Below are 72,089 nucleotides of genomic sequence, written 5' to 3'. Positions count from 1 at the left end.
ACCATTAGCCGGAAACGGCAGCAGCGAGCAAGGGGCAGTGCGCTGTGGGACAGACCGCCGTAGCAACTGAAGAGCAGAGGCAGTCTGGTTGCTTAGCAGTGCTTGCGGTGGTGGTGTGTGGAGAGAGTAACTGGAGATCAGTGCAGCATCGGAGGAGTGGCCAGGGAGAGGTGAGGCTCCAGAGCGCAGCAGCTACTGAGAGGGGCCAATTGATGAAGCAGCCGGGTGGCCAGACCAGCAGTGGCACATCATAGAACAGCGGCGAGCTGCAGACGCACTGATTATCGAGTGCATGGCCCTCTGCGAACAGGAGGCAGTGAGGAGTGGATAGTCCTGCTTGTAGGCATTGCCGGGAGGTGGGGGACCACCACAGGCAATATCACAAGCAGCAGTGGGGGTGAGAGGGGCTCTGCTCCCCAGAGGGCACTGATAAGAGTGGCTGAGATTCCCAGAGACGGGGGAGCACATAGTGGGGAGCCAGAAGCAGCACACCAGTGCAGGGCATGGCTGTGACAATCCGGCAAGCAGCATCCAAGCCAGGTTTGTTCTGGCCAACACTTGTGGTATCAAAGTCATGGGAGTTGCACTTACACTGGGAGTTCCGCGACCGAGGGGAGGGCCACCAGCCCCCATCTTTGTTGCAGCACACAATTAGCCCACAATCAGCCTGGAATATGAGCAGCAACTGCTAGTGCAACTGTAATCTGCATTCTACTGGAGGGTGAATTCTGGCAGATGCAGATGTGAGAGCGACGGAGTTGGAAGTTGGTTATCTTACTGATCATTGGCTGGGAAGATAAGGTACTGTTATTGGTGGATATTTGCAACTCCCTACCTTTTGTTTCTTTTCCCGCCTCACACATTTGCACATATAATGGTGAAAAAGAAAAGGGAACGTGCCGCACCCACAGGGGGAGTCAATGGAAAATCACTCGATTACTTAGACCAAATAATAATATTAATAATCTGACCTTGATGGAACTGAGGTTGGGTGCTTTGGAAGTGCAGGAAATAGGGAGTAACCATATACCAGCTAACAGGTCTGCACCTCCAGCTCATGTCATCTTGACAGCCTCTCTCCTCATGAAATCAAATTGTGTGACCATGGTGGGTAAAGAGGAGCTCATTTATTTCTGAAATGTTGACGAGCCTACCACCAGGCAGCCTGAATCCAGCAAAAGGCCAGGTCCTCACATCCCAAAGGAAGATTCATTGAGTCACTTTGAAACCGCACTTAAACCAGGGCAAACCAGAGAAAGAAACTTTACCTTCAGCATTACAAATGATATTTCGAAGAAAAGACCAACTGATACTATTATCATTCAACCCCTGTGAGTGTAAACCTTCTCTCCCTGAGTGAAATTAGCAAGGGCGGTGACAACAGCACAGTTGCACCATCGGAGTCACTGTTAACGCAGGACATTGCCCCTGGAGCATGTGTTGTCTACCTGCCCCCTCCCCACAAGCAGCATCTGCACTGCCATTATTGCCTACACTCCCCTGTCCAACCATTTTTAACCTATATTTGAAGATACAGTTGGCACAGATCACTTACCTTTGACCCAATCTGAACACAAAGTTGGCAGTCAATGGAAAACTGTTGCCCGCAAGAGAAGGGGAAATGTAACTAGAATTACTAAAGTGCCAAGTAAAAAACAAGTGGAGTGGCCTGTAACAGTTACTAAGAGAGTGGGTTCAACTCAGTTGGGACTCGTCAACACATTACAAGAAATTGGACCTCAAACAAGTCCCCAGCACAACGGCCCTTTGGGCTGGGATCTCATGAAAACAAAGGAACCAGTGTGGCATTGGAAGAGTCCCTGGCAGGTTTGAAAGAATCAATCATGTGCCTTATTATCTCATAGTGGGTAGATCTACTGGGAGAATTTAAGAATATTAAAGAAAAGGTGGACATTATAATCCAACTAACAAAGGATGGAAATCTGTCCTGCATGGATCAAGTTGGTGGAAGTGTGGGCCTAGCAAAACACCCAAGAGGAAATGCTGTAACTGATTTGAACCTGTCAATCCCCTGCTTAACCCAATATGCAGTGAATCAGGGAAGAGGGCATACCAGAAACTCCCACTCTGAACTTTTATCCGCACCCTCCTGTACCTCGCCTAGGGGAGATCCCCGCAGCCAGAGGGCATTTCGGGCAGGCACCTCCCCTAATGGGCACCATGCTTCCCACCAGCCTCCATTAACTATAAAGTTGTAGCGGGGGACCTCAATCTACAGATTGAGCCCCTAAAGGACTATTGGAGCTATGGGACAACCAGGACGGGCCTGGAATGTGCCAGCCCTGATAGCAAGTCACCCTAGGAGACAACACCATCAGGCATTGAAACTAGCATGCATAATCTCAAATTTAAATTTGAGAGCATGCAATGGCAGACTTGTAAGGGATCAACTGGTAAAGATGGCCTTTGAGGAGCACAAGAGGGGCTCCCTAATTGATTACATCCTCATTTCTGAGCCCGACTGGGCAAGATTGGATGATTGTGAGGTCGGGGACAGGAGTAAATGTGATAATTTCCCTCTTACAGTAAATCTGTTAGGGAATACAATCAACTAGTTTGTTTGTGTACCGCCAGATAATTCACATCCAGTGGAAATTAGTGATAGTGCCAGGAGGACAGTAAAGTGGTCTAAATTAATTAATCAAGACCATCAGCCTTCTATATACAAATCATCAGCCTTCTATATATAAATCAATTCTTGGAAACCTCCAAACAATCTGCCTTGAACCCATGGATTCAGAATCAATTCTCAGTGAATATGAGTCACTAACTGCTAATCGTATGCCTTTTATCTCTGTCCCCGCCAAAACTGTGAAAAGATTGTTTATAATGAGACCAGGCTGGTATGACAGGGATTGCCACATTGCAAAAGGTAAAATTATAGATTGCATTAAAAGGGAATTGGGGTTTGGTAAGCCTGAACTGCAAGCATTATGAGTGGAATAAAGAGCATGCTCAGTTTAAAAGGGAAAATGTTTTCCACAGAGAAATGCTCATCCTTCCTAAATGCCCTACAAGCAAGGGATGGTGTCTCATTCTGGAAATTGGTGGCCGATAAAGCCCCAGAGGTAGCCCCTGCAAAGCAGTGTTGCATAAGTGAGGGCGATTGGTGGTCATACTACTCAAGTCTTTATTATACAGCACCGGCACAGGTTAGTGCATATCCTGCTGCCTTAGTTAGTGTGGGGGGAACTGTGATGGTGACCATCGAGGAAGTGGATGTAGCCCTAAACTCAAGTCAGGAAAGGCTGCAGACCCCAACCTCATTCCCATTGATAAGAGATGGTTATAGGGGCCCCAACCCTCTCTGAGGTGTTTAATGCTGTTCTGTCCAGTGGTGTTAGCCCACCCTCATGGCAACAGTCTGTGATCTTTCCAATTAATGAGAAGGGCGGAAAAGATCAACGGGCAAATTATCGCCCAGTCTCACTGCTAGATAGTATAAGGAAAGTGTTTGGCGAGGTAATATTGAGGCACTTACATGAATGGGCAGACAGAGAACAAGTTATCCATGACATTCAGGGTGGATTCAGGACAAATCGGGGTTCCAACGACCAATGTTTCATGTTTTCAATTTTGTTTCAGAAATATACAATCAAGAAAAATGAATAGAACAGCTGTTGACTCAGTTTGCAGGAAAACTCTACAGCAAATACTAATGGCCCGTAAATCCCCCCAGAGTTTGATTAATATTATCTCCCAAGTGTACACTTGCAATAATGCAATGGTTAGATATGGATTAGGAGGCGATTTATTCCACCCATTTGATGTAGTGAGAGGGGTCAGACAAGAGTGCTCCTTGGCCCCACCCTTGTTCACCATATATATTCCGGAAATTATTGATAGGTTGATTAATGCACTGTAGTCCTTTTTAGACCTTGATGGAGCCAAAAGTACTCCATGGGCTCGACATGTTAAGACCACTTGTCAAAATCTGGATGTATTAGAGTTATGGGATAATCCTTTGTTACCTGGACTGGCCCAAGCAATGGTTATGAAAGCCAGTCTAAGATAAAGGAGTAGTGAGGCCTTGGTAGTGGATGCTACCAAACGGAAATTGGGCACAGAATATCTGGAGGCTCAGACACTCCCTGGTTTTGAGGAATACCTTGATATTGTCACCCCTGTATTTGAAAGGTTTTTATACATAAGGTTTAAACTGGGCCTACTACCTATCGCCTCCTTAACGAAAAATTGGCATTCAGCCAACATTAGTGAATGCCCACTATGTCGGGCCACTAACAAAACAATCAGCCACTTTTTTGTTGATTTGTCCAAGAACAATGAAATTGAGAAGAATCTATCCAAGGCAGATCTTGAGGGATATATGGATTTTCCAGAATTGGCTGTTAAATATTTAAGAGTATGCACTGATTTGTATGTAGTTGTTTTATACAAAGAGCTTGGCTGTTGAGATGTGAGAGTATATAATCAATTATGAGCTTGCTTAGGATGGCCAATGTGGAATGAAGCTGTGAGAGATCTCTCTTCATTCTACAATGGCCTGTTTTATGTTTCATGCCCTAGAGTATTATTTAATTTAACCAAACTAGTATTATATTTGAGATATTTTGAGAGTAAGTGATCAATTATGAAGTAGCTTAGGAATGGCCAATGTGGATGAAGCTGCGTTATCCCTCTCTTCATTCCACAGTGATCTATTTTATGCGTCATGCCCTATCTCTTTTTTTAATCTAAAGAAACTAGCATTATTTTTGAGATATTTTATTGATCGCAACGGTACCTTGTGATTTAACTGTGTGTTATTTGTGAATTTGATTCTTTTTTTCTATTTTTGCATTTTTATGATTTGACACCTGAAATAATGATTTTGTGATGATTAGTTAGAAGACCGCAGTGCTTCCTGTGGAGAGCAGTAGTACATCATGTGTGACCTGAGACATTTCTCGCAGGTGCCCCTTTGAAGAAATTCCTGTCCGGTACCCGCAGGCACCCCGTGGACTGAATGCCGAGTGGTGAATTGGGGGAGAGTCGATATCGAAGGGTTCAAACTGAATAACATCAAAAAGTGTCAAATAAAAGGGGAGGGTCTGCATTGCACTTATATATTTATGTATATATACATATTGAGGGGGAACACAACAGGCTTTATTAGGGAAAAGGAGATACCTTGATAGCTGTCTGCAAGGGGAGAGAAGGGGCTGCACCAAACTCTAGAGCCGACTATTATTTAAGGGATTCCTGAAACTACAGCCAAAGAAGGGTGCGCGACATACTCCAAAATGGAGCAAAATAGAGATGAGATATGTCGGGAGAATAACACAAGATAATTGTAGAAAAAGTGTGCACATGTGTTTGGGGGTTTGAAAAAATATCAGTGTAAAAATATATTGATGTTTTTTGTAGTAGTGGCGATAACATAGGTTGAAAGCTTAAAAACTAGGTCAGTCAGTCAAATAAATGTGTTATTTCAGATAAAAAATCCATAAAACACACATAAACATTACACAACAGAAAACACTTAATAATTGTTTAGAACCCTATAAGAGCAATAATAATACAATTTGACAAAGTTATTAAACCCTAGAAAAGCAAGCGATTGGTGCCAATCAAAAGTAGGAGGGTAGTATTTTAGGAAAAATAGAAAAAAATAAGATTCTTAAATTATGAAAAATAATATACAAGATATTACCAATTGATAACAACTATAAACAAAGATATAAATGGATATTGTTGTATAGGCTTGGAAATTGTTTGGAGAAGTTGATTGTTGGAAATCGCATCGATTGATGGTGCTGGCCTGAAGTGGTTGTTGTAGCGTGATTAAATAAATATTAAGCAAAAAAAAACCTAGCAAGTATTGACAGTTAAAAATGACTTGTCATTATCGGGGACACTCCCCTATTACATATATGCAGGATATTACCAAGATACACACCTAAGATTAGAAAATATCACGCTGAGTGGGTAAAAAACACGACTAATAAAACACTCATGCCTTAGGCTCAAGAAGGCTCATTATCAAAAATAGTACTACGACATATGAAAACATACTTGCATGACGTATATAAAGGGAAGAAGCTACAGAAAAGATGAGCTGTTTTCGAATTATGGAAGATGTATCAGAGTGAGAGAGAAGACTCACATGAGAAGGAGGGGATGCTTAATCACAATACAGAGGAAGACGTAACACCCTCAGCACATCTTTCTCATCCTATAATCAATATTACAGTGGAAGAACAACAGGGAATCTATCTCTAAAGGAATTAAAAGCAAGAGCAGGGTATGTTAATCCAACATACACACCTCCCGCTTATAATAGTGAAGACTGCATGGTATAAAGTAAGAATAAAGAATGTAAATAGATGTTCACATGCAACAAATATAAAGAGCGTGATGAGAAAAAGGATGGACCGATAGAAAAGAAGAAGAAGTCAGGGAAAAGAAAAAAAGAAATGCAAAGCAAGTGGAATGACTATAGTATAAAATGAGTGAATCGGAGGACAGATACTACTCAAATTAAACAGGGCATTGACGATGTTAAGGAGAGAGAAGAAAGATAGGAAAGAGAAAAAAGGAATAGGAACCAGAAAGGGAATACAAGAAAGAGTAAGAAAGATATAGGAAATGAAGAAGTTAAAAAGAACAGAAGAAAGAGAAAGAGAGAATAGCAGAGAAGCAATGTGAAGAAATAGAAGCCCAAAGATTGAAAGAACTTAGATTGCAAAGAAGGCAAGAGGAAGAAGAGAATAAAAAGATGAGAAGAAGGGGTCAAAAAGATGATGAAATAGATCATATTATTAATAGAAGTATGATACCCATGGACGCCCAAGAGTGATGGGAAGAAGAGAGAGGATCACAACAACACCTCAGGGAGTTGCTAGGGATACCGAGAATACAAACATGCGCTGATGAACATGAGACATAAGGCATGGGGAAAAGGGTTGCGGATCTACATTGACAGATGAAAGAGGAGGGCGGTTATGAGGCTATGGGGAGCATCATAGGATCTACACCAATGGAAAAAGGAGATAGAGTGGATAACTCATTGATGGACGAGCATAGAATGCTGTCCCTAAGTAGACTACATCTTGATGAGGGATAATAGCCATACCAGTTGCAATATTATGATTTCATACAAGGAGAGGGAGGAGAATGAGAATGTGCAATGAGAAGGTGTATGCAGTTTTTCAATAGATCCCAACGTAATAAGAGGGGAAAGTGGTCAGAATTAGAAGATCCGAAAGAAAAAACACCATTACCTATACCATATTCTGAACACCCGCCAGCACGGTCATATGGTGCAGGAGATATATCCCTGCCTTATGTTAGCAGGTTAAGGTTGCTACCAGAAGAAGCCAAACTGGCTAAAGAAGCCCCACATGGAAGACACAGAATGTAAGACAATATGATTTTGGACTAGGATTTACACAATTCCCGTTATTAGAGAAAGGGGGAGGATGACCACAATATATTCACTGGCCGCAAATGGATAAAGACAAGTTGAAATGTAAATTTGACTGCGGGTGCGGGTTAATGGATTAATGGGTTTGAAAGAATGACAGCGGAAATTAGGCTAGCAGTGGGTGATGTAAAAGGCCTACTGGCGGCTATTATATCTAATGATATTTGGAAGTGAACAGGATATACAAGTGTAACAGCACAGAACATGACACATGATGTAGCGCCATTTAATAGAATCATCCAAAATGACTGAGTTTATTAGACCAAATGGTTGATTTGGCCAAATTTCGTCCGCTCGAAAATTCCAAATGGCTGAAAAGTTTGACCAAATTACCCATGCAGTGCTAAGGGCTGTGGTGGCCGCAGGGGTGCCTCCCGCACCCTTGCTCACTATATTGTGAGCACAAGTTGCAGGGGTGTCCTGCGCAGCCATCCCGAAAAAGCTCCAAAATAAGAAAAAATTAAATGTGCGCTGCGGGGGTGTCCCCCGCACCCTTGCTCACTATATGCTGAGTGGGGGTGTGGGGGGTTTGCCCAGCAGCCATCCCCAAAAAGTCCTCAAAAAAAGTGAAGTGAAAGGGAACAGGCGCTGCAGGGACACTGTGAGTCAGCGGCAGCAAGGTAAGTAGCAGGGAGGGGGAGTGATGGGGATGTCGGTGGGGGTGGGGGTTGGATGTGGGTGTGGGGGCATGGCAAAGTTAGAAATGTTCAGGGAAGAAAAGACAAAGGTTATTTCAGAAAAATAATCTTCAGTGTTTTCTCCCTCAAACATTTGGATCTCAGGCTTTCAACCCTGATCGTCATTTAATAATTGCAAGGCAAACATATGGAGTGTGCTTCGAGTAGAGTATCCTGACACATCAGACATGGGTGCAATTATGACAAGAAAAATGGGATTTAGGAACGTTGCCACCTCGAGATGAGAGAACCATGGGATAAAACAGTGGCATTATTTTATCATATTTTATGTCAGGGACTTCGTGAGCCAGTGCAACGGCAGCTGAAAAACAGGTAGGGATGGAAGTGATACCATGGTGAGAAATGCCGTTGACATTCGTACATCATTGTCGATTATTGCAAGATAAATTAAGAAGAAAGCTGAGAGTAGAAGGCAGGAGAATACAATCTGTCAATACAAAATTATTCCAGTAGAAATTGTCAAAGACAGCTATAGCAGGAGCAGTATTGACAAGTGGTAAAAGCGTGGCCACACAAGGAGCATAGACAGCACAGCAAGGTAATGTAGTGAATCCTATGGCTCAGAGTGGGTAGAATTTTCAGCCATGAGGTAGAGGGAATGGACTTAGAGGATAAGGTGGATTTCATAACCCTCATCGGGAGGAGAATTTCAAGGGGGAAAACCACAGCAATGTTGAAATTGTGGGAGAACAGGACATATAGCCTGAACACGTAGAAGTAGATGAGGAGGTATGCAACATAACAGTCAAGCTCCAAGAGGAGATATGGGCTATTCTCCACAATACAATACAAACCCACAGGAATATTATGACCAAGATCACGCGCAATATCAGACTGGTGCACCGCAAACACAACAGGCACAGCAAATCCCCCAGCAAACAAAGTTGCCACAAGAGCAATCATAGTAAACACCCATGCAGGCACAACAAGTACAGACACAGTAACCACAGTGTGCACCGGTGCAACAAGCAACCGTGCCACAATGGAAGGTGAATACAGGATGCCCACAAATTTCCATGCCCAGGATAGGGACTGTGAGAGTAGTGGGAGAGAATCATTTTACGGGTACAGAAAGGATATCCACAATTTTTTTTTCTTTTATTGTGTTTTAGTTCAAAATAACTTTTCACAAGAAATAAACATACACAAAACAATTAAATAACAAGAAAAATAAGAAAGTACACACTCATTAGTCGATAAAATACATACAAATAATACCTGCATTTAAATTTGTCACCACTATATAATATACATTATTAAAAAGGAAATGAATTGCGTTCTTTACATGAACTAATTGTAGAATAGAACAAACTAAACACACATCTTTCCTGAGTATATCTAAATCTTGTTCAATTCATCTTCTAGAAGAGTGACCATAATAGAAATGTTGTAACTTAATACGACCCCAACTCAGAAAGAAGAAAAATGTATAATTCTGCTAGTAACTTCACATTTTCTTCGAACTGCCTAAGGCGAAGATTCGCCCCCTTCCATATCTGGTGAGGTGAATACAGGAGCCCGACAAATATCCATACCCAGGATAGGGACTGTGAGAGTAGTGGAGAGAATCATTTTACGGGTACAGAAAGGATTATATCTGTTATAAAGTGGCTTCCAGACTTTCTTGTGTTACTTCTTAGGTTTATAACAGGAACTTAAGGACACAGTTACATGAAGGATAAATACATGAGAGTATGGACTATAACAGCGCTGGCCCCATCACCCAGGCAGGGGAGCTCTAACTGCCTCAGTCTGGAAACTTCAGATAAACACTCCACCTTCCACACAGTAACATTCCATGTGACATCACAGGGTCACAGCAAGACAGCATTACACATCTCCTTTCCTTACCACACACACACACAGAAGGTCACTACACAACACATCTCCTTTCCTTACCAGACATACACACAGAAGGTCATTACACAACACATCTCCCTTCCTTACCAGACATACACACAGAAGGTCATTACACAACACATCTCCCTTCCTTACCAGACACACACACACAGGAGGTCATAACACAACACATCTCCTTTCCTTACCGGACATACACACAGAAGGCCACTACACAACACATCTCCCTTCCTTACCAAACACACACACACACACAGGAGTTCATTACACAACACATCTCCCTTCCTTACCAAACACACCCACACACACAGAAGCAAAACAATGAAAAGTTCCAAATAGATGCAGTCTATAAGGCGTAACCAGATCACATAGGACGCTGGCCAGACATCCCAAATCCATCCGAGTACCAGGCATTTGACCACTGATGACCCTAAACAGCATTACACGAGTACTATGCCAAACAGACTGTCGGGAGAAAACGCAGTCTATGACACAGCAAAATATAGAAAAAAATATCAAAGACAAAACGAAGGCGCTACCTCCTTTAATTATTTCTGGTAACAATCCAACGCAACACTAAACTACCATGTTACCAACCCTAACCCATATGGCAGAGGCGCTACCTCTCGCACCACATAATGTTCCACAAGCTGGAGGCGCTACCTCCCTTGCGTACACTAAGCACAAATGGCAGAGGCGCTACCTCTCGCAGCACAGAATGTTCCACACGCTGGAGCCGCTACCTCCCTTGCGTACACTAAGGTCCATGCTCACCAGGGCGCTACCTCTCTACAATACAATTATTTGCATACGAACCGGAGGCGCTACCTCCATCAAATACCCTGTTGACACGCTCAACAGATGCGCTACCTCACTTCAGTACTTGTTTCACCACATTTACCCGGAGGCGCTACCTCCCTCGACTACCCTTTTTGAGCCACACTAACCAGAGGCGCTACCTCTCTCACTCGTGACCCATATACTAGAGGCGCTACCTCTAGGTACCACTACAATGTCACTCAGACCAGAGGCGCTACCTCAAGTCAATACCAATCGTGACACATACACAACAGAGGCGCTACCTCTCATTATTCCCACAACGTCACTCACACCAAAGGCGCTACCTCTGAGTGACAACCTGCCACATATTACCTTCATCCCCTTCTTTGTGCATCCATTACACAGTCAGCTTTAAATCATGCACAAAACACTTTGCATTACACAGATTTTACATGCATTGATATGAATGTAGTATAATGTAAATGCAAATCAAAACTTTAGAACAACATACCTTTCAACATCTCTGTCCTAAAAGTCCATGGCCAGGTTCTGACCCTACACTGAATTGTGTATTCCTACAAGTCCATGGCCCTATAATGACCCTAAATAGGGCCACACATATCTAAAAGTCCATAATGGTCTCTAACCAAACCTAAAATGCCTCAAAAACGTTAGCGCTAATGCTTATTTTCATATTAATCCTTAGTACACATCCCGTTAGACACCCAGAGCACATGTAATCAGATCTATGACCCATGTTGGCATTTACAACGCACCCTAAAATGCCTCAAAATGGTTAAATCTAGCACTCTCATCCAGCACTTCAATCCTCAAAATTGGACATCTCCTTTTTACTCTACAATGCAACAGTTTCAAAACCATATCGTCCATGAAGTGTCCAAAATGTCCATCTTGCAAATCCAGAAAAGAATTAGTCTATACATCACATCAAACTTACTTTCCCACACCCATGACCCTGAATCATAAATATATCTTGTGTGTCACATAATCTTCTATTTGGCTTCATACGCACACTAGCTACACCTGCAGTCATACTTCACATCTTAACTGCGATAACTGAGCCGCAGTGCATTTCAGATGGACAATGTGGCTAGCATAACAAAATTCACAAAAGGATATATTAATCTTTCAGGGACTTAGCTCCTTCTTCGCTCTGGTGGAACGAGCGAGACCCATTCTGCCTTTGTTCACGGACGTGACGCATTTCCAATAGTCTGTCTGTCCATGTGGGAAACACTCATTGTGTGCCGAGATAGTTCCGCAGCAGCTTGTATTCAGCCAAATCCAAGATAGTAAAACGCACTCTTCCTCGAGTTCTTCAACTGACGTCCCAATCGGCCACGCAATGGACAGTGTCATTCTTCCATATGACGGCTCTTTTCCACAGATCCTCTTCCATTTGGACATATGCGCGTGGACCTTATATTCTTCTTCCGGCTACCGGCGCAACTTCCCCCACGACAAGGGACAGCATAGCATTCCGTGGGCCACTCTCACCCAAACAGCCTCGCAATACGCAGATATGGACGTCCTCACGTCTCGAACCACGTTCGTCAGGTTCTTTACTCGAAATTCCACCACACCTCTTCTCATAAAGACGGGGAGCGTCATAACTGGAACATGTCGGCGTTCGCGTCGCAACACTGCATGACGCGCACTTGTTCACCAACTCCTGCCGCGTACACTGTGACATCATCAGTCACACCACTACCCTGGAGCAGTGCGGACCTCCTCCAGCCAACCGTCATCCAGCAGGGAATTCGCTGTGGTCGGCCGACTCAGATCCCTGAGACAGTGGAGGTAACTTTAAAACTTCCTGCACACAGTGGCGCTCCTTGCATGAGTGATCACCATTTTCCCACCATAAAACTCCAGTCTGTGGGGCGCACCTATAAGCCTCAGGCTGCCGGGTTAACTTTACTCTTCATTTTCTCATTTGAAAATAGAAGGTCAGCTTCCTAGGGCAACCCTTGATGGCCCATCTTCAATTTGTCTCCAACACATGCTCTTGGTCCCCCCATCTGGGCTCTCTTCCTAAACCCCTGGACCCAGCTCTTCCTTCTAGGTTCGGGGCAGCTGGTCCCTTAGGACATGGGGCTCCACATATAAGACAGAGCGCCTGTAGTGGGACTTTCTTGCTCCTCCCCTCCTTGGCCCTGGGTGATGGGTCTCTTACTTGTATGTGGGGGCAGCGCTGACCACCACTTTGTCCTCCTCTCTCCTGCACCCCCCGCAGCAGGCTCCTTCAGACTTCAAGTTCTTCTTATGTGCGCAGGTTCTTCTTGAAAGACATCCTCGTCGCCATTGTTATGAAGTGGCTTCCAGACTTTCTTGTGTTACTTCTTAGGTTTATTACAGGAACTTAAGGATACAGTTACATGAAGGATAAATACATGAGAGTATGGACTATAACAGCGCTGGCCCCATCACCCAGGCAGGGGAGCTCTAACTGCCTCAGTCTGGAACCTTCAGATAAACACTCCACCTTCCACACAGTAACATTCCATGTGACATCACAGGGTCACAGCAAGACAGCATTACACATCTCCTTTCCTTACCACACACACACAGAGAAGGTCACTACACAACACATCTCCTTTCCTTACCAAACATACACACAGAAGGTCATTACACAACAATATCCACAATAGAAAAGCCCACAGAGCAGCTTGATGTGTTCAGTACTATCTCTGACACCAAACCTACAAGAGGAACCAAGGGTCAGGCTAATGATAGGAGGCAAGATTTTTTCATTCCTCATGGATACAGGAGCAACTCGCTCCTGTGTTCGAGAGAGAAAATACCCAATGTCTGGGATTGCCATGAATGCGCAGGGATTCTCTGGGGCCAGTAGTTTGGTTCATTTTACTGACAAATTAACACCTTCTATAGGAGAACATGAAGTGTCAATGCCATTATTGTACTCTCGGCAGACACCAGTTACTATATTAGGGCGCGACTTGTTGAAAAAATTAAACAGGACAACATTTTTTACTGACAAAGGGATAGTGGCCCTCATTACGACCCTGGCGGAAAGTGACTGACCGGAGCGCCACAGCGTAAATAGCGTTTCCGCCATTGCACAAAGGAGCAAAGTGCGGCCCATTCCGACCCATCGGGCACGAGCACCACGCCACGGCGGAAGTGCAAAGTCCGCGATGGCGGAAATGACCCCAAAACGGCCCACACCGCCGCCGTACGGCGCCCTAGGTGCAATACCGCCACCCCTCTTAGCGGTCACCGCAGTGTGCGCCTACCGGAAAGTACGGTGACCGGAAATATACGGAAACGGAAGTAAAAACATGGGCCCGGAACGGGAAACATCCCGGCGTACACCTATAAAACCACTAAAACCACACAACCACTAAAATCACTACCCTGAAACACACCCCAACCCGTCACCCACCCTAGCGAAACCAAGACAAATGGGAAAAGTAGCGAAGAAAGCGTGCGACCGCAAGCGGCAGGTCCACTTCTCCCGTGAGGAACTCACCGTGCTAACAGAGACCCTCCAGGAGAATGCTGCCGTCGTCTTCTCCACGCAAATGACCAGAACGGCACTTGCAAACAAGAAGACCATATGGGCTCTGGTGGCACAGCGGGTAAGTGCGGTGGGGACCGCACCCCGCACCCCACAGCAATGCCGCAAGAGATGGGACGACCTGCGGATACGCGTCCGCAGCATACTCTCTGCCAACCGCAACATTGCCACAGCCACCGGGGGAGGTCCTGAATCACCCATCAAGTTGACCCCCTGGGAAGAAATCTGTGCCTCCACCATCGGAATGGAGAGCATAGAGGGAGTCGGAGGGATGGAGAAAGGAGTGCAGACATCCGAAGATTCAGGTAGGTGTGCCAGATAAAACAATGCCAAATCCACACAGTCCATCCATGTGAAGTACCATGCGTCCACATAGTGCAACAGAAACACATGTCCAGGAGAACGTCCACACACATCGGCCTGATAGCGCACGTTAAAACCCACAATAAATACATAAATAATTAAAAACCCCTAATACACGCACTACACGTGCAGCAGGCACACCCTAACTGCAGGCTGCCAAACAACTGCACCCTCACTCCACACACAAATCAAAGCACCTCCAAGGACCCGACCCAAATCACCCTCAGGTACCACCCCAAAGCATGTGATACAATGCCATTCCAATTCCCACAGACCCATCATTAACCCTCGCCCTCCTTTACTCCACCACAGGGTCCGATCCAAACGACGAGCTACAGGACACCCCTACCAGCACACCTGCAAAGAGGGCCAAGACCAACGGCCAGAGACCCTCCACCTCAGCTGCACGCATCAAGACACGGCAGCAGCACAAATCAGGTGGCAGCACACAGGAGGGAACATCAACAGGCACCCCAGCAGCCAGCATGCCCACAACACCACCACCACAGGTCCCCGGAAAATGGATGCCACAGAAGGCACTGCCTCTGGTGGCAGCAGCACCATAGGTGACACCCCATTGATGGCAGCATGCTCGGACACAGAAAACGGGGATGTCGAAGTCAGATCCATCCATGACCTGTCCCAATCCCCCTGTCTGTCCCATCCCGTACAACATGAGGATACCACGCAGGGGCACCCACAAGACGACGACTGGCCATCCCCCACAAGCCCTGTGGCAAGGCAACATGAGGACAACAGCCCCTCTGTGACACCCCCGCAAATGGCCATGGCCCAGCAGAGGCAACAGTCCCTCGACCAGTTAATCGTACAACAGCAGCAACTGGCCACACTCCTCAAGGACCATGCCGATGAATGTGGGGGCACTAAGGCAGACATAGAAACATCAACTGAGACACTTAGGGCAGAAATGGAGAGAGGTACAGAGACGCTAAGGGCACAAATGGAGAGTAGCACCGAGAGCCTGAGAGTCCAAATGGAGAGAAGCACCGAGAGCCTGAGGGGGGAACTGCATGCGACGTCCAAAGACGTATGTGCCGAACTTGCCGCAGTGCGCCGTGTGCTCACTGAGCTCTCGCAAACCCTTAGGGACATGCATGGACGTGAGCAGGCAGACACATCATCCGTTGCAAGTTCCGTCCAGGGCAGCCCCCAACGTAGATCTGGAAGGAACCTGCGCTCCACAGGCAGGGGTGCCCCTGATACCCGCAGAGGGGGCTTGCAATAGCGACAGCCCACTGACAATGAGCATCTTTGGACACTGGTGTTCGGGGGGGAGGTAGGAGGGTGGAGGGGGTGTGTTGGGCTCACTTGGGTGGCGGGTCGATAGGGTGTTCAACATGACATCACATATGCCATAAAAAGTGCACGATCAACCAATGAGATGTGTGGACATTGATCTTTGTGTACTAGGCCATCATAGGCGTACAGTCCATATTGTGCATGTCCCAGACACACGCAGTGCCACAAGTCCCGTGTCCATGTATCAGCCACCAGGCGTGAGTGCTAGAAGCATACATCAATGAGATGCTGACGAATGTCACGGGCCTCCTGTGCCTCGCAGACTCCATGAGGTGCTGCCACATCCCCACCCTCATCATGACCATCATCAGGTGCTTGCAGTTCTGCGTCAGGGGGCATGGGCACATTTCTACGTACGCACATGTTGTGGAGCATGACACATGCCATGACCATCTTTGCAACCTTCTCATGGCGGTACAGGAGTGCCCCGCCAGACCTGCTGAGGCAGCGGAAACGAGTCTTCAGTAGGCCGAATGCCTGTTCAATGACTACACGGGTACGTGAGTGGGCATGGTTGTAGTCCTCCTCATGCTGGTCCCGTGGGTTCCGGACTGGTGTGAGGAGCCATCTCTTCAGTGGATATCCAGCATCACCTGTATGTGGACGAGAAACGTATGATGTGGAATGCCATTGCTACGTACGCACACCCCCCCCCCTTCCTGCCAGGTCATTGCCAAATCACATACCCCACATAATCATGCATGTAATGAGACTCACCGAGTAGCCAGGATCTGTTCCCTGCGTGTCGCTCCATGTAGCGTGGTATTGTAGAGTTCCTCAAGACCATAGAATCATGGGTTGATCCAGGGAATCGGGCACAACAATGTGTAATGATCCTGTTGGAGTCACACACCATTTGTACATTCAGGGAATGAAATTGTTTTCGGTTGCGGTACTGGGCCTCCATGGCATGTGGGACGACCAATTCCACATGGGTGCAGTCGATGGCACCAATGCAACCCGGTATGCCGGCAAGTGCATGGAATCCCACTTTTGTGTTGGTAATTTCCTGCTCCGAGCGTGGTAGAGAGATGTAGTCGTCTGCGTGCTGCAGGAGGGCATCGAGCACTTGAAATAGTGTCCGTGAGAACAGTGGCTGAGAAATGCCATGCAACTGTCCGACTGTGTGCTGGTAGGTGCCTGTGGCCAGGAAGTGGAGTACAGACACCACCTTCAGTAGGGGTGGGATGGCGGTTGGGCTATCTATCATGCTGACAAGGTCAGCCTGTGTCATGTCCACAATGGCGGCTATGGTGTCCCGGTCCAGACGGTAGAGGGTGTGGATCTGCTCATCAGTGAGGTTGAACGGATGTGCTCGGAGGCGTGGGATTGCGGGCTGCCTGCGTGGTGGTAGTGGCTGTGCTGGCGGCCCTTGCTGGCCCTGCCTTGGCCTCCTCCTCCTCCTGCGTCTCCTTCGTGCGGCCGGTTGCAGTTGGTGTTCGTCTTCTTCTTGGAGTTGGAGTAGTTGCAGTGCTATCAGGTCCCCCAGGGCCAACATCGCGAGTCCTGCCGGTAGCATTTCGGTGTGTGGTTGTGGGAGGAGACTGGCTGTGCAATTTATGTGTTTTCAGGCTGTATGGCCTCCACCTGTGGTGATTAATTCCACCTGTGCAAACTGCTCTCCCCTTTGGCCGAGCACGTCCCGCGCACAACGCTGCAAATCGGGGAATGGCATCTTGCTATTGCAATCATGTATTTGTACCCGATGGCCGTGTAACATTGGTTGACATGTTCATTCTGCTGTGGTCCCATTGTTGCACATACTATCTGTGCAGTCGCGAACAGACTTGTGAAGGGTCAGTGGAACGTAGTACTCGAGTAACGGTGGGCCCTCATGCATCACTGTACCGAGTTGCAACGACGGGCGGGGCGTCCCATTTGTGGGTGAAGGCAGTTGCCATTTTCACACACAGCCGCACTCGATGGAATAATTAGTGATTTCAAACGGCCACAGATGCCTTTTCGGCGTGATGTTGCAAATGTGGAATTCGAAGGGCGGCGCTTTCGGTTTCCAGCTAGCGGCGAGGAGATGCCCACAGGTCTGACTGCAAATATAACGTTCTATTGTTCAATGTCCTTGAGACAGGGCCCATGGCGAGGAAGCAATGATTGATATGAATAGTTTGGGATGCGCAATTGCTACGTGGGCGATGAGGCCGGCCGTTCCCAAATACATGTTACTTCACAACACTGGAATTACGGGCTGGGGCACTGTGGATTTTGCAGGCTGCATAACGCACAGACTCAATGGATGTTTCTAATGTTATGTGAGTAATTATTCAGGCGTTTTGATTCCGGGATGAGGGAATGATGAATGGATGCATGGGCAGGTGATTTGATACAGAGTTTGCCATGTACAGGGCTTCTTGGGATCTATCCGCCTCCCCTACGCTATGTGATGCAGGGCTGCCATGGTGGGACCATCGTCTATCTGGCCTTGTTGAGCCCTCCCTGTCTCGACGCGCCCTCAGACACTTGTGTCCATGCACGTTGACATTCCCATCTGATGGATTCTGTTTTGACAGACGCATGCACAGGTACACTCGTTTGTGATGGTGTTTGCACCTCGATATAGATGGTTAGGAGTCGCAAGTGGTTTTGGGGTGGTGATGATCCTTTGGAGTGGGCTAGCATGCATATGGCTGTGGATTTCGTGTGATCATTGAAGTGAGTTGTTGGAATGTAGTTCTGATGGCCATTCTGTTCTTTTTCTTTTCTTTTGGTTGACAGGTATCTCCTCCCCTTTTGCCACTGCCATCTGTATGCCACTCCTGCAGATGGGTTTTACTCCCGACACCTGCTGCTTCGTGTTAATCAGTGGGGCAGCATTACGATCTTATGGGACGATCGCCAATGGCCCACATGCCCTTACGCAGTACTGGTGGCTCGGAGCAACATTTCGGCCTTTCAGCTGGACTAGTGCCTCCCCATTGGGACGGCCCTGCGGTTCTGTGCGCTTCCATGTTACCTTTTCGTACGTGAATGTGGCTCTGTGTACCATGAGGGAACAGGGCGACACACAAGTAGTGGCTGGTCATTTATTGCGGATGCAGCCCACAATGGTGATTAGTGTTTAGGAGTTCATGGCCTGATGGCTGTATGGGCTTGGTGACTTTGATGTGCATTAAATTTCTATTCTGATTTGGCCCGTGTAGCGTTTTTCTTTGCAAGTGATGCGGCATATGCCTATTTGGGGGGCGATGTATTGTGAGGAGATCTGCATTGGGTTCCAGCTTCGGAGTTTAGTTGCGTGGTACTGTACTGGGCGCGTTTGCCTACTAAGCCCGTGAGGTCAGGGATAGGGGCTGACAATATGACAGTTTGAATGTTGTCATGCTCAGGGGCGGGGGATTGGGTTTTGTGTAACAGATGCCGGTCAGCCAGGTGGACTGGTGGAATGATGTGATTCTCGGAATATTGCTGGTCACAGGTGCCTGTGTTTGCGTGCGTTTCTTGGTGGGGGACTGTGGTCATGTCCATTGGGATGGCTTCTGTATTCATGCCATCTGTGCCCTGCAGCTCCCATTGGCCCCTCTTGTGTTTCTTTTGTTCGTTGCCATGCATGGGTGACTTGTACATTTCAATGGTTGCATTGTGACTTCATTGCACCTACGGGGAGTTGTACTTTGTGGGCAGGGAGCGGTGTACAGGCACTCAGTGGGGCCGTTTACGGTTGATTCGCGATGCCGTACTTCTCACCATGGCGGAATGGTACATTACGCCATGCCTGATGGCGTTAGGTACATGTCCGCTAGGGTCGGAATTGGCGTACCGTTGCGCCATGGTGGTGTTTGCGGTTTCGCATGGCGCGCGCGCGCGTGCTTGGTGCAGTTAGCGTTGGCGTTCACTACGGTGTCGCTAATGGCTTCGTACTTTGCGGTGACGGGTCATAGTCGCACCGAGCGCTATTCGATGGCGGTATTGCATTTCCGCCATCGTTTTCCGATTTCCGCAAGGGTCGTAATGAGGGCCAGTGTGTTCAACTCTCGGGATACATTATCTAAATGTTAGTGAGTGTATATTTGCTTTAACAGTCCCAAAAAACAATATGAGGGGTCCCTTTAGATCAAGCAATTATTTTTATGGAGTACATATTTTGGTTCCATGGCTTCCTGAACTGACAGGGAAAATATTGAGAATACCTGTTGAATTTTTGTTTAGAACAGAAATACCTATGGATGAGGAGGAGTCACACACCATTCCCATAGAATTAGAGGCAGCAGCGGTAAATCAAGAAAAGTTGGTTGTTCATGGGACCGATGATGAGGGGCGTGCCTGGAGTACAGTAATAGCCCTTAAGGAAGGATAAATACTGACAGATTTGACAGATGAAGAGTTGTTCAGGGATGAATATTCAGATGATGAATTATTTATTTTTTTCATTTAAAATGATGTAGTTTCTTTTACAAAACCTTTCATTTAACATGAACTATTCACACTAATAAACATTAAAAGTGGGACATATATCCATGTGTCTTGATTGATCTTCTTTCTTCAGACTAACAGCTCCAGCGAGATGTAACAAGTGTCATCCCTCTGTCTCTTTTTTTGTGTTTCTGTTATATTGTTCCAAATTGAATGATGGTGATAGTCAAATTTTTCTTTTCCCCTACCAACGGTTGGGCCCATCGATCTTTGGGGTCATGTGGTAGGCCAGGATTCATAATAATTTCTCTAAATAAGTTTCTTTTTTCGGTTAGAGTGGGGCATTCCATTATTACATGATATAATGGGCCTCATTACGACCCAGGCGGTAAGTTACCGCCTGGGCCGTGACTTTACCACCATGGCGTAAACTACGTTTACGCCATGGTGGTTGGCGGACTTACCGCCCCATTCCGAGGTCGGCGGGGCGGTAAGTCCCCAATCCCCATTTACCCTTCCCCATTCCCATTTTTGCCCCATAGGGCATAATGGGAGTGGGGAAGGCGTTAATTACGCCACCGTAAATTACGGTGGCGTAATTAACTCCATGGTCCCTTAGCGCCATGGATTTTAACACCTGCTAAAAGCAGGTGTTAAAAGCACCATGGCGCTAGGGGACCTCGTAATTGGCGGTAAGGGGTCAGCGCAGCTAACGCTGGCGTTAACCCCTTACCGCCAGGGTCGTAATGAGGCCCAATGTCTCATCTGTATCTTGTTGTTCCCAAAATCGACAGAAAGATGATGATTTTGGGATCTGTCGTGTTAGTGCAAGTCATTCTTGCATAGGTAACTGATTTAGTCGAAATCTAAGAAATTGATCTCTGATGTAGCGATCTATGAAGAGAGTCAAGTATGATGGTAAGCGATTGATTGGTCTGTTATCTAGCTCACAGTGAATGTTCAGTCGGTATTTGGTTTTTGCATTTATTGTATTAATCCAATCATTCTGTTGACGACAGTTCTTTGCTAGTTGAGGACGATTGATGAGCATTTCCAAGGTTATCTCATTTTCTTGCGTTTTTTGTCAACCGCAAGTTTCCACGTTTTAAGTGCTATATCAATAATCGAGTTCTGTCTGTAGTGAAAAATGTTGATAGACAGAATGTCATCTTCATAAGACATGTTTCTATATATTTCAAATTGTTTCCATATAACTATGGATTTCAATGATAGTGTTGCTAGCTCATGAAGGATTCTTATGGTGGGGAACGACATAGGCAATGCTACGATTTTTCACCAAAAAATACCTTCTAGTGAGTCCCATATAGTTTGATTTACATTAATCATCGTTACGCTCCCATATGTGATTGCAGTCACCTTCTGCTGGTAAAAGATTATGATAGGTTTCATTGAATATTTCCCAAATTTATAGTGTATTTATAGTGTATTACTGAGCCTTGATGAGCTATGTAGGATGTTTTTAATTTCAGCTGTTCCATCCATTCTTTCTCTACCTCAGACTGGTTCAGAAGCATTCCCAGATACTGAATTGTTTTTTGGTGTTCCAACTTTTACCCATCCATGTAGAACATTGTTGGTTTTGTTTTGGTTTTTTGAAAGGCTGTCAAAGACTTGATTTTTGTTTTATTCATGTTGATTTCTAGATCATTTAGCTGCATGTAGTGTTCCAGTTGGTTTAGGATTCTTTATAGACCTGCCAGGGTTTTGTCTAGAATCCCAATGTCATCAGCATAGACTAGATGTGGGATCAATGTCACGTTTAGTTTCGATGGGTTTGCTATTTGGAATCGGTGTTCATCGGCAATGTCTGAGGTGTACGGGTTAAAAAGCGTGGCTTCATGGGGGCAGTCCTGTTTCAAACCATTAGTGGTGGCAATAGGGGCAGATAGAGCTCCATATTGTGATAACCTGATCTTAATAGTTGTATTGGTGTATAGTTTTGTAATTGGCGCTACAATTTCTGATGAACAGTTCCAAGTTCTCAGTTTTTGCCATCATTTCTGCCTGTTCAGTAGATCAAGTGGAGATCAATAAAGGCCACATAGATGGGGGATATTTGTTGATCAAGTAATCATGTTTTAGCAGATTTAGTATTATCAGGTTGACATTTGTTCCAGTATTTTTAGTGAACCCAGTTTGTCTAGTGTCAAATCTCTTGTTAGTTTTTATCCAAGTAGTCAGATTTTTTTGTAATAAGGTTGCAAATATTATACCAATTGGGTCCAGTAGGGCAATTGGTCGGTAATTAGGTGGTGCTTTCCGGTCTCCATTTTTATAGATTGGAATCAATATGACTACCCTCCATGAGTTTGGAATTTGTTTGCACTCTTCTCTGCAAATAGGTGAGCGCAAAGTATCCCAGCAGGCCCGGGTGCTCTTGATGTATTTAGTTGTCTTATTACCAGCTAGATGGTTTCTCATTCCCATGTAGATGGTCATTTTGTTTCCTCTTGTTGTAGTATCTTTATCTCATTGATGGTTGTTTTTTATTTCCTCATATAGGGTGGCAAAATGAGCTGTCCACACGTCTTTATGATCTTTATTATTGATAAATTTGTCTTGACAGGCAGTCTGGTGGTTTAAACGATTCCATAGTCCTCTTGTGTTATTTGTCTTCATAATTTTTATGATGAACTCTGCGTCATTTTGGAGCATCTGGGTTTTGCGTTTTTTGCCCAGTTTCTATATTTTTGATTGCCCCTTTTCATCAGTAGTATTCCATTCTGTTGATTTAATTTTTGTATCTGAGTCAGTTCTTTTTTCGTAGTTCTCTATTTTTTCCCCAACACGATAGGATTAAATGTGTGTCTATGTGTTTTCTTAGCAGCTTGGTTCTTGTTTATGTTTTGTAAAAATGGTCTTAGCATCCATTCATAGTTTATTTTATTCAATCCAGAGCAAGTTGAGCCCAGATACTATTCTACTAGTTGGCCGATTTATTTTTCGTTGATGCAAAGTCTGGTCCTGGCACTATTGGTTATCATCTGTATCAAGAGTGTTTTCTCTCTGCGTGGGAGTGCAACTGTCCATTCTACACTGATGATATGGTGGTCGCTATTCACTGATTGTACATTTCCTGTATTGGTTATTTTACTTTTTTATTACTTGGGACATATATATATATAATCAAGTATTGCAGATGTCTTCCTGGAGGACCATGTAAATTTCAATCCTTGGTCCCTTATATGGGAGATTTGTAGTACATCAAATTTCTGATCTTCAATTCGTTATTCCAGCTTTGCGCCTGCGGTGATAATTTGTCTTTCGATATCTGGTTTTCTGTGTTGTCAAATAGGTGGATATTTAGGTCACCGCAAATGATTAATTGGATGTTTTGATAATCATTTGTTGCTTCGTCAATAGCGGTAAATATGGTATTGATGAATTCTCCAATGTTGATAACAAAGGGATTCCAATACAGGTTTAATATCCCCAGGGTCTCTTTTCATTGCGTTGGAATATGATCAACTTGTGATGATTGTGTTTCCGTGGTGTATTCACAGATCATGAATTGTGCCCACGGGTTTAAGTTTTTAGTTTCCACCATCCGTATATGGGCTTCGTTCTTTATCAGGGTTAGTTGACCTGATGAGGGTCATCCTTTGTCTTGTTGTGACGCTGGATTAAATGCTGTAATGTAACCATTTTACCAATGGAGTGCTGACATCCATGTTTCCTGCAGGCATATAAAGTGATGTTTTCAGAGATTATGAGTGTTGTTGTGAAATATATGGTTTGAGCCTCTGGTGTTCAAAGAGCAAAGTGACAGAATTCGGTCATGTTGTGTTGTTAGTGGTTATCTTTGTGAATTCCCTGTTGGGTTCAATGAATAATTTGCCCCTTTTAAGTCTCTCCAAGTAAAGTGTTTTATATAGTTTGTCCGTGAGTAGTATCCAGTTTCTTTCTGGGTGGTTCTAGGGTAATTTGTAGGTTGTTTCTTATTGATGGGGTTTTGTTGAAGCAGGTGGTTTTTTTGCTTCCTCTGGGCATTTTTTCTTGTTTAATCACATCTGTTCCTTGGATTTCGCATCTATTGAGTGATGTTGTCAGCATGCAGGTGAATCCTAATTTGAGCATTTGCAGAGTCACATCCAAAATTCTTTCTGTGATGTCCATGGAATTGAATTCCACCAATATTGTGTCCATAATGTTTTCATTAATGAATTCTACCAGTTTTATGTGGCCCGGGTTTATTCATTTTAGTGACTGACGGGACGGCTTGCAAGAGCCACAATATGTTGGTTCTGTTGAGAATCAGTAGATCTTTTCTGGTATCTTTTCGCTCAATTCTCACTTTTGTCTTTTGTATCTGTCCCATTGGGTCTACGAATATTGGAAGTTTTAAGACATGTTTATGGACAGTATGAGTGGTACTGACCATCTCTTTGTTGTGACTCCCATGTGAGTGATCTAAGTTTGGAGTTGTCCAACCATCGTCTTCTGCCGTGAGGTCAATGATTGTTGAATTTTCCAACATTGATGTTTCCAATTCAACATCTGATATGTCTACACATGACAAGTCAATATACTCAGTCTGGAGTGTATGACCTTCTTCATATAGGTTGATTATGAATAGTGACTGGTCATTTGCAGAGTTATTCATATACTGGTTTTCTGCTGGGTAGATGGACAGATTTAGCAGTAGATCTTGTTGTAATTGTTCCTCTATTATGTTTTACTGGTCCAATTCAATCAAAATGGTATCTATTTGATTGTGTCCACAATTTTTGTTTATTGTCTCAGTTGATTTATCAGCAGGTTGGTTTTTTTTGTTTTTTTGCATCAGACTCTCTTTTATTAGGTTTTGGTGTAGTAAGATTCCTAAGAAAAACTGTCGAGCCATTTGTCTTTTTTTTTCTTTGTTTTGTTTGTAACTTCTTGTTGCTGACTGGCCTTCTTGTTTGGCTTGGTGGCATTGAAAATCGTGAAGTTTCCTGTTTCTTCTGGAGCTAAGTCTATAGCATCACTTTTGGTTCCATGGATCATCGAAACTAGTTTTTCTGTTTCCTTTCCTTTTCTGTGCATAAAGTTTGATTGTTAGGTTGACTTTGTTCCATGATCTTTTGGATGTTTTGATTTATAATTGTATAGTCGTTTGAAAATATGCCCAGAATGGCAAATGTCAAGAGACTTTTTCTTCATGACCCTCCCTCGCCATCTCAAATAGTTGCGATTGCCATTGGGCACTTGCTTCAGCTTCTAGGTTAAGTCGGTTGTGTATTGTGTTCACAAACGCCTCAAGATAGATCTGCTTGGAATGTATAAGAGCAAGGAGCGAAGCTTGGTCTTTTTGCGGTTCTCCACTCGCTTCTTGTAATTTCATGAAAGGAGTCATGGCTTGGGAAGTAACTGCCAGTAACAGATTTTGTAAGTCCACCATTGTAGTTGGTATGGTCTCCTGTTGTCGTCCCAGGAGGGGGGTTGGATTGCCACTGGCATTTGGGTGAAGTAATCTCCTCTTTCGAGGGGTCATTCCAGGTATCATGGTGGTTTCTTGTGGTAAAGTGTGCCCGTGCGTCTGTGGGGCATGTTGTTATTGTGGATCACCGGGTTGAAGAATTCCACATATCAACATTATTAAGTTTGTTTGAAGTGTGGAAGACTTCATTCCTTTTTTCCTGGCTGGGGGATAGACAAGCTTTCCTTGATTCCACTGCATTCCATCTGGTCTGGGAAGATCCAGCTGGCTTGGTAGTGTGCACATACTTCTTTTCCCACAGTTTCTTGGCTATGGCAGCTTTCTCTTTTTGTGTCATTGATGGCTGGGTGTACGCATAGCAATTTCGCCGGTTCTGTGAAATGATGTTCGTCGGCTGTATGTTAATGGGTTCAGTGTGAGCTTTAGGAAAATGTTTAGCTAGTGAATTGTCAGGGTGTTGATAGGCCTTGTTCCGATAGATCCAGCTTTCTCAAGACTTTCTCTATATTAAGCTGTGAACCTAGCTCAGCTGACTGATCAAGGCCAGGTTCTCCATTCCCGCTCTTTGTCGCGCTGTTGGTTGTAGATGTGGCACTGACCTTCCTCAACGAGGAAGCCAGTTGCTTTGGATCCAGTTAAGAGATGGAAGGTGAACCGGCGGCGTTGCCACTACATTGGCAGTACATTTGCGCTTGCGTTGCTGTTGCTATAGGGCGAGAGACAGGAGGGGCGGATGGAGTCTTATTCCTCAGTGTGGTTGCCGGTCCTGCAGGGGCTGCCATGGGAAAGTGGTCAACTGTAGTGGGAGTGGTTGACTCGTTCACGTAGGGCTGAAGCTGAGGCTGCAGCCGGTTGAAACGGAGTCGTTGTACCAACGCGGAGGGTGGGAGGCTCCTCGAGACCACTCCGTGTATCGCCAAAGTTCTTGAAAATAGGGCACCACTTCCTGTAATGGAGCTGTACAATGGAATTCCAAAGTTCTGTTTCAGGGAAAGAGTGAATAAGCAGATGTCCGAGTCAAATTCCACGGGAAGACTTAGCTCCACCCTAGTGGGGTGGTGAGGGAACACTATGTGGCCGCCCAGACGGCGGAAGACACACGGCGAGCGGGATCAAAGGGAGGTCCCCCGAAGTCTCCCGTTTGCACTGCAATCATTGAAACAATCTGACCAAGTCTGGTTAATCCCGCTTAGCCGCCAGCGCAGTGGTCCAGCGCCCAGCGTCTCAGAAGACCTCCGCCGGCTGGAAGCGAAGGCGTGAGGGAACAGCTGCTTCTTCCACAGCTTTCATTGCCGGATCCAATGAGGGCGACGCTGAGGAGATGTTTGATCCAGGTAGTCGCACAGTCACTCGGTCAAGGACACAGTGGCGCTGCACAGCCCACAGAGCCCAAAGACCAATGACTATGCTGCCCAACTGTGTGGCCCGCTCCATTTTGTGTTGAGTTTTTTTTTAGATTAGACAGCAAAAGTGGACAGGACTCCTCTGATTCTCCAAGAGCTCGCACTGGTATGTTGCAGAACAAAGACTCTGCTGCCCGACTCCACGGCCCGCTCCGCGGTGTGTTGAAGTTTTTATAGATTAGACAGCAAAAGAGGACTGGACTCCTCTGAATCTCCAAGCACTTGCACTGGTATGTTGCAGAACAAAGACTCTGCTGCCCGACTCTGCCCGTCTGAAATTGTATTTTTCATAAGTCCTACTTATTGGATGAAAATTGACAACAGAGAAATACTACAGAGAATGGCATTGGTAAAAATGAAACCATTTTTTTTCAGGAAGATTTTGAAAATGTGGCAAATGTTTTATGCACTAGTAGTTCATACAACGTGTGGCTATTAAGTGGATCAGGAGCAGTTACAATCAAGTTTAAACCAGGAGCAATTTTGCCACGTGCAAAACAATACCTGATGTCAATAGAAGCAGATTAAGGTATATTTGAGGCCATTTCTGTTTTAATGAAGGAAGGAATATTGGTGCCATTAGAGCCTCCATGTAACAAGACTGTGTACCCAGTGAAGAGATTTATTTCAAATACCAGCCCCTTAAGTAATATTGTTGAAGAAAAGTTTCCTCTGGTTCCTAATCCAGCTACAATATTATGTAGCTGGATTAGGAACCATCCCAGCTAATAATAGATTTAAAGAATGCTTTATTTTCAATTACTCTTAATGAAGACTCACCGGATTTGACTTAATTTCCATATAGAAATCAGCATCTAAAACATACAAGACTGCCTCAGGGGTACTGTGACTCTACATCAATCTCTTATAGAGTCCTTCAGATGGACCTAGGTAACAGGCAGCTTGAGAGCACAATAATTCAGTATGTAAATTATATATTAGTGTGCAGTGAGACAGAGGAAAGACACAGAGAAGATTCAGTCGGGCTAATGACAATACTTGCAGAAAAGGGATATAAAGTAGACAAAGGAAAACTACAATATTTTCAGGAAGAGGTCATGTACATAGGACAGATAATCTCTGAAGAGGGGAGACAAGTTCAAGCTGAAAGAGCAGAAGCAATCATGAAAACTCCAAAACCTGAGACGGTAAGAGAAATACAACAGTTCTTAGGCCTATGTAATTATTGTAGTGCCTGAGTTTTTGATTACAGTACATATATCCAACCACTTTTAAAAGGACTCAAGGAAGCATAGAAAGGCAAAAGTAACATAACATGGACATATGACATGATTGAAGGATTTGAAGAGTGGAAAAGGGCGATTTGCACAGCCCCTGTGTTAGGAACACCAGATTATAATGAAGAGATTTACTTATTCTCACATTCCAATGGAGAAGGGGTGACAGCAGTAGTAACACAGTAGACTACATTGGGACATGGACACATACCATTAGCCTATTATAGCAGGATTCTAGACCTATCAATGAAAGGACAGTATCCTTAATGAGCAAGCGTTAGCTGCTGCTGCTTTCACAATTGAAAAAATGACCAGTATTACAATGGGATGCTCAATAACATTGTTTGTTGAGTACTCCCTATTTGCCATTTTGGAGAAATCTAAAAGTGCATTGACTACACAAAGAGCGTCTGGATACAAAAAGATTATTTCAAATTCAACAATCAAAACCGTGAGATGTAGAATAATGAATGCAGCGACACTTATAGAAGAACCCGTAGGGAATGATGAATTTGTACATGACTGCACAGCGTATACAAATTCTATGATGATATTCCCCATGTTAGAGAAAATGCTCTCAGAGGGGGGAATTCTCTTTATTGATCTTTCTTTGAAAATGTATCAAATGACTGGTGAAAAGCATACTGGGATGGCAGTAGTCAAATTAAAAAAGAATAGGGAATTTGAAGTAGTGACCAGTGCGAGATTAGTTTAGTTTAGTTTATTATTTGATAATGCGCTCCAAAAACCCAGAGGTAGCCGGGCGCAGCAGTTACAAGAATACTTAGGCTTAAGGTTGCGTACATACAAAGGATACATACATAATATGCATTATGTCAGTTATTAACATATATACAATACCAATATACAAATATACAAGAAATACAGGAATGTGAATCCCTCTCATAGGTCTGGTATCGGGGGAGTCAAAGGTGGTTATGCGCAATGATAGGGCCAGGTTCAATGGGTTAGTTGTCGTTACTCCAGAGCCAACTTTTCACCTTACTCCTGAAACTAAAGTAGGGTAGATTAGCTCTCAATGCCATAGGGAGCAAATTCCAAGCACAGGCCGCTCTAACAGGGAAGCTAGCTCCACCTGCTTTAGTTAGTCTAAATCTGGGAGTTTCAATTAGGGAGTGGATAGAGGCTCTGGTATGGTGAGTAGAGCATTTTCTAGTCAGTCTAGCCGGAATGTAAGGGGGCACAGTGTTGTTCAGTCCTTTATGTGTGAGAGATAGTGTTTTAAGGAGAACTCTGTCGTTGATTTTTAGCCAGTGGTTGTCTTTCCTAATATTAGATATATGTGCTCTGCAGGGTATGTCAAGGGCAGCTCTAAGAGCATTATTCTGCAGTATTTGCAGTTTGTTAGTGACAGTTTTATTGGCGCCCGCATAAAGGGCATTACAGTAATCCAGTTTGGACATTACTAGGGCATTGGCTAGTGTGATGCAATTGGTTTTGGACAGGTAAGGTCTGCAGGCCCTGATTAATTTGCAGGTGTAGGCTGTGGAGAAAGCCAAGGTGTTGACTTGTTTTTTGAGAAACCTAGTGTTTTCACCTCTCTTGCCACTTTGATTATATTACCGTCTATATTGAAGGCACTATAGTTAGGGCTACATTTTTTAAGGTTGGAGTCGGTACCCTGTATCAGTATCTCTGTTTTATCGTCATTCAGGCAGAGGCCAGGTGAGGCCATCCATGCCTGAATGATGAGGTAAATCTTATTTACTAGAGCTGTGTCTTCAACAAAGTTGCCAGATAGTGGTATGAAGATCTGTGTATCGTCCGCGTAGTTAGTGTAAGTTACCCCCAATCTGTCAAGTTTGTCAAAGAGTGGCTTAGTAAATATATTTTACATTGTGGGGGAGACACATGAACCTTGTGGGACGCCACAGGTGATATGTATTGGGTCCGCTGAGGCTAATGGGGAGAACACTCTCATCGTACGGTTGGCTAGGAAGGATTGTACCCATGCTATAGCTTCACTTGAGAAATGGGTGGCAGACGCTAGATGGTTGCATAAAACTGCGTGGTCCACTAGGGCGAAGGCCGCCGATAACTCAAGGAGGAGGAGCATAGCTGTTTTACCTTTATCCTTCAACTCGTCGATTTGTGTCTTAAGGTCAATTAGGGCTGTTTCAGTAACATGTAGTGGTCTGAAGCCAGATTGGCTTGATCCTAGTAGTTGGTTTGTCTCCAGATAGTTTTGGATCTGGAGGTAAGCTACTCTGTCAATGATTTTAAGGAGAAATGGGACCGTAGTAATGGGTCTATAATTAGTTGGGATGGCTGGGTCAAGGGTTTGTTTTTTCAGGAGTGGCAGAACCCAGGATTCTTTAAGGTTAGCGGGTACAGTGCTAGATCTGAAGGAGGAGTTTATTAATTTAGAGATGAAAGGCACTAGGTCTCTGGCTGCATCCTTGATGACTTGTGCTGGACAGCTGTCACTTTGGCAGTTGGATGGTTTCAAGGATAATATCACCTTTTCGGTTTCCAATATGGATATGTTGGAAAATTTGAATGGTTTGCAGTTACTTTGAGTGACTATTCTAGGTATGTCTGCCATGTGGGAGGTATGGGTCCCAGTGGAATTTAGGGAAGCTTTCTTCTTAGCAATTTTCGTTTGAAGAGTTGTGATTTTATTAGCTAAAGCATTTTGGATGCTAGTGCACCATTGTTTGTCCTTGGGGGTATTATCTATGGGTGTGATTGGGTTTTCCATTTCTCGGAGGATGGAGAAGAGTTCTTTGGAGTTACAGTTAGCTTTGCTAATTCTCTCATTACATGTATTCTTTTTAGTTTGGATTATTTCCTTCTTATATTTTTTGGCCAAATTGTCAAGTGAGGTTTTATTCTCAACTGAAGGTGTATGCCTCCAAATAGCTTGGAGTTTGCGTTTTTGGATCCGTAATTCCTTGAGGTAGGGGGTGAACCAAGAGTTAAGATGAGATTCTTGTTTGCTTTTGCGCAGTTTAATAGGGGCAATGGTATCCAAGGCTTTGGACATAGTATTGTTGAATGTCTCAACTAGCATGTTAGGGTCAGAATTGATGGCGCTAGTGTATAGGGCAGGTAGGAGGAGAGGAAGTAGTTTTTCAGCTGTGATTTCTTTTTTGCTTCTAGTAGGCATAGGCGGAGCTGAAGTAAGCTTGTCTAGTTTGGGAGGCTCTATGGTAGATGAGAAGCAAATAAGGTGGTGGTCAGTCCACGTTTGTGGTAAAATGTTGGAGATGGTCATGGCGTAGTTTCGGTTAGCTATCCAATCTAATGTCCGTCCTTTTGTGTGTGTAGGGGCAAAGACTTTTGGGTAAGGCCATCATCGACTAGGATTGATTGGATGGAGTGGGCCTGGATGGAGTGGGCCTGTTTATCTGTGTCATCATTGAATCCCAGGTTAAAGTCACCTAGTAACAGGAGCTGAGTGGATTCTTTGATGTTATTCGAGAGGAGGCTAGATAGGTCTTCCTCAAAGTTACCTAATGGGCCTGGTGGTCTATACACCAGAAGGACAGTTAATGTACTGTTGTTAGAGAAAGGTATTTTAGCAGAAAGAAGTTCACAGGATGTGATGGCTGGTTGTGGGGTGGGCCTTACAGCTAGTTTCGGTTTGGCAATGATGGTCAGGCCACCTCCCCTAGAGTTAGGCCAATCGACTCTTAGTATATTGTAGCCGTCTGGTATGGCAATCATAAGTGCGGGGCCCGCAGCATCATGGAGCCAGGTCTCAGTAATGGCAAGTAGATCTAAATTGTCCATGGCTAGTATATCGGCAATTTCCGTATTGTGGGCTATGAGGGACCTTACATTGATGAGGGCTCCTGATAAGGTAGAAGTTGTGATTATTTTTTGGGTAGGTCTGGGACTAGGGAGATTGGGTCTCTTCTGGTTGTGGAAGAAGTTAGTATGTGTTTTTGGGCGTCTTTCTGCAGCTAGGGCAGGAGGGTTGGAGTCAGAGGCAGTTGGAGTTAGTCTGGACCCAGGTGGTCTAGTTCTTTTGTTTTTGAGGTCTTACAACCGTGGTAATCTCGCTCATATTTCTCTCCTGAGGGTTACAAGGTATGGCGTTGGTGTAGGCCATTGTTATGATGGTAATGCGAATGGTCCACAGTAGGGAACAGAGTCTGAGTGTACGGTAAGTCTTAGTAGAGCACATGTTAAGAGACAGGTAGCAGTAGCGCCAAGGTACGGCAGTCCCAGCAGTGACTAAAATGCAATGAACATGGAAGGCACCTAAGTGCAGTAATCCCAGCAATGACTAAAATGCAATGAACAAGGGAGGCACCTAAGTGCAGCAGTCCCCGCAATGATTAAAATGCAATGAACAAGGGAGGCACCTAAGTGCAGCAGTCCCAGCAATGACTAAAATGCAATGAACAAGGGAGGCACCTAAGTGCAGCAGTCCCAGCAATGACTAAAATGCAATGAACAAGGGAGGCACCTAAGTGCAGCAATCCCAGCAATGACTAAAATGCAATGAACAAGGGAGGCACCTAAGTGCAGCAGTCCCAGCAATGACTAAAATGCAGTGAACAAGGGAGGCACCTAAGTGCAGCAGTCCCAGCAATGACTAAAATGCAGCAAACAAGGGAGGCACCTAAGTGCAGCAGTCCCAGCAATGACTAAAATGCAGCGAACAAGGGAGGCACCTAAGTGCAGCAGTCCCAGCAATGACTAAAATGCAGAGAACAAGGGAGGCACTGAAGTGCAGCAGTCTCAGCAATGACTAAAATGCATAATACGATTACATTGCGGCAGGGCATGTGCATATATAGGCCGGGAAGTAAATAGGCGTCTGGTCAGCAGACCAAGCAAAATGCTGAGTATCATATGAAATTAGTTGATACAACCCGGTGGGCCATCGGTACCCAGCACAAACTGTGCCTAATCAGGGAGAAGGTGCAAACGTTTGAGTGCAGTGATCAGTAGGGGGTTTAGGTCATAGCCTGTGTCTGATGAGGGGATCAAAGTACTCACATGGATCCATGTTCGAATGATGCAGTGGCAGAGATTTAGGCCGACGGCACGTATGGCCACGGACAGGCACAGAGAGGCCCTTTAGCTTGCCCTTCAGCGCGAGCTTCCGCGCGGCGGCTTCCGCCTGGCGGTGGGGGTGGGTGCAGGATAAGGGGCCAGGCAGCCAATCAGGGCGTCCGCGGGTCGTGCACCTTTACAGTGTGCGTCGGCCGGCAAACGATGTGGCGGCCATTGACCGTATTGAGTAAAATGGGTGCGGGATGCGCCTCGGAATGCCTTTGTCATTAGAAGCCCTCAGAGCAGGGCCGGTGCTGCCGAATGTGCCCAGTGCACATTCTCGGTAAAAATGCATCCGGCAGGATGCTGTTTGCAGGCCACGGCGTGACCTCAAATCTCGATGGCTCCGTCCTGGGGGAGAGGGAGAGGGGACTCCTGCCCGCTCCTCTCGTCGGGTCAGCTGTAGAGTGGGGGGAGTAGGGCGCAGACAGGCCCTTTAGCTCGCCCTTCAACGCAAGCTTCCGTGCGGCGGCTTCCGCCTGGCGGTGTGGGCGGGTAAAGGATAAGGGGCCAGGCAGCCAATCAGGGCGTCTGCGGGTCGTGCTCCTTTACAGTCTGCGTCGGCTGGTGAACGATGTGGCGGCCATTGACCGTATTGAGTATAATGGGCGCGGGATGTGCCTTGGGATGCCTTCGTCGTTAGAAGCCCTCAGAGCAGGGCAGGTGCTGCCGAATGTGCCCAGTGCACATTATCGGTAATAATGCATCCGGCAGGATGCTGTTTGCAGTCCATGGCGTGACCTCAAATCTCGATGGCTCTGTCCTGGGGGAGAGGGAGAGGGGGCTCCTGCCCGCTCCTCTTGTCGGGTCAGCTGCAGAGTGGGGGGAGAAGGGCACAGACAGGCCCTTTAGCTCGCCCTTCAGTGCGAGCTTCCGCGCAGTGGCTTCCGCCTGGCGGTGGGGGCGGGTGCAGGATAAGGGGCCAGGTAGCCAATCAGGGCGTCCGCGGGTCGTGCACCTTTACAGTGTGCGTCGGCCGGCTCCTCTCGTCGGGTCAGCTGTAGAGAGGGGGAAAATGGACAACCCATTGCTTTGTTTGCCTTGAGAAATCAGCCTGGCTCAGATTACCTTCACATTGTTCAGTGCAGGCTGCAAAATTAGTGGAATTTATCGCTACACTCCAGAGATATGAGGATGTGGAAGTGACAGTGTATTCTGACTACGTGACGATAACAGTAAACACACGGCCAACACATTGGAAAAGGAGGAGTTTCCTCCACGCAGAAAGAACTTCAGTACCACATGCGTCCGTATTGTGCAAGCTGATTAAAGTACTAAAGCTCCCATTGGCTATCACTGTGGTGAAATGTGCAGCCCATTCTAAAGGGAAATACATGATTTCTTGTGGTAATGAAGCAGCAGAAGTAGAGGCCAAAGGAGCAGTATATTTCCCAAATATTTCTGATTTTGAATTAGAAGATGTTAAGCAAAGGTCAGAATGATGCATGATAATGCAGGAAGGATTTAATGTGTTCTCCATTGTACAATTAATTGAGCTGCAAGGTCGAGCTCCACAGGAAGAGCAGGATTTATGGAAGAGACAGGGGTGTTATTTATCCCCCAATGAGGCTATATAGATACAGAACAGCACTAGAAAGCCAGTTATGCTTTTAAGGTTATTGAAGTTGATCCTGGAGCAGCTTCACTACCCTGCACACACTACCAGAGAGAGTCTTGCAGCAATGACCGCAGATTATTGGTTCAAACCAATTTGTTAGAAAATGTTGCAAAGTTCATTGTAAATTCTACTGTGTGCAATACATTTACAGCAGGAGACAGTTTGTTAACAGTGTGAGGAGAAAACCCTAGACTGAACAGTCCTTTTCAGCATCTACATATAGATTATGTGGATATGTATGTAACAGTTTCAGATACATGTTAGTGGTAGTATGCCCCTTTTCCAGATGGATTGAGGCAGGTCCATCCATGCACCCCGATGCCACATGTGCCTCCAGGTTTCTTGTATGTGAGTTGTTTCCGAGATGGAGGGTGTGCAAAAGTCATGTGGTCTGATAATGGGCCATATTTTGTAAATGAATTGTTTGAACATATCACTCACATGCAAATGGGATCTGTGAGAGGCTACACAGACTTCTTAAAGAAAGGATAGCAAAAATAAAAATTACTCTGAAGAAGGGATGGCTACATGGACAACCCATTGCTTTGTTTGCCTTGAGAAATCAGCCTGGCTAAGATCACCACCTAACTCCTCATAAATTGGTGACTGGACACTACATGAGAGTAATACTTGCTCCACCCACTCAGATAAAAACTGATGCCCAGAGTGTAGAGAAAACAATAGGTGATGACATGCATGATTATTTAGCAAATAGGACAGTTTGCATTTATTTTATCTCTGAGCAGGTCAAAAACCAGAGGGAGGGGTCAATGAAGATTGACAAAGGCAGCCAAATAATTAATCCCTCTGATATGCTGAAGCAGCCCAGTTTATACTCAGGTGGACATAGTGCTAATTTAGAGTTGTGTCTGCACTTGGAATAAGCTCTGCTTTGAAAGCCCGTACCCAGTAGAGGAAGTAACTCCTAAAGCTGTACCAAAGAGTCTGCCTCAACTGACGTAAAGCCATATAAAGGAGAAACCCTGACCCCTCCTGCATCCATTGACAGCAAAGCAAGAGAAGAAACTCTGCGGATGATGACGAGATCGGCTACCAAGTACCAAAGTAAAGATTGCACAGACATTTTTGCTTACACATGTCCACCGCCCACCAGGGCCATGTAATTGGTGACTGTGAAAATATGCACAGAATTCCTTGATACTGCATAAGTCATGATTGTCACACCAAATGGAAGATACACAGGCAAGGCACTGTAAATGTGGGTTCTAGGTCAAAGGATCGACAGTAAAAGGGTCGAGAGGTCAAAGGATCGACACCAAAGGGTCGACAGGTCAAAGGATCGAATGTTTTTTTTTCACTTTTTTTTTTGCGGGCGGTTCCACCCCAACCCCCCTTTTTTTGCTAAAAAAACAATAAAATAATTTGATCCTTTGACCTGTCGACCCTTTGGTGTCGATCCTTTGACCTGTCGACCCTTTATATTCGATCCTTTGACTAGACACCGTAAATGTGCACAGTCAGACGTGTGTTGCACACCATTGCCACACGTACAAGCTGCACCATTTCATGGTCCATGCAGAGGTGGTGAATTCCTGGGGAGCAGAGCTAAAGGCTCACAGAGGTGGCCACAAGAAGGTTCAGACCCAGAGAGCTGACTCTGAGTACACCGCTGATAAAACATCATGCATTCCTATGTATCAAATAAAAGATTGCATATTGAGAACACAGCCAAAGAGATGAAGTTTCCATTGGGTGCTACCTTGAGTTCCGGGTTGATGGTCTGCAGTTTCACCAGGCTGCTGCCTTCAGTTGCAGATGGCATGCAATTTCACTAGGGTCCTGCCTTGCGTGGCGGGGGGATGACACACAGTTTTGCCAGGGTGCTGACTTGAGTTATGGGGGAGCGTGCAGTTTCACCTGGGTGCTGGGTGGTGGGGCAAAGGTGGGCGCAAAGGTTAATTGTCAAAGTTCTTTTTTTGCATGTGGCCGTGTTGTGGGCTTTCCAGGAGCAACTCGATTTTCTTTGCACCTCAATATAATTTGGGCTTTTGAATCCATGAATATGCGGAACATGCACACATCTCATATGCACAAGTAGGCGCAAACGTATTTATGGTGCAAAGTAGTTTCAGGGGACTTTGCACTTTTTCTGTGAATTGGGCTGTACGCCTGCGTTTCTGTGTGCTTCTTTAGTGGATTAGGCCCATTTAGCACAGTGTAAAGAGCTTTTTTACAGTGAAAAGTCACTTTGCTCTACTCTGTGAATTAGGCCCGATGCAAAGCGTATTTTTTCAGTGCAAAGTTACTTTGCACCACACTAAACGTTCTGTAAATTAATATCAAAGAAAGACAATTGGGACTGATTCACAGAAGCATTTTATAATGGCTCAATTGCAATAAAAAGAGGTCTGTGAATCAAGCCTAATATTTGTTTAATCCATGAACTGACTCCAATAAACATGGTGTAAAAGTACAGTACTGAAAACAAGGTCTGTTCGAACTCCCCCAAATGTGACCCTTCAATTTTCATGGGTCACTGGTTAAAAAGATCAATCATTTGTGAAATGTCGTCATTCACTTTTGTGGGAAGTAATTTAGCACCAGTAAATCCTTATACTGCTGCCCATGACCTTCCATTCCCCTTACCAAGCACCCCAACCTGCATTTCTGTTTCTGGCGAAAGAGCACTGACATTAGAACAATATTTACACATCCCAATGCCATGCTGATCATGTAGGGAAGTAAAACATGTTTTCAGGCCTCTCCTACTCAGAGCCCTATTGTTTTACCCCTGGTTGAACTCAAACTATTCCTGACAAATCTCCTGAAAATTGCTCACAATTTTATGGCTCTAATTTTGCCCAAAATAGTTTGCTCATCCCTACTGGAAATATTATTTGAGAAGTTGTTAAACATGTTTAAATCATTCCCACAATACACTCTAGAACAATTTCAAACTATACAGTTGTTAACAACTAAAATATGACAGAACCACGGGGATATGGAGGTTATAGCAACAGTTTGACAAATACAACTAGTTGCACCTGATCCTCTGCTAATTTATCTATTGTTTTGATTGCGTCATCACCTATTATTGTACCTACCTATTGTGCCATGATCAGCGCTATGATACTTACGGTTTGGGCGCTGCATGTAAATGCAATAAATAAATAAATAAATGCATAATAGAATAGATTCTGTATCGAGCAAAAGTACATTGAGAAAGGATGCATAAGGGGGCTGTACAGACATTATAAATATAGAGCAGGTAACTGCACACAAAAAATTGCAAAAACAATTTATGAGTTTATATTAGGTTAACAAAAGAAATTAAATAGCCATAAAGCATACTTTGTGTAACAGGAAGTCAATTTGTTTGTAGATATATATTTCAGAAGTGAGCCAACATGACCAGTGTTATAGAGAAGAACAAACCTAATTGAATAGTTAGGTATGTGAAACAGAATCATTCCTTGCTCCATGAATTAAAGGGTCTGCAGCCTGATTTACAAAGCGTTTTCCAAACAGGTTTTCCCATTGGAAAACACTTTTGTAAATCAGGCCCCTGTGTCCAGAGACGTCTTTATGGGAGGGCAACAGGGGCACTTGCCCTTGGCCCCCACCTTGGAGGGGGCCCCAAGAAAGAGTCTTATTTTTTTTTTAAAGTCAGTATCCCTAAATCGACAAAATTAAGTATCCCACATCAGGATTTTCTATGTTGTTTTGCTAAGGCTAAACCTATTTTCTGTCTGTTGTTGACAAGTACATTTTGTTCAGATGTTTTCATCCTGTAATTCTATGTTCACTGTGGTATACATGGTTTGCGTGGCACCACATCTGTAGCATTCCCACCTTCCATTGGGTATTATACTAATCATGTGCAATAGCCAAAGTTGAAATACATATTGTTACAGTTGAGTGTCCCGATGGTTCAGAGGATAGCTCAGTGTGTTAAGCACTCATTGCAGAGATGTGCGTTCACATGCAAGATTACAATACCAAATTCCAGCAAGGCCGACTCAGCATTTCCAATGTATGAAGTTGTTAAGTCTGCATGTAAATGTACATTGTTCTATAGCACCCCAGGTGTTATCATCACCAATGTACCTGCACTAGATAGTGGTTGCTATAGAAACTAACATACCATCAATATGGTGATGGTCTAGAAATTGGTTTGTTTAGATAGGGAGTTGTAAAACCTAGGCAGGCACCTCCAATGATGACAATGAAGAGTTAGAGGTGGTTAACTATCCGAATTCCTCTAACTATCCGAATTCCAGACTGTGGAACCAAAGCGTTCATTCTTGGATCCTGGCTTTGCCAGCAGATGATACAGTGATCCTGGACACATCTTATATCAGTGACAGTACTGTACTGCCTTCTATGAAAAGGTTTTCTTCTCACATACTGGTGGCATTGTTTGGCCAATTACCTGATCTTTCCTATCATGTAGGCCATTTGAGTGGAAGGAGTTCTAGACAGAAGAGAGCAGACCAGATATTGCAGGCTTCTTACCAGCATATTTTAAGGTTCGCTTATGTGACAACAAAACGGTTTTGTTGCACATTTTTAAATACCATTGCACAAGCCCGTGTTTTGGGTGTATTTAAAGCTTTACAATACAAAAGAGAAACCTATCTGAAATATTTTAAGATCACATCCATTAGTATGCTGGTATTTATATACTTTTCTTGATGATGGAGACAATGAAGCTAGAATCGTTCCCATTTTGAATAATATATTTCTATAAAGTTTTGTTTTTTAAATGTTTATATTGGGTTATGTGATTTTCATATTTTCCAATTCAGTTCTGTTAATACTAGAAAATAAATTGGTAAAACCAGAAATTGTGGGTACGAATCCCAGCTTCACCTCTTAATCAATGTGTGATCCTGAGTAACTCATTTAATCTTGTATTTCCTCACTTGTCAAAATTGCAAGTCCCTAAAACTTTCAAAATTGTCAGCCCTTCAGAGTGATTTCGTTCTCAGGGTATGATCTTTAAAAAAGACTCATTCATGGTTTCACTGGCTATATATAGTGTTGCTAGCTCTATAATAATAGTGAGCATTGATATATTGCACACCACAGCCACCTGTTACTTAGCTCTCGAATGGCGACACTGCTTGAAAACCATGTCCCACTACTAATTTTAGTTTGTCTGGATACAGAGACCTTCCTGGTATCTTCCAATCGTCATCCATTCTCTGTGCTATGGTATGTATAGTTTGATCCTTGCCATTGTTCATCTGTATCCATGCTTGAGCACTTTTGCTGTCTCTGAGGAAGCTAATCTCAGACTATTCTGGATTATGTGTACCTTTGTCATAAAATCTGTGTGATGCAGGTATACTATGTACAGTATACCTTCCACGTGGCTGCTTTTGATTAAATGTTTGCTGTACCTATGCTTGAACACAAGTACCCTCACGTAGACTGCTAATGTTGCCCTTGAAATGCTACTTGTTTATCACTCTGATTACAGCCTATCAGGCTATGGGTGGTTATCGTGAGATGGGGTGGGGCGCCGTAGATATAGAAATATCCTTTAATTCCCTTGGTCTGTTGGAGGGGGGCCCCAGAGGTGTCTGTGCCCCGGGCCCCCAAAGTGCTTAAAATGGCCCTGACTGTGTCCATTTATAGAGTGCAAGGTGGTTAGTGGTGTGGGAGGTCCGCCATTGGCCTTTGGTCATGGTAAATAAGTTGATTTGTATCCAAGAGGACTATTCTAGGAGGCAGACACATCCAAACTCATCAAAGGCAGTGCCTGCCTTGTGGCAGTGCCTGCCTTGTGGCAGTGTCGCAAAGTCATACTGAAATATGACTCATTTACAAAGAACACTAATTCTATGAGGGATGCTGTGTGATAAGCTCTGACGGTTTCATAATGCAAAAATACAGAAAGGCATAATTATGATGACAACCATGTGTGATGTGTGGCTAGTTGTATATCTTGCAGCCTACAGCCACACTTATGGTACATATTGTTAGGGAGAATTCTCAAAAATGTGCTAATTCCCTTCACCTTATAGACCCCCAGCAACATTGCTGGATTTTGAGGACTAGATTATTTTACCTGGAAAGAGTGTGAGCCTTTTTTCCCACTCTTTCATGCATTTTGATGTGTGTTTTACTCTTGTGTTCTTTGATCATGGAGTTGTAAGATAAGTGTGTGTCACACAGCACCCTCAGTGCAGTGACACAGGGATGTCTTTTTAGACTTCCCAAAGGTTTAAATACCTTCTCTGGGATAAACTACTGTTTCCCAGAGAATGTAAGGTTAAATTGACTTTACTAGTCTTTTTAATTTCCTAGACCCGGCACACACAATCTTGCTATAGAGTGCTGGAGTTGTTACATAGTATCCCCTGTGTCTAGATACTCATGTAGCAGTGAAATGCTAACCTTTTCTATCGAAGTGGCAGGTGGCACTGGTTTTACAACAAACTACCATGATTTTTCCCGACCGTGAACACTGGTCGCTAAAATTCACGGGAGCCATGTTTTTCAAGATGGCGTCTTAACCCCCTTTGTCTAAACAGGTCCTGGTCTTCTTTCTTCACCATTTCTTTTTGGAGAGGTCCTTCTAGTGTTTGTCTCTGCGCGCCAAACCAGGTTTTGGTCCCTTTGTTTCTATGCCTTTGACGGGCTTCAGGGCTGAAGACCACCTCTGGCGTCTTAGTGTCTGGGGTGGGCAGGAAGTGAGGGAGGTGCCCAAAACTCCCTGTGCTTAGTCTTCTAGGAGACCCAAATGCATTGTGGCATGATTGGCTGGCTGACTGTCCGGCAAGGACAGCCACCCTGCTGGATGAGTGACAAATAGGCTGGAATGAATGGGAGAAAATTAGTTAAAAGGAGAGTCTCTTGAACTGAAAAGCAGAGTCGACCACTGGAACGAAAGAACCAAAGACGAGCTGGAATAGGACGGCTGCTGCAACTCCTGGACCGTTGGTTTCCCCGGTGAAGCCCTGCTGCAGGTCCGAATTGCCAAGTTCATCTCAACAGAACAGCCCCTTCAAGGACGACTTCTTCCTTTGAGTTGGTGGGACCAATCAACTCGTAAGCCACCTGGATACCATTCCCGGAAATGGTTAAGATTAACAAGGGGGAAAGACACCAGCTTGTGTGCTTGAACTACAGCTACTGGAACTGAAGTGACTCCATTTTGTCAGCATTTCTGGATGATCCCGTGCAGTGCAGGAATCTCCCAAAGTACTCCCTCTTGTCCCCATGACTGAGGCTCAGGAAGGATGAGATCTGCAGGAACTGCCAGAAACCAACATCTTCTGCTGCATCTTGTTCTTCATATTAAGGTACTGTGCCAACCAGATTGAGAGAACTTATCTCTTGCTGTGAAAGTTTGCAGAACTTTCCCAACTTGCAGGCCTAATCAACTTGTGACCCCACATATGATCCTTTTTCATGCAAACTACTTCTGAGAACTTTGGCAAACACTTTACCGTTTACTTCAGGAACTGCTCTTTCCTATCCAAAACACTAGTCCATTGACTTTGGCCTAGGCCTATTGAACTGAATCGAGTCCTCTAGTGATCTAAAACTATTTGCAGTGCCTAAGAAAGTATTTGTGATCTATTCTGCTAACTTGTGCCTTTTTACTCCCTTTGGAAGTAACTGAAATGCCATTTTGCTCCTATTTCAGGGGAGTCTCATTTGTTGAGAAACTTATTGGTTTGGTATTGAAGTGTGTTTGTGTATATTATTATTATTATTATTATTATTATTATTATTATTATTATTATTATTATTATTATTATTATTATTATTATTATTTATTCAGTTATTGTGTTCCACAGTACAAAAGTACTTTTAACACAGTTAACCTCTAAAAATGTAAATATAACAAATTCACAATGCAAACATTAAGAAAACATTCCAACCTATTATAAAAATACTGCAGGGTTCTTTAAAAACTCTAAAACAAGAATACTCAGGCTCAGTTCATTACAATTCATAATCCTCTTCAACAACTCATCTTCCGAGAAATACCCAATTCCATGTAAACATTGGAGTCGCAGGATTTCCAAATTTGGACACTCAACACATAGATGCCTTAGAGTCTCTGTCTGAAGTTTACAATGACGACACAGCCTCTGGTCTCGTGCAATGTTATGACACCGACCCAATATGTCATTAGTTGGTACCAAGTTCAACCTAAGTCTTAGTACTTGAGACCTAAAGCTTCTCGATGGATGTTTTTTCAAATAAGGTGCTGGTACATTGAAGCTTTTACAAGTCCACACAAAATGATCAACAAAACATTTCAAATCCATAATCATTCCTCTCAAATTTGTCCAAATATACCTGCACCATCTCAGCTTAGCTACTTTTGGTGTGAGGCCCAATTCTTCTACAGATATGTCTGCAACTTTGACCATTGATTCACAGCTCATGAACCACTCCGTGAGGACCCTGCAGCCCCCCTGCAGCCTTACCAAATGTAAGTGCTCCAGAACCGAGGCTACTGGAGAGTTCATAATGTTCATGAAGAGCTGTAACTTCCCCTAATCTATCATTGTCTGAATGGAGAGCTGTCACAGCTCATACAAAATCCCTACAAGTGGTACTGATTGTTTTTTGTGTATAATATTAAGTTTCCTCCTTCTAGTGAATGTTTTCTAAATGATTGTGTAATAAATAAATAAGTGTTTTACCAAGAAACCTTGAGTGTAAGTGTCTACTTGAACCACTGTGATTGTAAGACCTCTGTGTAACCTCTTGTACTGCTCACACTCCCTCGTGAGATAAGCTTGGCAGCTCAGCTTGCTACCACAAAATTGTGTAGTACAGACTTATACCAAAGGTTGGTTTTGCTTACACCTGTAGTCCTAATTGTATGTGGTGGTCCCAGAGTGTACTGCATGCAATTCTGCCTAACACTGGTGGCAAGCCCTGAGGATAAAGTATAGTTGTTACATTGAGAGTCTGCTCTTACTTGTGTTCAAATAATGTTCACAAGGCTAAGCACCACTAGAAAAGCAACTGCTTTATAATGCCATATATAGATAACTTTAAACAGGAAGCCCTGGTCATTCTAACAGTAGATTAACTGAAATGTATGTGTAAAGTCAGGTCTCTCTCTGTTAAAGGCAAGAAAAATGAATTGATTGAGAAATTGTTGAATCATCAAAGACTGGTAGGTAGAGCATTAACCCCTACCCCCTCAGCAAATGTGGATGGTGTTGATGAGGATGATAATGATTCAGTGTCTAACTCTGATGTTATTGATGAGCTTGAAGCGTCAGAGGAGTCTCAGGATGTGAGCCCCACTGCACCTCTACCTGCTTTAGGCCCTCAACCTGTAGCCACAGGGACTCTTCTAAGTCCAGAATTTGTCTCTCTTAAAAAAATGAGACTTGAGTTAGGGTTCGAAAGGCTCCAAATGCAAACTGAAAGTAAACATCAAAAAATCAGACTCAGAGAAATGTTAATGCACTTGAAATGAAGAAAGAGCCTCTTGAAAATGGTTCTATGCCAGAGTCTTCCAGGTCTTCCAGTCCTAAGAGGCCTTGCATGCCTAAAGAAGCTGTGAGTATGTGTGACGAGAGCCTTGTTATTTTGGATTGGTTGGCTGCTTTTGAATATAACTATGGGATTCAGGGTTTTACAGGGAATCAGTTGATTCCTTGGTTTTTGTCTAGGCACCCCCAGGTTACAACTGATGCTATAATGGAGGTGTGGGAACTTGAAAGATTGGAGTATGAAAATGTGAAGCTAGCTTTGATAGCTAGATTTGGGAAAACTCCTTCCCGGTACCTTAAGAGGTTTAGGACCCTCAAAAAGCATGATGGTACCCCCTGGGCTACCTGCGTGTGTGCATGTTTGAAGAACTTAGATGGTTGAGTAAAGGAATACAGAGTTAACAATTTTGAAGGAATGAGAAATCTATTTTTGTTAGAATCTATTTTTGATGCCTGCTCTCCTGAGCTGAGACAGCACTTGGCTGACTCTATGGAAATTGATCCAAAGAAGTTAGCAAAGGTTGCTGACTTGTGGGTTGCCATCAGGGTTACTCACAATGATTAAGGGGCAACTCAGAACAAGGATGATGGGAAGCAGCAAAAGAAAGATGGCAAATTGAATTCTAATACCTCCAATCCAAAAGAGGGCCCCAAACAGAAAAAGGGTAAGCCACAAGGAAAACCGAATCAGGCTAGAGATACCTTTGGTGCAAAACCAGAGTGAAGTCAGCAGAAACCCCCATTTGTCAAAACATTTGGAAAATGTGATGCTTGTGGGTCTACTGACAATGTGAAAGGGGATCCCAGATGTAAGGGTAACCCTTCAGGGGTCCACACTGTCTCCTTAGCCTTTTTTCTGAGGGAGAAGTACACATGGCCTGTGGAAACATTCAATTACTGGCTGAAAACCCCATTGTGGTCTCTGCCAGTGTTTCTTTATTGTCCCTGGGTCTGTGGGAACAGCAGAATTTAGATTTATATATGTAATTCCAATTAACACAAATGTATATTACAAGGGCAGTGTACTTGTGAATGGTCTGGAGACCCCTGCCATTAGAGACACTGGGGCCAGCATTACAGTGGTGGATGAATCTTTTTTCAAACCAGAGGATGTTGCTAAGGCACCCAAAGGCCTGACTAAGCTTGCTGTAGGCCTTGTCCAAATGCTTCCTAGACTACTAGCTCTCATCCAATGCAACAACATGACTGTCAAGATACCTGTTAGTGTACAAAGTGAGGTGCCTGGGAGAGTTCTGTTGGGGAATGACTTAAAAGCTCTTGGAGTTGTATCAAGCACCTCCAGGCCTCCCATTAAAAGGAAACAGGACCAGCCACGGAGGGCCAGAGAGAGTACCTTAACTAACTCTCTAGAAGTTGTTACAGAGGATGCTCCACCAGATGAGGATGAGTGTGAGGAACAACCAGGAAAAGCTGAATCAGCTGCTGAAGATTCAGAGCTGGCACAATACCTTACCCCTGTTGGAGATATGGATCCTAAAGACCATCCTGAGCTGCAGTCTTTACTGGCAGAAGGTGGCCTCTGTATGGCAGACTTCAGCAGAGGTCAAAGAGAGTGCCCTACTCTTGAAGGTCTTCCCCAAGAGGCAGCTGCCCAACTGGATGGGCAGGGGCCAGGAAAGCATAGGTTGTAATGGGAAGATGACCTCTTCATCAGTGAACCAAATGAGTATAACCCAGGGGACTACAGAAGACTTGTAGCAACTCTAGAGACAAGACACCAGTTCCTACAGTTGGCCCACGAGATTCATTTGGCTGGTCACTTGAGTTTCAAGAAGACCAAGGAAAGGCTTTCTTTATATTTCTGCTGGTCTAAGTTTGGGTCTGATGTACAGAAATTCTGTAGGAGCTGTCACACTTGTCAGATCTCTAGCAAGAGTGGATCCAAGAATGTGGCACCTTTAGTGCCCCTCCCCGTGGTGGGAGTCCCTTTTGAGAGGGTAGGAATCGACATTGTTGGTCCCTTAGACCCTCCAACCTCTTCAGGCAATCAATTTATATTGGTTGTAGTTGACCATGCTACTAGGTATCCTGAAGCTATACCTATGAGAACTGTAACAGCTCCGGCTGTTGCTAAGGCCCTACTTGGTGTTTTAACCAGGGTAGGTTTTCCTAAGGAAGTCATCTCTGACAAGGGATAAAATTGAATGTCCCACCACATGCAGGCCAACGTGGAAAAACTGTGGAGTGACTTACAAGTTCTCAACTGACTACCATCCCCAGACGAATGTGTTGGTAGAGAGGTTTAACCATACTATGAAGAGCATGATAGGTGCTTTAGAGGAACCCCTTAGAAGAAAGTGGGACCTTATACTACCATGTCATCTATTTGCTTATAAAGAAGTCCATCAGGAGGGAGTTGGATTTGGTCCCTTTGAGCTTCACTATGGTCATCCATTTATAGGTCTATTGGCCCTAATAAAGGAGGTTTGACAGTCACTGACTATGTGTTAGGTCTCCGGAGGAGAATGACACACATGATGACAGAAGCATCTGATAACTTAAAAGCAGATCAGGGTCTGGTGAAGCATTGGCATGGTTGAGTTTACTCAAGACCAGCACGTTTTAGTTATGGTTCCTACACGGCAGAGGGCCTTACAGGACAAATGGATAGGATCCTTCAAGGTTGAGGGAAAACTTGGAGAGGTAACTATCTGGTGGATTTAGGTAATACTACGGAGGCCCCCAGGATATTTCACATCAGCCGTCTGAAAGCCTATGTCTCAAGACCAGAGATGGGAGCAATACTTCTAGCTTCAGCTCAAGAAGAGGAAGAGAGTGAACCTCTACCTGATCTCCTCAGGGGACAACCTCTAGATGAGAAAATAGAAGGAGTTAATCTCTCTTCTAATCTGACACTGGAACAACAGGAGGAGTGCAAGTTTCTATTAAATAAGTTTGCCTCCCTGTTTTCACTATATCCAGGCTTACCCCTTGGGGCCAGCATGATATTCTCACTGGTGACTGTTTACCTGTTAAAAGCAGAGGTTACAGGATGTCAGATCATGTCAGAACCCACATAAAGGAAGAGGTCAACAAGATGCTTGATCTCAGGGTAATAGAACCCTCTACCAGTCCATGGTCTAGTCCAGTTGTACTAGTGCCAAAGGCAGGATCCAAGGAGTTGAGATTCTGTGTGGGAAATAGAGCTCTAAATGCAGTCACTAAGACTGATGCCCATCCTTTACCTAGAACAGATGAGCTGGTGGACAAATGTCTAGACTTGAGTCAATACAGCCTAACACGTGTTTCGAGCATAACCTTGCTCTTCATCAGAGGCTTGTAACGAGTATTCCATCTGACATCTAAGTTCGGTCAGTAACTTCATTTAGTTTCTGAATTCAGAATGGAGAAAAGCTTCTTGAAGTTACTGACTGCAACTACAAAGGCTTAGAGTTTATCATTTACCCTACGGGATACCAGCTGGTAAATTCTGCCAGACTGGACTTATTTGTCAGATGGAATACTAGTTACAAGCCTCTGATGAAGAGCAAGGTTATGTTCGAAACACATGTTAGGCTGTATTGCCTCTCAAGCACAAGGGATTTTCCACAATTGGTGCTGTGTGACTGTTTTTGTATTAATCTTTCTAATAACTTTGGAGTACTTTGGCCTAGTACCCTGACTCAACAGTCGCCTGCATTCTGAGTGACGCCCAATTCAACTTGCTAGCGCGGTGGACTCCAAGTCACTTTGGCCACCAGTTTTTCGATATTTTCATGTGTGTTACACAGCACCCTCAGTGCAGTGACACAGGGATGTCTTTTTTGACTTCCCAAAGGTTTAAATACCTTCTCTGGGGTGAACTACTGTTTCACAGAGAATGTAAGGTTAAATTGACTTTACTAGTCTTTTTAAATTCCTAGACCCAGCACACACTAATTTCCTATAGAGTGCTGGACGGGATACCTAGTATCCCCTGTGTCTAGAAACTCATGTGGCAGTCAAATGCTACCCTTTTCTATCGAAATGGTTGCTGGCAGTGGTTTTACAATGAACTACCATGATTTTTCCCGACCGCGAACACTGGAAGCTAAAAATCACGGACCTTCTAGTGTTTGGCTTCAGGACTGAAGACCACCTCTGGCATCTGAGTGTCTGGGATGGGCAGGTAGTGCGGGAGGTGCATGAAACTTCCTGTGCTTAGTCTCCTAGGAGACCCAAATGCACTCTGTTTTGATTGGCTGGCTGACTGTCCGGCAAAGACAGCCACCCTGCTGGGTGATTGGCAACTGGGCTGGAATGAATGTGAGAGTTAAAAAGGTGAGTCTCTTGGACTGGAAAGCAGAGTCGACCATTGGAACAAAAGAACCAAAGACCAGCTGGAAGAGGATGGCTGCTGCAACTCCTGGACCGTTGGTTTGCCCGGTGAAGCCCTGCTGCAGGTCCCGAATGACCAAGTTCATCTCGACAGAGAAGCACCTTCAAGAACACATCTTCCTTTGAGTTGGTGGGACCAATCATCTCGTAAGCCACCTGGATACCATTCTCTGAGCTGGTTAGGATTAACCAGGGGGAAGGACACCAGCTTGTGTGCTTGAATTACAGCTAATGGAACTGAAGTGACTCCATTTTGTCCGTGTTTTCCGGTGATCCTGTGCAGTGCAAGAGTCCCCTGATGTCCTCCCTCTTGTCCCCATGACTGAGGCTTAGGAACACTGAGATCTGCAGGAACTGCTAGGAACCAACATCTTCTGCTGCATCTTGTTATTCATCTTAAGGTAGTGTGCCAAACCGATTGGGAGAACTTACATCTCGTGGTGAAAGTTCGCAGAACTTTCCCAACTTGCAGGCCTAATCAGCTTGTGACCCCACATATGATCCTTCTTCGTGCAAACTACTTCTGAGAACTTTGGCAAACACTTTACTGTTTACTTCAAGAACTGGTCTTTCCTATCCAAGACACTAGTCCATTGACTTTTGCCTAGGCCTATTGAACTGAATAGAGTCCTCTAGTGATCTAAAACTATTTGCAGTGCCTAAGAAAGTATTTGTAATCTATTCTGCTAACTTGTGCCCTTTTACTCCCTTTGAAAGCAACTGAAATGCCAATTTGCTCCTATTTCATGGGAGCCTAATTTGTTCAGAAACTTATTGGTTTGGTATTGAAGTGTGTTTGTATATAATATTAAGATGCCTCCTTCTAGTGAATGTTTTCTAAATGATTGTGTAATAATTTAATACGTTTTTTACCAAGAAAACTTAAGTGTAAGTATCTACTTGAACCACTTTGATTGTAAGACCTCTGTGTAACCTCTTGTACTGCTCACATTCCCTCTTGAGATAAGTCTGGCTGCTCAGTTTGCTACCACAAAACTGTGTAGTGTAGACTTATACCAAAGGTAGGTTTTGCTTACACCTGTAGTCCAAATTGTATGTGGTGGTCGCAGAGGGGACTGCATGCAATTCTGCCTAACAGATATTTTGACGGTTAGTATTGCAGGTTGCAATTTCGCGTTTTTTTTGTTGCATCATAAATGCAGAGCAAACATCATTTCCTCAAGTCCCTCCTCAAGCCCCCCCCCCCCCAATCCCCGACCAGCAGATATCATGTTGCTTCCTTTGTAATGATTTGGTAGGCCAATACATGTGTGGCAAAATTGTGTTCTGCAACCCAGGAACACATTACATGACATTCACGAATTGCGGTTCTGCGGTTCTTTTAAAACTATACCATTACTTCGTGGGTTAGATTATATATCACTCTAGTGAAGGTCGTTTTTGACCAATGCACTGCAGTTTATCACGTGTGCATGGACCTTTGGACAGTCTAACTAGATAGCGCTCCGGTTATGTGCTGACCTCTGAAAGGGGACACTCCTGCAGTTCGCAATTTTAAATGGCAGCAATGTTGCCTGGGACCTTCATCCCTCTGAAGTCCATACATTGAGAACTAGGTAATTGGTAATAATAACAGCTATTATTTGAACGCGTAGAAGTGGAAGGGAGCCGTTAGGAAGCACTATGCCGATGAGCTAATATGTGCTAATGATTTAATATCCATGAATAACAACAATCGACAAACATTACGGGGGTAATTCATGTATTATTTCCGCTAAAAAAATGGGATTTGTGCGCCATTCTGCCCGTAATGGCGCACACATCCCGTTTTTATTTGCCGCAAATAATCAATGAATTATGTTCTATATTGATCAAATCTAATATTGCATTTTACACAGGCCTCTGGTGCAAAATTCAGTTCCAAATTGCAGTTAATGTAATCTGGCCCAACATATTTGTACGTTTTAAAAAGTGGCCATTGTAATCCAGTGTGCACCCCTTTCGTGGATGTCTTTGGACGATGCATTAGCTGCCAGTAACTCATATTGAGTGGCCAGGTCCATTGTACTTTAAAAGGCACGAGGAGTTCAAACTCATAAAACTTTTAAACAGCCGTATTTCCTCTTCTCCTGTCTAACAGGAAGCAGGAAATCTGTTGTGGATTGCAGTCCTGCAATATTGATTCCCTAAGTACTGCCGACCAAAATGTAAATCATTGAAAGCAGAAGACTGCATGTGGAGGCCATGGGTTTAGAGTGACATTCTCATATTTATTGGAGATGTAATTCAAACGGTAGGGGCATAAAAGCGGATGCTTTGTATTAGTACGAGTGCTCATTTCTCGTCAAACATTTCCGCATCCTTTGAGGACATGTGTACACACCAGGAGCTAAACACAACAGAGTCATTTTGAATGCACATTTGGTGGTATGAACTTGTCATTTCATACTACAGGGAAACAACTGAAATCCATGCATACCATTATTCTATTTTCACAATTTCTTCTGCAAGAAGCACAGTGCATAAACAGCAAGTTGGCAACTGGGTGCTTTACAAACATTTCCAAAGTCATGCCAAAGTGGCATGAAACTAGTTGGAAACAGTAAATGAGGACCCCACAAACAGACTTGAACCGTGTCTTCTGCAATAATATTTCTTCTGCAATGCAATGCAGTGGTGATTGGGTTCATTGGTGGGGGAAGCGCTCTAAGACTGAAGTTTCCTTATGGGAGGGAAGGCTGTTCTTGTGGGTGATCTTATAGCGGATCACTGTTTGACTGCCCTTGTTTTCAAGGTTTAAGGAATTCTATAGGGGTTGGCTAGGTTGCAGAGAGCTTGAGACTGTATAGTGCAAGGTGGCGGGACAGCCCATGAATGCAAGACACCCAAAGGAAGAGCCCCTAATCACGGGATTCCATATGCCATGAGGGCCCCTCTGAATGGTGTCCAGCATGTAACAGCATGTCTCATCACAGGACAAACAAAATTAAACTGCATCACTGTTGTGTGTTGTCCTTTTCCATAGATGACCAGGAGCCACAGTTACAAAATGAACACTTCTTTATGTGTTACAGTTATGGATAGAGCAGCCCCAAAGTTTACAGGACACACAGTTCAGATATAGTAGGGAAATAACCACCAGCACATCCTCTCTCACAGTCAACCTCTCTCCAACTGTCACACATAGCGCACTCATCAGTCAGCACTCACACCACATTCCACTCGCTGAACCTTATGACATCATCACACATGCATTGAAGACAAGGCCGAAACAAAGAACACTACAACAATGACCCCCATCCTTAAGTAGGTGCAGTGGCTACTCCTTCAAGCAAGTTTATGTTCAAGTGAGCCAGCCTCACCTATAAAGTAGTCCCAGCCAAGCACCAAACTAGCTTGCCATTAAATTCATCATCTATGGAGGACAACATACAACCACAAGCTCTAACATCAACAAACTACGATAGCAAGACTACAGGATTGAAAGAAATATTGAACAGGCCTATCCTGCTGCCCACTTTATCTCTGGAACAAACGACTGTACCCTGACATCCCACACCTCCAAAAGAACCTGAGTGCAATAGTGTTCAAACAAGATTTCTTCAATTGCCGATCACTCAATCAACCCTACTGATGAATTGTCAGACACAAGGAAGGTAAGTGGTTGAAGTTATGATTTATTTAGATTCCGTGAGAGCAACAGGCACCCAGCACGGCCCTTCTCCAAACACCAATATGTTCCAGAGCTTGCCAGAGTTCTGGAACTCATTTAAAACATATACAAGAACAGAAGCAAAGATAAACTCAATGTATCTCCCCCCTTATAATAAACAAGATAATAATGCTCAGTCACACATATAATCTTTAAATCTGACAGGAACTTTGCTGATCCTTCCCCTGACTTGTCCACCAACATTCAACTCACCATCATCAACACTCTTGACCCCAACGGTTGTCCCACCATCATTCAACTCAACGTCCTTCTTCGGTTCTTGCTCATCACACATCAGTGCATTTCTTAACGCCAGCCTTCCTTTTGACCAAACCTCACCTCCCTCAACAATCACCACGCTCCCTCTCACAGCTGAAGTCCTTTTTAGATGCAAACATTTGCTTTCTAGACACTTGAGTCCATACCTGGGATTTTTAAATAGTACCACATCACCAACTACCCATTCTTGTTCTTTAACTTTAGCCACTTCATCAAAGACACTTTTGTACTGGCATTGAGCTTCTTCTATCAACTTCATTATCTCCTTGCGATTCATATTTACACTGCCAGATAACCCCACCCAACAAGGACACAACTTGGTGCCCGGTTGGCGGCCCTTCAGTGACGCAGACAGGGAAACTTTGGTAACCGAATGGGGCGTGGTACAATAACTCCATACCAATTCCTTGAGTACTTCAACCCACGACAATCCTGCACTCATGGTCAATTGAATGCCACCTTTCAAGAACCTATTCTCTCGCTCCCCCCAAACCATTTTCCCTGGGATGGTACCGAGCGGTCCGAGTGTGTACTATCCCAAAATGCAACAACATTTTTTCCATGTTTTCAGTACAGAATTGTACGCAATTGTCCATTAAAATTTCTGAAGGGAAACCTGGCCTAAAGAACATTTCCTCAAAAAATGCCAGCAATTCCACTGTGGTAGCTTCTCTCAAACCCTTCCACTCTATCCACTTCGAGTGGTAATCAATAAGCACTACAATGAATTTAAAACCATCACCCAACCCTTGAATAGGGCCCATCAAATCCACCACCACTTTCTGCCAAGGCTCACCTGGTACACGCACAGGAAGAAGCAGCGTCTCTCTTACTACCTTGTTTTTGTCACATGCCACACATACTCTACATTCCCTTACCTTCTTGTCCACTCCACTGTCCATTGCTGGCCTTCAATAACTCTACCTCAAAAACCTGTTAGTCCCACTAATTCCACAGTGCCCTTGATGGGCAATATCAATGAGCTTCTCTCTGACTCCTTCAAGAGGAACCACCTTAGCAGCCTCTCCTAAGTCGTCCTTCAGCTTCTGTCAGGCACAACTCATGCTTAACCTCGTAAAAACTGTCAAATTTCCTTTCAATTTCCTTTTTACCAGGCCAATCTACACCTTCCATTCCTTCCCTTTACTAAGTACCTCATCCTCCTTCTCTGCCACCATCCACTCTCACTTCTACACTGCCCCAAGTTCAAAGCTGAAAATAATCGTTTCATCCTCTTGCAACATTGATCCAACCTCCCAATGTTCCTCCATGGGAATCCATGACAAAGTCAGGAACCACATTTTCTCTACCAGGTACCTAACACGTGAAAAAAGTACCCTTGCAGCCCTAACATCCACCTCGAAATTCTGGGAGATCCTTTTGCCCAGCCTTCACCAGCCATCATTTGTATCAAAGGCCTTTGGTCAGATTTAATCATGAACCTTTGACCCCACAAGAAAAACTTAAAATGCAACACAGCTAAAAACACAGCCAAAGCCAACCTCTCTACAACAAGTAGTTCTGTTCAGCACCCCTCAAAGGTCTGGCTGCAAATGCAATTACATGTTCCTCTTTCCCACTGTCCACTTGTCAAAGGGATGCTACCAAACCTTATAAACTAGCATCCACCGTCAGCACCATTTTCCTGCCACTCACAAACCCTCCCAACGAGAGGACGAGCAATCCCCTTCTTAATTTTCTGAAATGCATCCTGACAGGCATCTGACCACAACAATCTAACACCCTTCTTAAGCAACTGTCTCAAAGGAGTTGAAATGGCAGAAAAGTTATTCACAAATTTGTGGTAAAAGTCGTCCATTCCCATAAATGAACCGAGTTGATCCTTTTCCCGCGGGGCAGGAGCTTTACCAATTCTTTTTAAAATACTAAGCTTGGGAGCAATCCCTTGGGCTGAAATGCTGAGCTCTAAATATTCTACCTCACGCACATCTATTCTGCATTTGCTTCTCTGCACAGTGAAACCAGCTTCTCTCAATTTCTCCAAAACACAACGCAAAATGTTGTCATGTTGCACCATACTGTCACAAACACCAGAATATCATCCTCAAATACAATTACATTGGAAACTCCTTTTAGCACTTTCGACATCACTCGTTGAAACACTGCCTCAGCTGATGGCAACCCAAATGGCATCCTTAAGTATTTATAAGTCCCTTCTGGTGTAATAAATGCTGTAACATCTTGCCATTCCTTGGAAAAGGGTACATTGATATATCAATAACTGTGGACCAACTGGAGTCTCCTAGACCAGATAAAGCCTCTGTGATGATCGGTAAAGCGTGTCTTTCCACCAGAATGTTCTTGTTGAGTTCTCTTAGGTCAACGCAAAGCCACATATTTGCATTCCTTTTTGCCACCAAAACCACAGTGAATAGCTATTCCATGCCTGTCTCTATTACTCCACGTTTCAAAATACTATTTAAGTCTTCATGTAGCTGCTGTTTCATGTTATGGGGAACAGGTCTTAATTTGTGTACCACAGGACAATAGTTAGGTCTCATCTTAATGCAATGTTCAAAATCTGTTCTTTCCCCAGTTTTTCCAAAAACACTTTAGCAAACTCTGCAGCCCATTTCTCATTCACTTCAGCTATTGAAATTGGTGTAAGAGCACTTGCTTGAATTCGAACTCCCAGACTTCTTTGCTCCTCCAATCCCAGTAAAGATGCACCTTTGTTTGCCATTAGTATATTTGCCACACATTCTCTGCCTTTGTAGCTTACTAGTCCTTGAAATGTCCCTACAAGATCTATCTCACTCTCCGGATACCCACAAGGTTGCATGTGGGTTGGTGATAGATCTTGCACATCGCAGGGTATGCTTGAAAGTGTCCTCTGACGCAATTGTCGAGGGAGAAGCCGAAACCACCTTCATCAACAATTTAAGCCCATCAATCTGGAACTCATCCACTGGACCATTCACCCTTTCAGATATCGCAGAAATTTCAAATATATGTCGAGGCTTGCCTTCAACACTAGGAACAGAGGAAGGGGTCTCCTGTTCGTTATGACCTTTCTTCTGTTCCACCACATTGATGGTCGACTCTTTGCACATGTGTGCAAAATGCCCTCTCTTTTGCACATAATACAATCCACATTCTTCGCAGGACAGAATGCACTGTTTTCTCCTGCATGTCTGAAATTTCCACCTCTAAAATATTTATGCCCCCACCATTCCTTTTTCCTTTGCCCCATAGCACAAACGTCTTGCCCCACATGTCTTTCCACTTTCATTTCCTTCATAACTGAGTCATTGTTCAATACCTCTGGTGACCTCCACTGTCTGCTCCAATTTCATATCCCTTGCTAATAACATTTCCTGCACTCCTGGGTTGTTAGTGCACCTTACTAATTGATCTCTGATCAGAGAGTTTGTTAAAGCACCAAATTCCCATGTGCGGCTCAATGTCCTTGAGGCAGCCACACAGCCTTCCACCGACTCTGAAGATTCTTGACTCCTCTGGAAAACTTGTGTCTTTCAAACGTAACATTCTTCTTTGGCTCAAAATGTTCTTCAATGTTCTTAATAGCCCAGAGAACCCATTCAGATCCCCTGCTCCCACCTCCAATAGTCAGGAAGGCCATCAAACACACTGCACCCCTCTGGGCCCAAGTTATGGAGTAAGAGTGCTTGTTTCATTGAGGGACTAAGCCTATCTCCACCCATGGCCACCAGGTATGTTTTAAACATTTTCCTCCACCTTTCCCACCTAATTGGTGGATTGCCAGGTTCTGCCAAGAATGGAGGTGGAGTTGGGATAGCCATTGCCATGACCAGTCCAATTAATGGTTCTCCCTTATTGTTTATTTTTTTCCCCATTGTTTTATTTATTTTTTATTTATTTGCTTTGGATTCTGACTTAGTCCCCTTTTAATAACATTTCTAGTCAAGGGTGGCCTGTAAATGCCTCTCAAATCTGAGACAAAGTAAAGTCACTGTAAACTGCTTTGCTTCTTCTATCACGATTGGATGAAATTCCTTAAACACAACTTCCTTCTTTAAGTCCTGAAATGGAAGCGTTTCGTCTTGTAATGGAAGCATTTTGCCTTGTAATGAGCTTACTTTAAGCTCCGCCGCGGGGAGATTTTCTTTGTTTACACTCGTCTCATAGCAACCTGCTGATTGCCGAGACGCGTTGCGTAGGCAAGCAACACGACTCAATGATATGTTTAGCTGAGCAAGGCCTGCGCATGCGCATGGTCTCGTTCCAGAGTGATGAGGGTTTTGTGAATGCACTCACGCCGCAAGCCTTAATTTAGGATTTTTTCAATGGTGCATTTCTATGCCATCCGCCCCTCTTCCTCTTTCGGGGACACGCCACGCCCTGTTCCCTCATCACCTGGGAGTCATGGCTGCGGTGCCTGTTCTCTCCTGCCCTGCCGGCAGCATATCTTGCCTGCTGCAAACAGCTGGCTTCGCTTCCCCACTTCACCTCAATCTTCGGAAGCAGGCCATCTTTGTCACCACTGATGAATTACCAGATGTAAGAAAGGTAAGTGGTTGAATTCATTTAGATTCGGTGATAGCAACAGGCACCCAGCCCAGCCCTTCTCCATCCACCAATACGTTCCAGCGCTCACCAGTGTTCTTGAACTCATTTAGAACATATACAAGAACAGAAGCAAAGATACACAAGAACAGACGCAAAGATAAACACAACACCTACCTCTTTAATTAGTTAAGAGGAGAAACATAGTAGAAGAGAAACCACAAGAGGAGTTCACTGCAGTAATCAAGCCTCATGAGCACCACAGTGGCAACACCCTTCAGGGAACCCGGACCCAGACACGATTTTGGAGGCAGCCATGCCCTTATTAAGGGTATGGCTACCTCCAAAGTCATAAGGAGGCCCAAAGTATTGCAAAATATAGAAAAAGCCATCACTGTACACGTACCAGTGATAACACCAGTAGAGGGGTTCTTCACTCCTTTGTTGTTATCTTCAGTAGATAGAAAGCAGGATTTGGGGGCCCCCAGATGAAGTACAAGCTCACACATCGCCTTCAGCTCTAAACACCCCTCCTACAACTTGCCATCCACAACTCTGTGGAACACACTGTCCTTTCTGGTCCTAACTCTTCAGGTGTCAGCAGGTGGAGGCAGGCCACATATTATCAAGGGCCTGGCATAACAAACAAAACAGTAAATTGATGATCTCTGGTACTATATACTTCAAGTAAATTAAAAAAATAGGCAAGAGGCTGTATAGTCCTGATTGTGGACAAATTGCATTTCATTGCTGCACTGAACCGGCTTTTAGCTTGGAGTTCACACTGAAACTGTCCTTGCTTTGCAATTGCTCCTCTCCCAGTCTTCAGGGGGCAAAACATGGACACATTATTGTTATTGATGAATCATGTTTCAGAAAAGCCAATTTGAAATAATTGGGCATCGTAAAGTTGCTAACCTGGACTATTTTTTGGGGTCAGAAATGTTTTCAAAAAAAGATTTAAAGGAGAAACCAGACTGACTGTAAGTCTTTCCAAATAATGATTTGTTTGGAAATTAAATGAAGAGATGGGTTCAATTATACAAGAGTGGATGAAGTAATGTCTGGTCATCAGTTAAGGAAATCTGACCTATTTAAGATTATTTGTAAACATTTCTTTTAGATGAAAATTGGCAGATGTTTCAAACCTTATTACATTTTGTGAGATAAGCAAACTTTGCACTATGTGCGAGTAGCTAAAATAGGTAAAAGGTGTTATACCTATGAATATAAGATATTTTCAGAGATGTTTCAAAGCACATTCAAAGAAAGGGTTGGCTCTAAATTGTTTATTTTTTAGGGCCTCATGGTGCAGTAATTGCCCAACAGTTTATATTTTTATGGGGACTTATGGTGTGGCGGTTATCACACTGTAGTTAAGGGGAGTATTGAGCTCCACAGCAAACCCCAAAAAAGAATTGCCACAAAATTATGACTGGTATGATGGATTTGGTTGAAATTTTGCAAACAAAATTATACTCACTGGTCCCTACCTTTCTCCGGGACTGGACATTTTGCGAAAGATCCATTAAAACATAAAAAAGTTATTAACAAAGTGAAAAACTCTATCTTGGCCTAGTCCCCATTCTTTTTCACAAACATAAAAAGTAAAATATTTGCTCAATCACACAGCAAAACCACTGGACTGAATTGGACCAGGTGCAAAACAAATTGGGCACGAAACGTTCACTCCATTTCCGGGGATTATGGGGTTATTGCGTCCAGTAGTTTAAAAATATTTTATGGAGAATGGGGTGCCACTTCTCCCAAAATGATCAGTGATGTGTCCCATGGTGCTTTGCATAAAAGAGACTGTATGGATTTTAAGAAATAAAAAAGCAGCCATTTTTCCCTAAATTCTATTGCTTTTGACTTGGTTGGATGGATTTGGATTTCAAAACAGAAAGTTCATTAAGGCCCACCCAAACTGCAGATTGTGGGAACAATATGTTATAAAATGAAAAAGTTAAGAAAGCAAAAACACCACAGTTCCACATTTACCTCCAGTTTCCCATTAATTTGTGCATAAAGAAAAAGTGCAGTATTTGAACAGCCATAGTGCAACAACCGCTGGGCAGATTTGAACCAAATAAGAAACAATTTGGACACAAGGCATTGACATAATTTTGTTGACTAGTTTGGGGTAAATCCACCCAGTAGTTTTTAAAATATTCAACAGAGAATAGGTATCCCCTGCACCTTAAAAACGTTACATCGATAATGGTGATTTACAGCAGAGAGGCTAAGAGAGGCTAGGATATTTTGACTTGCTGGATGGATTTGGAAGAAATTCTAAACCAAAGGATTGTCATGGGCCCCTCCCAAACTGGAGATTTTGGGAACAATTTGTCAAAAAAAAGATTAAGTTATTAAGAAAGGTGTGAATAGTCTGTAGTGGCCACTAAGTGGATTTAAAAGAAATATATTGGGGGAACGTGGTTAGTGGCCCGGTAGTGATTTAAAATATATAGTGGGTATGGCGAAGGCCGTGCTTACTAGTCAGTGCCAAAAGGCTTGGCGAGTGGGCCCAAAGTTTGTGTAAAAGAAACATATTGGGTGAACTAATACAGCAGACCAGTGGCCCGTAAAAAACATACTATAACAAATCCTTGAAATTCATTGAAAATCTTTAGTTTAAGTGCAGCTAGGTTGATCAGATTTAACCCACAAAAAACCTTGAAAGTCAGCGAATGTGGGAAGTCATGACAAGCTTAACTTATTATATTCCTGTTGCAAATCCCATGAGCACATACATATTATAAAAGAAGAGATTCACAATGACATTCAAAATGGCATTATGGGGGACATCAACGTTAAGCTGGTCATGACTTTCCCCATCCGCTGAATTTCAAAGGTTTTGTTGCATTAAATCTGGTTGACTTAACTGAACTTTATATAAAGTTTGTTCAGTGAATATAAATATAGCTTGCCTGTTAATTTTGTAAAAGTGGGATGAGCATGCTCCACCAAATTGCAACTGGCTGAAATAAGGCAAAAAGGACTGGTTTGCAATGAATAACACATTTTGCTTAACGTGAGGACAGATAGCATGTCCATATTTCAGACATTAAAGGCCTTATTTACAGTAGAATTTTATAATGGCACAAGACCATTTGAAAATTCTCTGTGAACCAGGCCCTAAGTCTAATTAAATAATGAGTGCACTGTTAAAGGTAAGTATGATTTATAGTCCTGGCATAACAGGCTCTTAGGTTTTAGGCATAGAAGATGCACTAATGTTATGGACTGCAAGTAAGCACAGCTTACAGGTGGTGGCATTCTCATTAATGGATTTAGTCTTTTCTTTAACTTTCTCCTGTTTGCTCCATAGGTATGGTTGGGCCTTTCTTTGATGAGCTTTCCTATTTATCCTGCACCCACTCCAAAAGTACTCCACTGCCAGAAATGCAACAGGAAGTATTTCTCACCTGACCAGTTGGAACACTTCATGGTATATGTTCCAGAAAATTGTCCAATGGTAGGTCTCAGTTAACATTTTGACTACCTAGGGACGATGTATGGTAAGGTAGTGGAAGTAATTGCTCCATTCCCAAACAAGATATGTCAGACACATCACTCTGATCGTGTCATCCCACAGGGCCTACAAATAACATTTTTAAACACTATTAGCACCCCTGGTGGGGGCGCTGGCTAATTGGGAAACTCAGGAACGTTGGTTGGATTCTCTATTAAAAGTCAGAGATCCACCTTGGCTATGCTCCCCTTGATTCTATTGCTCCCTTCCACCTTTCCCATACCGTCTTTAGCAACCATGCTCACAGGGGCTTAAGGCAAAGTGATTTCGTTTTAAAGAAGTTTACCTTTCTTCTGTCCTCCAATCCGCATCTGCATGAGGAGTCTGTCTTGAAGACAGACTCCTGATGCTGACGCAGCATCGCAGAACTGAATAAAGGTAAGTCATGGTTAAATGTGCCCTAGAAAAGGCCTCTTCTGACTTTGCAATATTGTCAATCTGCATGTTGCTGAATCTGTTCTGTTGGAGGTATGGCATAGCATTTTCACAACTACTGGCAATGGGAAGGCTTCAATGCTGGTTCTCCCCGAACGTTCTACGAAGCCTTCAATGCTGTTGACTTTCACATCACAACTTTTCATGGGTCATTTGCACTGGTTTAGTAGCTGCAAGTTGGTTCTCTTAGTTTCTATAGGACGAGGATTTACAGTTTCCACGATCAGTACACATTAACTTGGAGGAACAACACATGCTAACTCAGCATGGTTCCCCATTCTCTCACATCCTCCTTAATGTAAATATGGTACTCTTTATCTGCCTGATTTTCTCATTTGTTATGGATCTAATTTGCATGGTCATGATAACCAGAAAAATCTTATCATGGACAGTTGTCCAGAGCAATTTGAAAGGCCTCCTCACTATTTCAGCACAGTGAGGGAATGAGTGAGATTAAACTGACTCCACATTTATGCAGGGGAGACAGATATTATATTTCATGTTGAAACAGAAGCCCTCAGAGAGATAAGATACATGTTACCATCCTTTGGCCGTCGTTTATCACTATTCTTAAAAACAAAACATCTAGGCAATGGACACTAATGTCCCCACGACAGCGAATAAATATACATCTCTAAAGACTACCTATTATCAGCTCTGCAGACTGATACACGTGTCCCAATGTGTCCCAAAATGTTACAAATTAACGGGTGAGGGCACATCTGACAACCAGTGTTTGGTCTACACATGTGCCAACTATCGCTCAAACTACTCTATTTCAAAATATATTGGCTAACAGGATTGGTAATTCCAAAATTCTACAAATAGTCCAGTATCCTGATGGTCTTTAGGACTTGGATGTGTGACTATATCTTGGACCTCCCATTTGTACTCCATTAGGAAAAGGGTCATATTCAGGATATCCTGCATGTCTTGAACATCTCATAAACATATGGTTCTTGAGAGGACATTATGAAATGCACTGCCTGTCTCCTCTTATGCTTAGGACAGGTGGTTGTACTCAGTCATCTTTTCATCAAGAAATCCAGAATATTTGGCATAGGATTGAAAGTACTAGACTGCTTCTTTGGCAAACAGAACATGAAGATATTGTCAGTAAAGTTGTGAAACAATTGGGTTGCCTGATCTGGCTCATTTGTAGATTCCTCTATCCTGTGAATTGTAACATTTATGCCAGGGGGCTCACGATGGTTACTTACATAGTGAAGTGTGCATTTTAAATGTTCCCATAAATCCATTAATTGATTTATCCATCGGTTCCTTCATTCAATAATTATTTTTCTTAAATCTTTGGAATGGGCAACCATATCAGGATTAATGCTTTAAAGACCTGAATCCGGTTTGGCTGCCCAGAGCCCACCATGTCATATATGGTGCTTGTCATAAAGCATGCATAGAAATCAACAACAAACACCCACATTCTTAAACTCACCCAAGTCAAATTTCCAATATTTTTGCTGCTTACCTTTTACCCCACACCATTCTCTTTTATCCTGTGCCTATCCTCCCACGGTTTATTATCGGATTGCTTTTCATTTTGAATTATTAAAGATTGATTGGATTGTAATTACTTTGCACTTTCCCATTAGGCTAAGCGTTATTCATGTTCTCCCAAATAGTAAAAGAACAGAATTACATATGCTTAAGCAAGCATATAGGTTTCTAGATAGGACAATGATCATCCCAGAGTTCTGCACTGTTGAATCTTGGGTACTATCGGATGCAAAGAAAGACAGAAGCGTTCTGATGAGCCATAAATCCCAAATATATCTGAACAAGAGCATGGCATGTTCCATAGATATATTTTAAATAGATCATCTGAGTAACTAGCAGATTTGCCAGGAGCATCTTTCACAGAGTAATGGCAAGGAAGGATGACAAAACACTTTTTGCTGCTGCTGATTCTACTAACTAACTGACGTCCTGCGCAGATTTTAATCCCAGATTAGCTCTATTAGCATACTTGAGGCACTGATTGCATCTTGTTATCAAATTCAAAGCCTATATTACAGACGAGAAGGTGTAACTTAGAATGGGTAAATTACCACATTTGTCAGGCCAGAATTCAGGAAAGAAGGCACTGGTTTGATCATTGTAATATCATGTTGAGGTTGTTTAAAGTTTCACAGCAGAAAATATGCTGATGGAACAGTCCCAAAGTGTTCTCAATGTTTTGTTTTCAGCTTGCAAAATAATAAAATGTTGTGGTCATCCACATAGTTGTAGAACTCCTGTCCATAGCTGCAAATAATATGGACCAGCAGGCGGATGTACAAATAATATACATGATGGGATATATCTGACCCCTGGGGAACCCCACAGCAGAAAGTAAAAGCTATGGATTTAAAGGTGAAAGAGACACTGGTAGAGCATGACCAGATAGAACACTCTGCCACCCATTCAGTGGTGCATGTTTAACCCCAATATCCTGAAGCCTAGTGAGCATCATACAAGGATAAACGTGACAGTCTGCATTATCCAATCTAATGTCATGCAGTACAGGACAGATGTGGTTCCTGATTTAGGATAAAAACCCACCTACAAATGGTCAAGAAAACATACCACTAAATTTGCAATTGCAAAAGGTTCTTCCTTAGTTAACTGTATAGACCCTATATCAAGAATGTTTATGGCCAGTGAGTGTTGGATAAAGCAATCAACAAATAAATCATCTTGAATGTCGTATGGCCTATCATCGTGAAATGGCAATGTTTACCATACAGGCATAAGAGACTCAAAGAACTCAGTTTATACTTTTTGAATGCAAATATCAACATTATGTTTTTCAATCATTTGTTTTGTAAAATAAAAACACACTTAAAGTGTCATGTGCACCCCATGTAGTGACTTGTTCATAAAACCAATAATCACAACCCTTAAAAATAAAAAGTAACATTCGAAAATCCCAACAGTAAATGTTATTAAGCATCATGTCGAACTATCATTTACAGTATGGTCATATTCAATAATAATAATAATTCTTTAATGTGATATAGTATGAAATAAATTCAAACTTTACACATATAATTTTTACATATTACAAATCACATATACACAACCTTATGCTCAATTAAGCTATATACATATTTGTGTTAAAAGAAAATAGTAAAAGTCATATAAAAACTAAACATCCTAACTGAGGATTAAGCCTTGACATTCTATCACCCGGGTCAAATTAAGGCCTTTACATATGGACTATCAAACTTACTCATTTCAGTCTCTAAGTGGATACATCATACACCCCCTTACATTTCCTCCATTTTAGGATGGTACTAATCCACACTTCAACTCCCGCTCAGCTTGTTGCCAGATGTTATAAAGGGCGATAAATAAATGCATATTGCTGGTATTAATGCAATATAGCCAAAAGGACATTTCAGGTATAGTAGCATGATCATGTGCAAAATCACCCAAATGACGAATGATTGTCGCTCTCAATTTCAGACATTCCGTAAGTAGGTGTCGAGCTGTCTCTAAGTGATCAGGGGATTTACACAAGCGACATATACGTTTGTAGGACGGGATTTTTTCCCAAGCCCCTCTGTTGTACAGGATGGGTAATTGCTCAAATCTAAGTAAGAGAATAAAACGTCTAAGTTTACTAGAGGGACAGAGGGATAAATAGGTTTGCGGCTTCATAAAGTTAAACAAACGATATTTAATAAACTGATACGACTTGAGGTTGCACATGTGATTGTAATTCTCAAGCCAATCCCATAAGTCCACTTTTTTACCTAGGGCATATAGGATTTCCGTGGAGGTGTTAACCCTTCTATGTGTCCATCCAATATCAGTTAGGAATGTCACCATATCTTTATAAAGGGGTGACGTAGTATATTTATTGGTCACCTCCTGATGGATCACCGATAGGAGGGGATTGATCGGATCGTCAGTCATCTTGAGATGTAAACCAGCTCTTTTCTTCAAGACCATGGCTTTAAGGGAGGGTAGTCCTAGTTCTAATCTGAACAAGGCCATCGGTATCCCTGGGTGTAACCCGAGGATCCGTCTCCAAAACTTACCCTCCAATACTTGTAACCATCCTAGGTCTATTGTATGTAGGGAGTCAAGCCCATATATAATCATTGGTGCCATTACTTGGATATAGAGCTGACGCGTTCCCCAGAGGGTAAAGCCACCCTGTTTTTTTGTAAATGAGGCAATGAGCGAAGTGACTTGCATGGCTCTCATGGAGCGCCCCTGTCTGCACAATGAGTAATCACCTAGGGGCTCAATATCCACTCTGAGATAGCGGTAGGATGGAGCATAAGGGATGACACTTCCATGTACCATAAGATTCACCCTGGATGCTTTTTTACTTGTGAATCTTAGTACCTTCATTTTATCTAGATTGATCTTCAATCCATTTATTCTGGCATAATCCCACAAAGCGGTAGCAGAACGCCTCAAACCGCTTATGGTATTATCAAAAATCACAAGATCATCCGCATACGCTAGTACCATGCAATGCACCTCACCCACTTTCGGGGGACAGTTCTTCGCTTCAGCCAGGGCTGCAGGGATGTCATAAACATAGAGATTGTATACTAAAGGTGCTGTAACACATCCCTGCTTAACCCCACTATCTTGTATCACATTACGTGTTGAATTACCTTCCTGGTCCAATCTAAGGCATGCCGTTGTGTTATAATGGAGTAGTTTTAGATAGTATAATAGGTTAGGTGGACATCCCAATTTCTCAAGTTTGGCCCATAACCTTATTCGCGGAATAGAATCGAATGCAGCCTGAAAGTCAATAAACAAAGCATACAACGGGGGCTGCCCCTTACTGAGTGCCCGTGTTCGAAGTAGTTCCATGACAAGTAGATTATGGGAGGTAGAAAACTCTCGTCTAAAACCGCATTGGAATCTACTGAGTATTTTAGCCTTGTCAACCCATTGTTGCAATTCACTGAGTAACAGTGCCGCAAACAATTTACCAGAAATATCTAGCATAGATAATAATCTATAATTATTAGGCTCCATACGGTTACCTTTTTTGAACACAGGGATAAGGATAGCTGTTTGCCAGGTGCGGGGGATTATTCCTTGCTCTAGAATTTTATTAAAGAGCAAAGAGAATAAATCAGCCCAAAACAAGGGATGGCTCTTAATCACTACATTCGCCAAACCGTTGGGTCCAGGGGCTCTGGATGATTTGAGGCTAATTATTTTTTCCAATATTGCCTCAGGGGAAACATCTATGGGCGGAGGAAAGGGCACCTCTATCCCCTCTTTATTTGGGGTTTCTATATCACCTCTATTTCGGTCCAATAAAAATTTTTCCCACGTCTTCTTACTTATTGGGTTGATAAGGGGGCCCTTAACCTTCTCTCTATTTTCATTAAGGAGGGACCAAATACCACAAGGATTTCTAGTGCAAATAGTTTGCACTAATTTTTGATACCTAGTATTTTTCTCGCGGGCCTTGATATTTTTAACCACTGTTCTATACCGATTTTTAATTTTTCTTAACTTCTCGCGGTACCCGGTTCCATATGCATTCCCCCATTTAACGCTCCGAATGGCCGCTCTTAAAACTCTCTTGGCATCCCTGATTTCTTTGTTAAAATAGAGCGTTGCTCCCCCTGTTTTTAACATATACCCCTTTTTGGCTAAAGCATGTTTACGAGTGAATCTGGATAGCCAATCCTCAATTTCATTTATAGTCATATGTTCAAAATCGTGGTAGCCCAGAGTTGCAATGGTTTTAAGTGACTCCGTAGCCAAATTGATATTTTTCTCTGACCACACAATTCTGGAGCCTGCCACGTTTGTTTGGATGGTGCCCGTGTTCAAAATCGACGAAGGGCATAGAGGGATATTGAATGAGCACTGCAGTGACGCATGATCGCTCCATTCATTTTGCCTCACAACCATGTCGACTACTCTTGTCTGGAGCTCAAGGCACATAAATATATAATCTAATGTACTAACAGCAGTTCCATTAGACCAGGTGTGTTTCCCTGGTCGATCTCCCAAAGTTCTGCCATTAATCATGGCCATGTCCCAAGCTCCAAACAATTTGAGCCAACCCAGACCCTCAACATCCCTCTTTCCATGGATCATTTCGCATCTTGTATTGAAGTCTGGATTTAAAGATATGTTTGATTCATCAGACATATGGCAATTGAAGTCCCCCATGATCATCACAGCAACATTTCCTACTTTTAGCCACCAATCGGATAACAAATCCTGTATCGCCTCCTGCAGAGAGTCACATACCAAGTCTCCTGGTGGATTATATAGATTAATTAATAAGTACCTTTCCAGGCCTTTCTCACCATGTAATTCAAACTCAACTGCCAATAACTGTTCCTTAGCTTTACACTGTAATTTGCGAGACACAATTGAATTCACAATCCCGATTAGAAGCCCTCCAAAGGGGTGCCCCTTACTACCCCGTTTAGCGGGCGCTTGATGTATCACAAAGCCGTCAAATAATAACGGGTTAAGAGACCACGTCTCTTGTAGGCAAATACAGCTATATTGGGCTATCATATGTGCAGAGCCTTCCGACCTCAACAAGTGAGAGAAACCTCTGCAATTCCAGGAGAGTAATGATAGGCATCAATGGCTCTTAATCAATTGCGGGATTGCTTCTAGTAGGGACTTCAGAACTTGCTGTATTTCCATCAGGGTCGGGTTTTCCCCTCCCCTTATTTTAGGCACAGTGTCTACCACAGTTACTGGTGTAGAATCCTCGGATTCCTGCACAGGATCCTTCTCCAGGGGGTCCACGTCAATCTCATTGTCCACTACTGTCAACTCTTCTTTATATTTCCTGATCAATTGTGCCGTAGTTGGAAAAACACAGTGTATGGCTGATACTTTGGGATTCGGACATCCGAGTGGTTCAATAAACAAAAAATCTTCCGATTTTAACACGCGCAATTGAGGTATATGATACAATCTTGCTAGCAACTCCGAGCGTGCTAACCAGGGGTTTTTGCCACTTGGGTATAAGTTCTTAATGAAGCATATATGCTGGGTAGTTATCTCGTTCCCAACTTTTTTCTGGTCCATTAAGCTAAGTTCATTGGGATCTTTCGCCTGTATCTCAGGGACGTCTTCCCCATGTGTTTGTATACTGGATTCAAGGTCAGGATCTTCATATGTCACAGAAGCTTCATTATCGTCCACTACAATTGGCTTTTCCTCAGATATCAGCCAATCTGTCAAGGGGCCCTTAGTCCTAGCGGCGCTTTGGGCGGCTCTTACCATTCTCTTTCTAGCTTTTTTTGATCGTGACTCGATCGCTGGTTTAGGGCTAGATGGAGGATGCTGAACTTCCAATGCAGCTACTTTGTTCTTCTGTGCCTTTTTAGCCAATCTGCGTTGTTTACGAGTGAGGGGAGACCGGGGACTGTACTCCCGCTCCTGTTCGTCCCCTTCTTCTTGGGGTAACTCAGGTATCATATTATTGTCAAATACCTCCGGATCTTCATTTTCCTCCATCGCCACTTCTTGATCATTAATCTTGTTGCCTATACATAATGCCGCCGATAGGTTAATCTCTGCCTCTTCTCGTGGTAGATCTTTATGATCTAGCGCTATGGTAATGGCATTCGTATTAGCCAAGATGCGTCCAGACATCTGTAATAGTATCTTGATGGCGAATTGTAGAGCCGCCACCGAAGATTGCAGCTCAATTATCTTAGAAGAGCTAGGGTGCTCATCAATGCTGTCTTCTATCTCGTTGTCAGGTTCATCCTCCATCGACGCCATTGCTAAATTAGGCGAGACAGACAGACGTTCACTCCTTCCCACAGTGTCTAACTCCCCTATGACCTCGGTCATGCTGATGTCTTTGGGGGTCATTATATTACTTGAAGGTCTTGATGGAGTTGGAGCCTGCATTCCTCACTGTATAGATAAGCATAATTCCAGAAGGGAATTGTTATCAATGTCATCGAAGTTAGAGGTGTTTAAAGAGTTATTACCCCTAGGATTTGATGTTACCATTTCCTCAATTGCTGTTGAATTGATGGGAGGGGAAGGATTCTTCGGAAAATACTCAGTGATGGCCCCTTGCGTCACTGGTAAAGTGAGTTTGACATTCTTCTTGATCTTATCTCCTTTTTTCAGGCATTCTTTAATTTCCTTAGTAGGGGGGCACTTAGCTTTACGTAGATTGTAAATCGAATAGGGGGCTCTTTTGCCCCGCTGCATAGCTATGTAGCAGATCACTAGATTTTCAGAGTCCCAGCGGTGTTAATTAGTCTCCACTAGTGTTTATACATGGGGACTGCAAATTAATAAGAGGAATAATTCCCCCGAAATTACACTGACAAGTAGAGACAGATTACCTCCTTAATCTGTACTCACCCCTTGTCCAGCAGTCTAGGGGGCTGCCAAATCCGGCTCAAGAGCTAAAAGCCCACAGTCTCCGGGTAAGTATGTTGGGTTCCCCTGTTGTAGGAGCCACGTATTCACTCAATACATATGCGTATTGTGCATAGAGTGCAGGAGCGACCGTGGTGGAATCAATAGGTAGCTAGCGGTAAACACCCAGGCTGAGACATGGGTCACTGCACGGATTGGATTCCGAGTCCCCCCCACAGAGGTCCAGTGGTACGCTCACCCTCCAACCCCTTGTTGCAGCTCCCTGCTCACCTCTCAGCGCTCTCTGGGCTCATATTTGCCGCCTTATTGTCGCCCTCCGTGTCCTGCTTGCAGTCTGCAACTTTCTCCCCAGTCGCAATATATGTATATATGCAGGCAGCACCGGGGGAGGCAGGCGGCAGGCAGGCGGCAAACGGCGCCGAGGTAGACACCTCAGGTACCTGGCAGTAGGGACCGCACGATATGGAATGGGCCTCCGCACCTCAGGGGTCCACCCCAACCGCCCAGTGCCAAGCTCACGGGTCTGTGCTTCTTCGCGGCTCCCCCACTCGTCACACGGCACTTTCAGCGCTCCTCCTGTAGCGTTCAGCAAATGCAGCTCCTTCCGCGGCCGCGCTGCACAGGTTAGGTTAGAGTAAAGGACCCTACGTCCCCATGACCGTCAAGCCGACGCTGCTCTTCGGACAAACACGTCCCGTACACATGCCCCGCAGCCGCTTCCGACAGTCAGGAAAACCTGAAAACATTCAGGAAAACATATTCAATACATGGGACTAGTTATTGATTATTGCCGCTTCCGACAGTCAGGAAAACCTGAAAACATTCAGGAAAACATATTCAATACATGGGACTAGTTATTGATTATTTCCATTAAGGACATATCATATCCTCACCTATATGAAAAACACTCATTCAATTACAGCCTAGCCCAACATATTTAGTTCTGTGATATTTAATAAAGGAGCTTTTGGAACGTCTTCAGCGGTTTTGTATTATTATCTGTATAGCTCAAATGAGCGTTATCATAATATAAAGCAGTTGATACAAATATTCAATGAATCACAAATATCTACATAAAAATGCATACACACACAGGATGAATCATGGTATTCAGATTTACATATCTAACTAAACAGTACCAAAAGCACTAAACAAGCATCCAACACCGATCACATTAGCGTGTAGAGTTATACACATCACATGGCACATCACATAACACATGTCAGCCCGTCATCGTAATGTTTCCATCGAGCAAGAAAAGCAAAAGGAAAAAAAGCAGGTGGTCAGTTCATCATTGCTAATCCATCAAAACAGGTAAGTGAGATCATCAGAACCCTATATCCGCCACGATATAAACAGCAGATAGACAAATTCCATAAACTACGTTAATGGTTTACATTAGACGACAGATGTGGCAATTTTTCCCACTTTTCCTAACTTAAGTATTTAATTCCAGATATTGAACAAAGCAATGTGCATAGATGTATGTCCAGTATTCAGGTGACATCGTCAAAATGCATCGCTCTTGATGCTGTTGTAGTCTGCTACATATGGACCCAACATCCTCATTAAGAGGGGCCTATACTTGAGACACCCCGTTAGTACATGCTGAGTATTCTCCAGCTGTCCTACAAGACCACAGGATCGACAGCTCCTACCCTCGTTTGGGATTCCCTGTTCTGGACCAATAGAAGTCAATACAGGTAATTTACCAATTTGCAGTAATAAAAAAATTCAAAAAATATTTTATTTTTTAAAAAAAAACCTTTGCAGTTCCAGTGAGGTACACACGTTAATATAACATTGCTGTGATATATAGTTATGGACTAGCTGGTCAATAATGGGAAGATAACTGCTCACAGTGGAAAGATAAATGAAATTTGCTCACCAGTCCCATTGCTCCAGTTTAGGGTAGCCTTCATTACTAATTCATGTAGGCTATCCTCTCAATCAGGTTTCCATCCCATAAGTTCAAAACTTGCATATACCAGAGATACAAACGAATCAGAGTGGGCGAAGGGGTGCTTGATATAGGACCCAGTTTCAGGTGGATAATTTCCACTGGTATCAGCATTTTCTGCCAGAATTTTCCCTTCAGCTGAGCACATCTAGCCAGGAGAAATCTTGCATACTTATTGTTTTTCCAGGCCATAAAGAACCGAAGGGCAAACACACTGATTATAGAGGCTTAGAATTCCTTGGAAAGTAAAGCCAGAGGCTGCTCTCACACATCTATGCATCATATTTAACTTAGTAGTTGCATTTCGTTTTTTCACGTCAATCATTTCTCTACAATCAGTCTTAGTTGTAAATTCCACCCCTAGGTATTGAAAGTTGGTAACATGCTCGATAATGTTTCCATCGATAACTATAGTGGGGACAAGAGCGCTT

The sequence above is a fragment of the Ambystoma mexicanum genome, chromosome 6q, assembly GCF_040938575.1.
Source record: "Ambystoma mexicanum isolate Mex_15411 chromosome 6q, UKY_AmexF1_1, whole genome shotgun sequence".
Lineage (NCBI taxonomy): Eukaryota > Metazoa > Chordata > Amphibia > Caudata > Ambystomatidae > Ambystoma > Ambystoma mexicanum.
Note: the sequence above shows the minus strand (reverse complement) of the source record.